The sequence below is a fragment of the Ovis canadensis genome, chromosome 23 (genome assembly GCF_042477335.2).
Source record: "Ovis canadensis isolate MfBH-ARS-UI-01 breed Bighorn chromosome 23, ARS-UI_OviCan_v2, whole genome shotgun sequence".
Lineage (NCBI taxonomy): Eukaryota > Metazoa > Chordata > Mammalia > Artiodactyla > Bovidae > Ovis > Ovis canadensis.
Genome location: NC_091267.1, coordinates 19133861 through 19205949, shown reverse-complemented (window position 1 = coordinate 19205949; position 72089 = coordinate 19133861).

Below are 72089 nucleotides of genomic sequence, written 5' to 3'. Positions count from 1 at the left end.
AAAAAAAATCCATTTGTAATGCAGGAAACCTGGGTTCAATGCCTGGGTTAGGAAGATCCCCTGGAGAAGGGAATGGCTACCCACTCTAGTATTCTTGCCTGGAGAACCCCATGGATGGAGGAGCCTGGCAGGCTACCATCCATGGAGTCGCAAAGAGTCATACATGACTGAGCACACTCATGATGATGGGAGTACAGAGGAACAGTTGGTGTTTGAGGAGAGGTATGTGCTCTTGTGTATGTCATTGTGAGAATTGGAGATTTCTGTTGACTCAGAATCATGAGCATAGAAATTCAAATGAATGGAGGGGCAAGGTTCGATGGGAAATAAAGCAATCTTATGGAGCACACAGGACTAAAAAATTAATAGGATAGATATGATTTAGGAGAGAGAAAGGGAAGACACCTTCAGGGCAGAGGCAAGGCAGATGTTGCGTGTTTACAAAACAGGGAAACAAATGACAGTGATCCATTGAGAGGATGGACAGGCAGACAGAAAATATTTAGGGAGATTTTTAAAAGACTGACTTTTTATTACCAAATACTAAGTACTGAAAACTAAAACTCACAAAAATAAACCTTGTGTTGAAGCCACCTTTAACCTCTTATTTTATTGAAAGGAATATCTCAAAAGAAAGACTTCCTACTTAACACATTACTAAATGTATAGATTTAACTGTTGTTTTAAACTTCAAGTAAGTACCTTCAGTTTTATTATAGAAAAACAACATGTACTCTGTATCTCTCTAGGAGAATTATGAAAAGTTGTATGAAGTCTAGAAAAGTGGCACAGATGACCCTATTTGCAGGGCAGGAATAGACTCACAGATGCAGAGAACAGACGTGTGGACACAAGGTGAGGAAGGGAGTGTGGGAGGAACTGGGAGATGGGGTTGGATACATATACACATATGTGTAAAACAGACAGCTAGTGAGAAGCTGCTGGAAAGCCCAGGGAGCTCAGCTCAGCCTCTGTGATGACCTAGATGGGGTGAGATGAGGGTGGGGTAGGGAGGGAGGCCCACGTGGGAGGGGGTTATATGTGTGCACACAGCTGATGCACTATGTTGTACAGCAGAAACTAACACATTGTAAAGCAACTGTAAATTTCATCTATACCCTAATTGAAAAAATAAAAGTACAGAAATACATTGTTTTAAGTTGTTCATCCTATTTTATTTTATCTTAGTTTGGAATCAAGCCACCCCAGTAAGTAAACTACCTGTGAGATGGTTCAAGAAGGAGTCCCAAAGGGTTAAATCTGAAAGGCTTTTCTTCAGATGTCATTTCACTGAGAAAAGACCACGTGACTCTGTGTTTGTTGTCACTGCTCCCTATTTATCCCCCAGTGCCCATCAATCTCCTCCATCCTCAGACATCAGGACACTCACTGAGGCCTCCCTCCTATTGATCTGGAGCTCATAAGTCACTCTGCATAGTCGATCTTTGCAAATAGACTTTGTCTATTTCTTCATGTACATTAATAATTCATCTGCAGATGAATGCTGTAGAGAAATGCTGACCGGAATAAAATAATACATGAGAACTACTCACTGTATTTTTAAAAAATTATTCTAAGGCTATACATATATATATATATATGTATATATGCATATAAATACAAATAAATATATATGATCATAATGGAAAGAAGTTATTCTTTATTGTGAGCTACTTGAATTATAAAGTTATTTTAAAAATATTGCTATGAGTATAGAAAATTAGCCAAAATCAAAAATTTGAATGGAACAGCTGTATTTTCTGAAGTGTGACAAGTACTATTTTAAAATTATGCAATATCTTTATTTCCATGAGTTCAAACATTTTATACTTAGAATTTCTCTGAGCTAAGAGGTGGCAATAGCATTATCTAACCTTTGGTTCAAACACTGGGAAATAAATCTATTAGGAGTAACTATAATGAGGGGAGAAACTGACTGACAAATCCTTACCTTTTTAACCTAACAAACCACATTAATTTCAGCTCCTTTTCACAAAATCCAAAACTTTCCTTGAACAGAAAAGTCACTAGATTCTGTCAGGGTTCATTCAGTGTATAATATTATTGGGTTTATTTACATAGGACCTACATTTGAAGGTTAATAATATTCACATGTACTTCTAATTGTCACTAAAAAATCCTAGCCAATGGACAATGCTGTTAAGATTTTTCTTTTGTTTTCTTTAAAATAGTTTGCTAGGATCTTCCCTGGTGGCCCAGCATCTAAAACTCCACGTTCCCAATGTGGGAGACCTGGGTTTGATCCCAGGTCAGGGAGCTGAATCTTGCTTGCCACAACTAACATCCCCATGCACCCAAATACAAAATAAAAATATATAAATAAATAAAAGTGATAAATGTTTTTCTAATAAGCAAAAATCAGATTGAACGTTGCTAACAGTGAATTGAAAGTGAATTTGCTCAGTCATGTCCGACTCTTTGCAACCCCATGGACTGTAGCCCACCAGGCTCCTTTATCCATGGAATTTTCTAGGCAAGAGCACTGGAGTGGGTTGCCATTTCCTTCTCCAGGGGATCTTCCCAACCCAGGGATCAAACCCAGGTCTCCCATATTGTGGGCACACGCTTTACTGTCTGAGTCACCAGGGAATCCCAGTGAATTATCCTGGTAGAATATCAAACATGCATAAATGTAAAAATACATTCTTAGTCACTTAAAGTTTACAATAATTGATGGAGCACCAAAGGATATATCAAATATCACTTTAATAATAACTTCCAAAAATCAAATTGAGTGTTGCCAGGAAAAGTGGCAGAGTAAGAACCTCTGAAAACTTTCTTGTTGTTCAGTTGCTTCAGTCATGTCCAGCTCTTTTGTGACCCCATGGACTGTAGCCCTCCAGGCTTATTTGTCCATGGGGATTCTCCAGGCAAAAATACTGCAGTTGACTGCCATTTCTTACTCCGGGGTATCTTCCCGACCCAGGGATCAAACTTGCATCTCCTGCATTGACAGGTGGATTCTTTACCACTGAGCCATCAGGGAAGCCCTCTGAAAATTAATGCCTCCATAAAAGCAACAATAAATAGCAAACACACACACACACCTGAATCAACTTTTTCAGAACTCTGGAAATTAACTAGGGTAAGTAACAACCTGAGAATATTTATTCCAGCAAGGAGCTGAGTCTCATTAAGAACAGGAGCTTTGGGGCAATTAACTTGCCTTAACCTCAACCTCCACTGCTAGCTCAGCAGCAGTCTTGAAAAACAGCCCAACATTCCCAGTATCTAGGGGGCAACGTGGAGCTGGTGCTGTTAGAAAGCCTCATTTCGAAAGAATTATTATGATTTCACCTCCCTGCTGCTTCCCTGGAAGATCCAACTTTACTTACGCTGACTCAAAGATCTCCGTGAGTTCTCAAATTTTCTCCCTGGGAGGGTGTTTGCTAAAAATGCATTATGTGCTTAAAGTTGCTGTAACTTAAAGGAATGAACGAAATTTGGAAAAACATTAGCCTATTCAAAAAGTTTGAAAGAAAGGATCAGAGAGGGTACCTGGTGGTCCCGTGGTTGAGACTCCACTCTCGTTATACAGGAGGCATGGGTTTGATCCCTAGTCAGGAAACTAAAATCTCACAAGCCACATCACACGTCCAAAAGAAAATAAATAAATAAATAAATAAATAATAAGAAAGGAGATAACCTCAAAGGTGAAAATCACTGTAGTGATCTTGTGTTATTTTCACATCATCATTCAAATATTTCTGGCTCAGTTCAGTTCAGTCACTCAGTTGTGTCCGACTCTTTGTGACCCCATGAATCGCAGCACACCAGGCCTCCCTGTCCATCACCAACTCCCGGAGTTCACTCAAACTCACGTCCATCGAGTTGGTGATGTCATCCAGCCATCTCATCCTCTGTCGTCCCCTTTTCCTCCTGCCTCCATTCCCTCCCAGCATCAGAGTCTTTTCCATTGATTTCTGGATAGTCCAGCCTTATTTTCACTGTGCTTTGGAGAATTAAAGGAAACATCTTCCATGCACACTTGGAAAAAGTATCTGGGGGCAGAAACACAGCTTTTGTTTTGAGACAGAAAGAGTATGCATGGGCTTCCCAGGTGTCCCTAGTAGTAAAGAACCCACCTTCTAATGCAGGAGACTTAAGAGACCCAGGTTCCATCAGGGATGGTTGGGAAGATCCCCTGGAGATATATTCCACTCCAGTATGCCTGCCTGGAGAATTCCATGGACAAAGGAGCCTGGCAAGCTACAGTTCATGGGGTTGAAAACAGTCAGACATGACTAAGGAACTAACAGGTTAATTTTAATTCTCAGAACCCTGCATGTATTCTGCCCTTGGCCAACAAATATATTTTCTACACATATGACACAGTTTTCAGTGATAAGATACTGATTTCCAGATGTGTTGTAACTTTAGCATTTGCTTTCTTGAGCAAGCCTAGGATTAGCAGTTACCAGGTGATGACTAGAATTAATTAATAGTGTTCTTGGGGAAAGGAAAAAAAAAAAAAAAACTAAGCAGAAAATAGTAAGCTCTTCATTGTATAATTATTTTTTAGTATTTTTTTCCTTCCTGCCCTTTCTTTCATTTTTTCCTTTTTCTTTCCTTTCTTTCTTATATTCTTCAGGGAGATCACAGAAACATTGCACTTGCAATGACCAGAGGAATAATATTTGGTGCTTAATTTCCTAATTTGCAGAATAAACCTAGAATCAACCACAAACTAGCCTTCCAGCACACTTACATATCTGATCAGTAAATATCAACTGGGTGAAACTGTACTTGCCCCAAAATGTCAGACAATTTGCTTGGGATATTTGAGGTTCTTTCTATATAAGAAAAGCAACAAAGTTTCTCAAGATTGAGAAGTAAAATGAAACAAATGAAAAGATGGGAGAATGCATTTTAGCCTTTTTTTGATTGATATTCTAACAATATATTAGCATTTAAAAATATTTCAGCTTTTCAGAAATAGGGTTGCCTAAATTAAAGTGTGCCAAACAGAAATTAAAATTATAAGTTTGCACTAGTTTTCACTTTGATAACTTCCATTTCCTACTTTTTCTCTATCTGACTGACTCACAACTGCCAAAAATGCATTTCTTTTATCTTTCTCTGTATTGGCACAGTGTGGACTTGTAACAGGAAAACCAAAATTGAAACTTGGGAGTAAGATGCAACTGAAAGAGTTTCCATGTCCACATTCAAATATGGATGTAATCACTGCTTTCTCTCAGATGAAGGGTTCTGTATGAAAAGGCTGATTGGTAACAGATGTGACGTGCCTAGGCACTGCTTGTGTCTCCCAAACACACAGCCTCCTATAGGCTCTGCTGACAGCATCTCACCCTTATGAGGAGAAAAGAAGGACTGGTTTCACAGGGTTCTTTTGCCTGTTATCAGTCAACCTAAGAAGCCTTTATCACTTTGCTCAGTAAATCAGTTATTTCCATACATGTTGATGTTTCCTTTAGTCACTGAGTTGTGTCCAACCCCTTTGTAATCCCATGGACTGCAGCCTGCCAGGTTCCTTTGTCCAAGGGATTTCCCAGCCAAGAATACTGGAGTGGTTGCCTTTTCCTTCTCCAGGGGATCTGCCCAACCCACATCTCCTGCATTGCAGGTGGATGCTTTACCACTGAGCCACGAATGAAGCCTAACATTATGTTGAAAAATAGTAAAAATAAATAATATTTTTCTTACACCCTGTCACTCTTGCAGGGGCAAGGGAAGTCCTTAACTTGCCTTCCTTATATTGCCATAGTGGCTCAATGAAGAGAGCACAGTACTGCTTACAGACGTTTATGCTTGGGACCTTCACAAATGTATGCTGATGAAGATACTCTAAGTTGGAGTTTGTTTCTATTTAAGATGAAGATGACAGAGAAGACAATGAGTAAACTCAGTCTAGTGTGATTGAACCACTCATCCACCTGTGTCATCTGCAACTGTTCCCAGCATTGCCTGTCCAATGTTCTCAGGCCTAGATTGCCACCAGCATAGGAGTGGAATATAAATGACTCTTTTCCCTTCCAGTGCAAGTAACTTTTTCCCTTCCTTTCAAGTAACTTTGTAATCTATATTCTTTTTTTCTTTCACATCATTCTACTTTAGAATTGAAGTAACTGTCTGCAAGATAATTATTCTGTGACATAGTTCTATATGTATATATATTTTTATTTTTAAATGTAAATTTATTTATTCTAATTGGAGGCTAATTACTTTACAATATTGTATTGGTTTTGCCATACATCAACATGAATCCGCCACGGGTGTACATGTGTTCCCCATCCTGCACCCCTCTCCCACCTCCCTCACCATACCATCCCTCTGGGTCATCCCAGTGCCCAAGCCCCAAGCATACTATATCCTGCATCAAACCTGGACTGGTGATTCATTTCATATATGATACTATACATGTTTCAATGCCATTCTCCCAAATCATCCCACCCTCTCCCTCTCCCACAGAGTCCAAAAGACTATTCTATACATCTGTGTCTCTTTTGCTGTCTCGCATACAGGGTAATCATTAATATCTTTCTAAATTCCATATATATATATGTTAGTATACTCTATTGGTGTTTTTCTTTCTGGCTTACTTCACTCTGTATAATAGGCTCCAGTTTCATCCACCTCATTAGAACTGATTCAAATGAATTCTTTTTAATGGCTGAGTATGAATTCTTTTTAATGGCTGAGTAATACACCATTGTGCATATGTACCACAGCTTTCGTATCCATTCATCTGCTGATGGACATCTACGTTGCTTCCATGTTCTGGCTATTACATAGCAAATTATAAAACACTGGTGAAAGAAATCAAAGAGGACACTAATAGATGGAGAAATATACCATGTTCATGGATCAGAGGAATTGATATAGTGAAAATGAGTATACTAACCAAAGCAATCTATAGATTCAATGCAATCCCTATCAAACTACCAACGGTATCTTTCACAGAGCTAGAACTAATAATTTCACAATTTGTATGGAAATACAAAAAACCTCGAATAGCCAAAGCAACCTTGAGAAAGAAGAATGGAACTGGAGGAACCAACCTGCCTGACTTCAGGCTCTACTACAAAGCTACAGTCATCAAGACAGTATGGTACTGGCACAAAGACTGAAATATAGATCAATGGAACAAAACAGAAAGCCCAGAGATAAATCCACGCACCTATGGACATCTTTGACAAAGGAGGCAAGAATACACAATGGAGAAAAGACAATCTCTTTAACAAGTGGTGCTGGGAAAATTGGTCAACCACTTGTAAAAGAATGAAACTAGAACACTTTCTAACACCATATGCAAAAATAAACTCAAAATGGATTAAAGATCTAAACGTAAGACCAGAAATTATAAAACTCCTAGAGGAGAATATAGGCAAAACACTCTCTGACATAAATCACAGTAGGATCCTCTATGACCCACCTCCCAGAATACTGGAAATAAAAGCAAAACTAAACAAATGGGACCTAATTAAAATTAAAAGCTTCTGTATAGTTCTATATGTATATTTTTTATTGAATGTAGTTGAGAGACTTGTATTTGTTCTTTCTTCAAAACTAAATATTTCTTGTGCTATTCTATGATTCTTTTTTTCCCTTTAGGCCAAAAAAAATCCTTAAAAAAATCAGAATCTGTAAAAATTGGTGGTCTTCTTCATGGGGGATTTTATTATGTCATAATAGAAAATGTGTCTGAAACCATACTAAACTGTGACTTATATTTCCATTCATGCTTAGATAGGATGTTTGATGGGTTGTATACTGTAAATTCTCTGCAGTCAGTACAAATTATTCTGTAAACTCATTGAAGGAATGGCTACAAAATATGCATCTCAATTTGATTATCTCAACTGCACATTTGTTGGGTTCAAATCATTAAGTTAAAGTAGCATATAAAAAGACGGCCTTTTCAGAAGCATAAGTGATTACTAAAGTGTCTTATAAACTGTGTAATTTAGATCTTGGATGGTTTTCAAAGAACCATATTCTAGACATAAACATTCATAATAGTAAAAGACCAGGCTAGGCTTGGGTGTTATTTTCTCTGAGTAAATTTTATAATTTCCAGAGAGGATTCCCCCACCATATTTTTTGACCCATTTTTACAAATTATTCACAACCATTTACATTGGCGTTCATTTTTATACTTCTGCTAATGTTTTTGCCACTTTCTCACATTAGAAAGTAAGCTTAATGAAGGCAAAGAGCTGACTCACTGGAAAAGGCCCCAGTGCTGTGGAAGATTGAAGGCAAAAGGAAAAGGGGGCAGCAGAGGATGAGATGGTGAGATGGCATCACTGACTCAATGCACTGAATTTGAGCAAACTCAGAGAGATAATGAAGGACAGGGAAGCCTGGTATGCTACAGTCACCAAGAGTCAGACATGACTTAGCACCTGAACATAATATATTTTTCCATCACAATTTAAAAACAATGACTTACTGAACCTGTATAAAACTTCAGATGATGCACAAGTTTTAAATGTTGTTTAAACTCATCACAGTACTAGAAAGCTGAACAGAGTTTGAAGATGATGGATTCATGGTGGTGGGGATGGTCGTCAGGGGATCTTCCTGAAAGTAAAAGAATGTTGGCATGTTACTAGTAGTATTCAGCAGCTTGATTGCTTCCCAATAGGGCCCCTTAGCTAAACTGGAGGGTTGAGATTAGCACTGTGGTGGATAAGAAAAATAAGGAAGCTCCTTTAAAGTCTCAAGGTAAATAAAGGCGACCACTTACCCCTGAGATTTATAAATCTTAAGGAATTAAAGAGTGAGAAAATAAAAGGAAAATAAAAGGAAGAAAAAGAAAAGAAGCCAAATTAAGAGAAATCAAGAATAAAACCTGCGGCCGAAGGGAGTGTAAATAATGGAAGAAAAGGCCAAAGAGAAAAGGTGAGCTTTGTGTGGTGGTGCTTTCAATAAAACATCTCCTAAGGATGGGCCTCATTAAGGGACCTCACCTAGCTCTTGCCAGCTGTGGAACTTTTGTTTGCAAACTGCTGTGTCCTTTACCTTTAAGGATGATGAGAAAGGCAGCATTCCTGGTAAGGGTCCTGCAGAATCAACACATGCAATTGCTCTCAACTCCCCTGTGACTATTTATGAATGCCATTATTTTGTTATCTCATCACACCTGTAGATAACATAGATTATCTCTTTATGTCAAAATGTTTTCAAGTCAAAAGAGGATGGCTGTTGTTCCAGCTGTCACATTCTGATAGCTAACAGCTCACTGTTATATCCTTGCCAAAGCCCTTTAGCCTGGCACAGTGTGAATCATTGTCAATGGCATTTAAAAATCTGTTGGAAAAAATATATATTTTGACTGTTCATCAAGTATTCCAATGAACTAAGATTATGTCTTGTCTTTGTGAATTCAATTATTAATTGATCAATCACTTTGCCCTAAAATAACTGATGGTTTAGGATTTTCTGTGCCTCCAAGGAAATTAAATGCAAATCTCTGTCAGTCATCTGTTCACAAAGGCTCCTTTAAGGAATCCACTGGAATACAAATGGAAGGCCCCGCAGCAATTTTGGTCTGCTGTAACTCACTCTCTCTTATTTTATTTTTTTCTTAATAACCCCTTCTTTAAGGTGCCTATTTGATTTGTCTCTAACTTTTCTCCCTTAAGAAGGAAATATGATTCCAAGGTAATATATCAAAGTACTTAACACTGATACAAATTAGAGTTCTGTCCTTTTTCTTTTTTTACACAAGTTTCTAGTGGATGTAGGCTTTGAGAAGCCTGAGGACAGAATGAGCTTCGAAGTATCAGCTATTTGGGACTTCAAGAACAGAAGTGTTTCTCCCTTTGAGATTTTTCTTTTAAATCACAGGCAGAGAGAAACAGTCATTCTCTGAAAATCTTGAATGACCAGTTCTGGGACTTTTTTCCTCCCAATACCCTCTGGTGCAGAAAAATCATTGAAAATGAATATTTTGACTGCAATACCTAAAATATAAAATATTTTAATTTTTGATATAGCTTACTCTACTGAATGAAACTATCTCCATCTTGGGCTTCCCAGGTGACTCAGTGGTAAAGAATCTGCCTGCCAATGTAGGAGATGCAGGAGACGTGGGTACAATCCCTGGGTTTGATCCCTGGGTTGGGAAAGATCCCATGGAGAAGGAAATGGCAACCCACTCCAGTATTCTTGCCTGGGAAATCCCATGGACAGAGGAGCCTGGCGGGCTACAGAGAGTCAACTCAGCACACAGCAAACATCTCCATACTAACATTATATTCTATATCATCCAGTTAGTTTTGGTACATGCATTGCTCCTTCTCTTTGTCATTGCAAAGGAAGATAGCAATGAAAAAACTGCCTATTCATTTTTCATTCATTCATTCAAAATATTTACTTCACTCTCCCCAGATCAAACAAGGTACAGATTTTATTATTTTAATGAAAACACTCATCTCTGCTGCTTATGAACAGTCTCTTGGGGAAGACTCATTTACTGTTCAGCTCCGTGATTTCTGTGACTATTAGTGACAGCACCTCGGAGCCAGGAAATTTCTGACTCAGTGAAGAAATATTCAAACCCATATGACAGCAACACCTTTGCTATTAATAGATAGGCAAATCCTTTCGTAAAGTCCAAATGAAAAAGTAATACACAAGGGCTCAAATATTTTGACAAATCATCACTCTTTTTTTAATCTCTGACCTACCTTGGACTCTTTTCCTCCTAAAACACCATGTAAGATTACCAAATATTACAGGCTTTACTCTAAACAGTGCTAATATCTTGTGAGTCATATTTCTCTGTGGATCCACGCAAAGTCAATGAACTCCCAAACTTCACTGTCTGTACCTCTTTGTCACTTTATTTAAACCTAGTGTCTGCTTACTCTCTTTTGCTGTCGTTTCTCAAACTTGAGTCTCTTCCCATCACTCACTGACAAATACTTTTAATACTAATGTCTCCATTTTTCTTACTATCCAGTTACTTTTTCATTTCAAGAGATTTAACATTCATGCCCATGACACTTTTCACAGGTATGGCCTCTGAATTTCTTGGTGTTTTCTATGACCTGTCCCTGAGCTGAAACGTATTCACATATGAACATGGTCCCTCTTTGGAATCCATAGATCTAGTAACACCTAGAAGTATTCCTAACAATCTATTCTCTGTGGGTAATCTATTCTCTCTCTATGTTAGGAGCTTCCCAGGTGACAAAGTGGTAAAGAATCCACCTGCCAAGCAGGAGATGCAGGTTCAATCCCTGGGTCAGGAAGATCCCTGGATCAGGAGGAGGAAATGACAAGCCACTCCACTATTCTTGCCTGGAGATTCCCATGGATAGAGAAGCCTGGCAGGCTACAGTCCATGGGGCCAAAAAGTATCAGACATGACGTAGGGACTAAAAAGTAACCACCACCTTTATTTTCACAGTCTTTTATAATTATTAGACACAGGATTCCTGTTGCATAAACAAATTAGCACTTCTAGACCAATGACACTTTAATTTCTTTCCTTATTAGCCACTTTCTACTTTCACAGTCCTGGCCATCCAATTTCTTTTTTCAATCCAACATTGAATCAAATTCTATCAAGTTGCCTCTTTGTTTTCCTTCCACTATGATGCCTGGGTCAAAACCTTATAACTGCATTGAGTCTAGCTGCCTGATTTTCCTTGTCTACAGGGTTTCAACAAAGTGTTGCTGAAGAGATATCATAAAACCAGGCTGAATCTATCAACTATGAATCCATGGTTTCCAGCTCATCTTCACTCACAACAGATGATTAAAAAACTACATCACAGATAAAAGAGAAGGGTGGGTCAATTTTGGATCTTTCTTACTCAACATATAGCTTACCAACACGATACCTATATTTTTCCACCATCTTTCTGTTCTTGTTGTTGATGTATGTCTGTTCAGAATCTCTCCACCTGTCTTTTGAATAGAGTATTGCCTTAAAAGCAGTGGAGTGAGCATGGGTTTGAATCTTCACTCTGCTAATTAATGCCTGTCTAATTTTAATGGTATCTGTTCAATGGCTCTGCTTTCTCACCTTTAATTAAAGATAAGTGATAAATATCATTGGTATTGCCATTGTCACTGTTTCTGAAGGTTGGTGACTATTCCTCCTGGTGAAAACTAATACATTTCAAATATCTTTCCCTTCCCTAATTCTGTCTTCCCCAGATTAGTTTGACTACTATGATTGCTTTTCAGGTTAAGAGAAGGTGCTCTCTTTCCTCTCCAACCTTAGAGACAATTTCTGGCCTATTGATTAGTACAGCTGGCTACACAGACTTGTGCGGTTTTTTGAGACAGTTTTAAAACACACTCTCCCTCGAGCACTGAAAAACCTTTTCTCTAAGTCTTAACATGGCTTATAAAGCAAGCTCCCACTTGGGACAGTTTCAAATGGGTATTTATTCAAATAAAATATAAATGAGTGAAATCCTCTTTCAGAAAATTAGAGTTGAAAAAAGCAACTGGCAAAATCACTTTCATCATTTCAGATGAGATTATGTAGGGAATTTAGTTTCTCATAATGAAACAGAGCAGGACCCTATTGTTCTTGTCCCCAATGTCCTCAGCCTGCCTTTTGCTGGCAGAAGAACTTTCGCCAAAGAATAAGTTGATTCAGAAAAGTGAGGAAATGAAGAAACAAAGGAAAACAGTCCAACAGGTCAACAATATTAGTTTGGTTATTAAACACAGTCAAGGACCTTAAGTTTCTCTTCAAGCGCTATAGGTGATATTCAGAGCCATAGTCTGTGAGCTGCCTTATAGAACAGGCCACAGGGTAGGAAAAGATGACCACATGATGACCAGACTGTCCTGACAACATAAGCTTGCCACAATTCTGAAAGCTGGCTTCCAAGAAATGGGAACAAACTTATTCTGGGACTGGAGATTAAGGGTACTTAATCAAAATGATGCTGGTCAGACCACTATGTGGCCAATTTCAAGGTTACTGTCAGAGCTGACTGTGCTGTAACTGCCCATAACCCCTTCCCTCTGTCTATAAAAGCTCTTGCCCCCTGAAGGTCAGTGGAAAAAAGTCGGCCTGTGGGCAGGAGTCTGCCTCCCTACCCCCTCTCACTGCCGGTCTCTGCGATAAAGCAAACATTCATTTCCACCAACCTTGCCTCTTCACTGAGTTCAGAGCTGGGAGCCACTGGACCCCACTTCCGGTTGCAGTTTTTTGGCTCTCAGGTGGCTTCTCTGTGCTCTCGCGATATTGCGGTCTCCGGCATTCGCAGACAGGACTGTGGCCCTGACAATACTATGAGCTGGCTGGGAAGAGGCTTGCTGCTGGCTTCTCTGCTCTTGGCTCGCTGGCCTCGGGATGGAGATTTGGGGGAACATTCGTAGCAGCGGCTGAAGCCATTTATTTCGAGGATCCTCCCTGTTTCTCTCCTACTCAGCATTGACTGCCAGCTGACGTTTTTTCCTTGAAAGAACGGAAAGATTCTTTCGGAAGCTCCAAGACCGAGTAAGTCTGCAGGTGTGCGCCCGGCTAACTTCTCTTTTGGGCACGAAGTGTTTTGACTTGTATTTGATGTTGAGGACATTTTGTGAGCACACAGTATCATTTGGGCATTTTGCCAACTGGTTGTGAGGTGTGTCTACTAGGGAGGACCATTTGTAAACACAGAGAGACACTGGGGCCTTTTGTCAACTGGTTGTGATGTGTGTCTACCATGGAGGGCCATTTGTGAGCACGGAGAGGCATTGGGACGTTTTGCCAACTGGTTGTGATGTGTGTTTGATGTTGAGGACCCTTTGGGTGGGGAAGTATTGATTTGGGACTCTGTCCTCGGTCATCCTCTTGGTAAATCTGGACAGTCTGTCTTCTGTGTGAGTGTATATTCCATTTGTGGTGGGTATCCTTGTTGTATTTTGTAAAGTAGGAAATTCAGGATCATTTTATTAGAAAAATTTTAGCTATGAGATTAATACCAAAGAAAAAGAAACTTTTTTTTTTTTAATATATGACAACGGTATTCTATACCGTTAACTTATTAGGGACAGGGCTTTGGCTGACAACAATGCTATTCCTTTAAAGACAGTATCTTCTTCCCTCTTCTTTCTCATTCCGTTTCTGTATAATCTTTTAATTGAAAACTACTTATATGAATAGGCTTCTATATCCATTTCAAGATATCTCAAACTATAGCTTGATTTACCTTCAAAAATTGACTTAATGATTACAAAATAGAAGTATCCTTGGAAAGTGGGAGAGGGAAAATGAAAGATAGTCACATTGAGTTCCTGTACTTTCTCTGAAACCAATGTAAATGTTAATGATACCCCAGGACTTGCTCATTCATTCCACAGGCCAGTTTCCCTTGTGACATGCTAAATGCAGCTGTTCAGAGGGTCTGGTGACCTCTAGCAAGTAGACTAGCCTTCTCTTCTGATGGATTCACCCATCCAAATGACTTATAAATATTTTCATATTATTTTGCTTCCAAAAAAGATACATCTTTCACATATCAGTTAGTGTCATACAACAATCGCCAACTGTTTTGGCACCAGAAAATGGTGACGTGGAAGATAATTTTTCCATGAACTGGAGGTGGGAGGGAATTATTTGGGGACAATTCAAGTGCATCACATTTATTGTGCACTTTATTTCTATTACTATTACATCAGCTTTCCCTCAGATCATCAGACATCAGATCTCAGAGGTTGGGGACCCCTGGTATAATATATAGTAGTTAGTAAGCAGTTGGTGTTTTTTGAAGGACTTTGCAAATGTTAGCTAATTAAAGCCTCACAGTCAGCCTACATGATAAGAACTATTAGTTTTCTTTTCATGCATAAGAAATTGGAACCCAAAAATGTTAATTAATGTCCTCAAGGGCCACACATCATTGGTACTGTCTCCAGAGCTGATAGCTCGTGCTCTTTTAGGCAGCTCTACCCAGAAATCACTAAGTCACCTTAAGAGACCTGATATACCACATATGAGTGATGCTTTGTCATGTGGTATTTCAGGTATAGATTTTAATTTAAATGTCAGTGTCTCAACCTAAATAGATTGTGAAGTGTGGTTCAATCTATATTGACCCCCAGAATGTCATGTTTATAATTAATAATCACCGGAGATACAGGCAAGTTTAATAGTGGGTTTCTGTAACTGTAGGTAGATTTTTATCATCTACCCTAGTTTTCAGTGGGCTAAGTGTTTACTTGAGGATGACATTCCCCTATAGTACTTGGTAAACATGAATACAAGTGTTAAAAATATAATCATTTTGTCACTCTACCACATACTATCCTATTTTATCCAAGTTTAAAACCAAATGAATTGCAGCAGTAATGACTCCATATGGCAAACAAAATATTATAACAATTAATATTGATCCTTGTTGTTGTTGTTTAGTCTCTAAGTTGTGGCTAACTCTTTGCAACCCCATGAACTGTAGCCCACCAGGCTCCTCTGTCCATGAAACTGATACATGTACTACATAATAAATAAAAGTAGGAATATGTAGAAAGTGTCTTGAGCTGTCTGTTTATTGTGCCTTCCTTTATACTAGGATAGGGCTTCCCAGGTGGCTCTAGTGGTAAAGAACCTGCCAACAATGCAGGAAACTTAAGAGATGTGGGTTTGATCCCTGGGTCAGGAAGATCGCCTAGAAGGCATGGCAACCCACTCTGGTATTCTTGCGTGGAAAAAAATTCCACTGACAGAGAAGCCTGGCAGGCTACAGTCAATGGGGTCACAGAGAGTAGGACATGACTAAGTGAGTAAGTGTGAACTACCTTTATTACTTGACTAAACTTGCTCTAGAATAGCCTGACTACCACTCAGTCTTCTTTGGGAAATATCTGAATTCTTTCAGAAGACCAGTGACTTGATAATCTGAAAATCTAGTAGTATTCCTGTTTCTAACATGTCCATTTATGATATCTTACATTATAGTGAAGAGAATTTTATAAAAGCTTATGAACTACATTTCAAGACCTCATGGCTACATCACTAGTCCTTTAGTGTTATTAAATCATAGGAAATACGTCACAAATCTGGAATCCATCGCTGATTCTTTTCTCCCATAACCTGCATGACCAGTGGAGCATCGAGTTCTGTTGCTTCCTTCTCCTGAATAGCTCTCAAGCCTCTCCTTTTCTCTGCACCTGCACAGCCACCATATGGCTCAGGCTACTGTTGCTCTTCCCTGGATGATTAGAGCAGCATCTCACTTGTCCTTCTAAACCCACTGGAGAGTGGATTCAGTGAAACTCATGCCAGGGTTTCATTGTAGCAACTGTTTTTCTTTGAGATATTGTTTTAAATATTGTCATCTTGTGCTTTGCCCCCTTCATGGTGGGCAAGACTCTCAGGGAATTATGACAGTGAAGACCCTATGGGATAAGTTTTTCAGAGGTTCTTGGAAGTTTCCTGATGCCAGGGCCTTCCAGTCAGTGCATTTCACCAAATTTTCACAGGTCTTGGAAAATGGATCTGTCAGTCTACCCAACAATGAAATGATGGGAAGATGAAAATCTGAATTAAGTCTATGACCAGGTGAATTCTGAGAGACATCAGGGTAGAAAATAGCTGTCATAGAGATAGAAAATCTCAAGAGTATTCCAATTCTGAATCCTAATAAATTCAGCTAAAGAAAGATCAGATAAACACTATTTATTTGCCAGGTATATCTTGGACCTAAAGTATTTGCATCTTAAATATGACAGACTGCATAAAAGAATATCTTAAAGATATTTATCAGTATTTCCTATCAGTGAGAACTATGCTTATAAATATTTATTGTATTTCATATAACAAATGAGTATGAATAAAAAAGCAATAGAAAGACTCTACATCTATATACTAAAATAATAATATGTAAATTATAAGCAATCATTTAAAATATATCACATATTTTCAATAGATACCTAATAGAAGAGTTTTCAAAGGTGAACTAGTTATGCAAATAATTTTAGTAAGGGGTTTATGCGCCCATTAGAAAAAAAATTGCTTCTGAAGCTTTTATGAATTTCTGAAATACATGGGTAAATCAGGAAAGCAAATATTGTGTATTCAATCACAAAATATTAATAGGGCATTTGTTATGTACCATTCATTGTTAATGTCAGTGATAAAACAGTCAATGAGAAATGTCTTTGCTCTTGTAGGAATTCACTGTCCTTTAGCAGAGCACCAGACAATAATAATCATTTTTGGAAAGAGTCACATTAACACAAAATAAAATTCTGACTTAAAAAGCTGTTCTAACTTTGGGAATGTGCGTTCTCCAAGGCTTAGTGGCATTGCTGTAAAGAGTTCAGAAACGTAGAGGCCTTGATATAGTAAAATCTCATTTTGTACCTAATGGAATTTCAGATATGGATAAATTTTTAAACCAAACATTTTTGAAAATACAACTTCAGATGTAAAGGAGGATAACTGGATCATTTGTGCACAGTCGCTCAGTTCTGACTCTTTCATGACCCTATGGACTGTATCCTGCGAGGCTACTCTGCCCATGGAATTCTCCAGGCAAGAATGGTTGCCACTTGAGTGGGTTGCCATTTCCTACTCCAGGGGATCTTTCCCACCCAGAGATTGAACCCAGATCTCCTGAACTGCAGGCATATTCTTTACCACTGGACCACCTGGGATCATATATTTGGCAAACTGAGAAGAGAGCTGTTAGTTCAAAGTAAGTCTAGGTACTTCCTCCTAGGACTGATTCTCAGTAAATATGCATAGTTTAGGCCTAAATGTGACACTTAAAATTACAAACAGCTATGACAACACATCTAAAGAAAATAAAATATATAACATATCAATTGATTAAAAGGCTCTTTTTTTTTTTTCTAAGTTGTAGGTTGGTTATCAAAACAGGAAATGTACATTTAAAAAGAAAGAAAATCTATGATTCTTCAGTTCCAAAGAGTCCTAGAATCTCTTGATGAAACCCTATACTTATGTTTTTTAAATTCTTTCCTTTGTAACTCTGCTGAAAATGCTCTATTTGATTCTGTTTGGCAGAAGTGAACATAACAAATGAAACGCAACAAAGTCATAAAAGACCTAATGACGTTGAGTTATTGTTCTGTAGCACAAAGTTTATCTAGATCTTTAATGATATCTTTTCTCCTATTTTAATCAAATCATCAGTCATGTATCTAAGAAGATCATCCAGGTGAACTGATAAGGTATAATAATTTTACAGTGAATGTATCAGACAATACCACAGTGATTTGCAGCAATACATAATACAATTCCTATTGAAAAACACACCAAAATATTATATGTTGATATCGTGATGTCAACTAAAAATGCTTTTGTTCTCTAAAATCATAGCAGATTACTTTTTCCATCATAAGCATTATTTTTATTCTGCCTATTGATGACACAGATTACATCTACAGGGAATAAACAATGGAGAGTTTACTGGTAGTAAAGCTGCTCATTTTAGTGTTGATTGAAGTCACAAGTTGGACACGACTTAGCGACTGAACAATGACAACAAAAACCACAAGAAAACTTGAAGGAAGAGAGATGGGTACACACAGCAATTACCTTTTTAAATCATGCATCCCAGGTTTTTAATTATATTTTCAATTCCTTTTTGCATAATTAGCTCTTTTCCTACAACGAATACAGAGAGAGTTAAAAAAGTAAATCCCAAAGAACAAGGAGACAAATGGAGGGAAGTTTTCATGCTGTTTCCATCACCCTGATAGCTCTTCTTTCCCAAATTCTATTTTATTGTATCTCTTCTTTCAGTTCTTGTCATTCTGTCTGCCATGCTGTGTCAGGAAAATAACCATAACACATACTGAAATATATGAAGACATTTCTTTAGCCTCAGTAAAGAATAAAGAATCATACTTCTCAGGAAATGGAAGAGTCATAAACAAAGAAACAAAAATTTGGGGCAGTCAGCTTTCTGAATTTGTGCTCCCAGGTTCTCATTAATAGGATCACAGTTTATCTGCTGCACCTGAAATTTCAACAATTAATGTTTCCTTTCAGGTTAGTAATGCAAATACAGTCAATAGCTATTAAAATACAGAAAACCCAGATTGGAAACTACATTAACATCCCCTTTACTGTTAACTTAATTGAGGTTTGTTTTTTTTCTTTAACTTTTTGCGGTCACTAAAGGATAAACAGGTGGACAGGAGAATGCTGACACTGGGCTCGCAGGCAGATGTGGATAAAGCTGGTAGATACCATTTAACTAAGAATGAGTTTCTAGAAAGAAGCTCATCTGGGAAAGGGCACTTGAGAGAACCCAAGATGAAAACAGTGTCAAGAGAGATTTTATCTGCACTATCATTGTGCCCAGAGAGACCTCCACAAGCACAGAAAGAGCCAACAATCCACATATCAAGCAACATTACTCACAGTTTAAAAGCCCCTAACTGCCAGGGCAGGCTCTATATTTGAATTTTTTAGAATTTGTAGTTGAAAACATCATATATAGTATTAGCTACCATTGCTAAGATTATTTATAATTTTATACTCTTTTCAGTACACTATTATAATTTGTTATCAATAAAGATCCTCCAAAAGTCCTAATTGATTCTGTTAGTGTGGACTTTAAAAGCCATCAACATATTCTTATTGAATACAGCAAAAAATATCTAAATTCTTATCATGACACCTCATATTTTCCAAGATCTGACCTTTGTCCATTTATGTAACCTTGTTTACAGGCTGTTTTCCTGTAAATTTTACTCTAATCTAAACCCATGATTATAGAATTCCTCATCCAACATATAGCAATTTGCTTTAGTGCTTAAATATTATGTCAAGGTGTTACTTCTTCCTTGAATAGCTCCCTTAGTTTGATACCTGAAAAACACTTCATATTCTTTAGTGTTAACAGGTCATTTTTGCTGTAAATCCTTTCCTGGCCGTGATTCATGAGGATTGATCATTGTCTTTATAAAACTCTACCCACCCGCAACAATTACCATGTGTGCTTAGACCCCTCAGTCGAGTCTCTTTGTGACCCCATGGACTGTAGCCTATCAGACTCCTCTGTCCATTGGGGATTCTCCAGGCAAGAATACTGGGGTGGGTTGCCACTTCCTTCTCCAGGGGATCTTCCCAATCAAGGGATTGAACCCAGGTCTCCTGCACTGCAGGCAGATTCTTTACCATCTGAGCCACCAGGGAAGCCCAACAACTACCATGATGCCTACCATATTCATTTTCACTTAATTACTTAGATGTTTGTTTCTTTTTCCTACTCTGCAATTAGGGCAGGGATAATACCAAGTTCAGGGACTTCTCTGCTGACTCAGTTGGTAAAGAATATGCCTGCAATGCCAGAGACTTGGGTTTGATCACTGGGTTGGGAAAAAGGTCCCCTGGAGAAGAAAATGGCAACCCACTTCAGTATTCTTGCCTGGAGAATTTCATGGACAGAGGAGCCTGGTGGGCTACAGTCCATAGGGTTGCAGAAAGTCAGACATGACTGAAATGACCGAGCACATGCTGGATGTTGCTGTCACAGCCACTGCTAAGAGGCAGGAGTGAATTGCCCTATGCTCCACCACTTACTCAAAACTCAGAGCCCTGGGAGATGATAGGATAGAGCTGTGGTCATGCCCACCATTCACTTCACTAGGAATCCTGGAGAGGAAGAATTTGGTGTTCCTGTGATTCCATACAGAAATGAGAGCACGTGGGTTTAATGTTCTTTAAATACCAACCAAAATCAGAGAAAAAAATCTCCCCCAAATGAATCTGATATGCTTGTGAGCTGTGAATGCAAGCTAGACAACTCACATAGGCAACATCTATTATATTGACTATCACAATGAAATTATTCTATTAATTTCATTGGAGAATTTTTCATCCTATGATTTTAAAATTCAATAAACTGCTGTATTAGATTTTCATCACAGTTTTGTTCATAACCATTTTGATGACATTCATAGACATGTAAGAAATTTTAATGGTAATATTCTGCACTTATTCACAAGATTTTTTATCAGAATAAATGTGAGACATTTTAAAATTAAAAAGAAATAAACATCTATGAAGCATATAAGGATTTTTAGAGATAAAATTCTCTGGGGTGTTTGGTAATCACTATTTAATGTGGCCATCAAAACAAATAAATAACTGAAGACTATAGTTATAATTTTATGTGACTAATGTAAGTCTGTATTTCCATTGAAAAAAGAAACTATATTTTGAAGAATAAACTCAATCTGGCATTCAAGGAATCATTAACTTCAAACCTCAGGCTTTTCCTGAAATGATAGGCCTTTCCAATGGTAAGAGAATTTTAATGAAGGGAATGGAAATAGCAAAAGAAATGACATTTCATGTCATTTTCAAACAAAATTTCCTCTGGACCCTATCAAATAAAATAGAAAAGGATGATATGATTCCAGTGATTCAACTCATCTTAAATATCATAGTATCTCAACAACATATTTATTTTACTATCAAGCATTTCCTAAAATGTATTTTTCTTAGCATAGAGATATGTCTCAGATTCCGCCCCCATCATCAAATATCAAACAAGAGGAAATTTGCTAAACAATTTATTCAAAAACTGCTAAATCATTCAAAAAACTATGTAGTCATTGATATGTTAAATAAACTATTGAATTACATGGGCATATGCTAACATTTGAAATAAATATTTAAAATAAATATTATAGAATGATCTCAATAGTATAATCTGTTTGTATAGATTATATATACAAATATATTTCTGTCAGTTCAGTCACTCAGTTGTGTCTGACTTTGAGACCCTCTTGACTGCAGCACGCCAGGCTTCCCTGTCTATCACTAATTTCCTGGAGCTTGCTCAAACTCATGTCCATTGAGTTGGTGATGCCATCCAACCATCTCATCCTCTGTTGTCCCCTTCTCCTCCTGCCTTCAATCTTTCCCAGCTTCAGGGTCTTTTCCAGTGAGTCAGTTCTTCACATCAGGTGGCCAAAAGTATTGGAGTTTCAGCTTCAGCATCAGTCCTTCCAATAAATATTGAGGACTGATTTTCTTTAGGATTAACTGGGTGGATGTCCTTACAGTCCAAGGGACTCTCAAGAGTCTTCTCCAACACCACAGTTCAAAATCATCAATACTTCAGCACTCAGCTTTCTTAGTAGTCCAACTCTCACATCCATACATGACTACTGAAGAAACCATAGCTTTGACTAGACGGACCTTTGTTGGTAAAATAATGTCTATAATGCTGTGTAGGTAGGTCATAACTTTTCTTCCAAGGAGCAAGCATCTTAATTTTATGGCTGCAATCACCACTTGCAGTGATTTTGGAGCCCCCCAAAATAAAGTCTGTCACTGTATATTTGTATATTATTCACATAATATTGAATTGAGTGTATATTTAGGATTTACAGATGTTTAAATGTTCACAGTAAGTAAAACATCATGAATTGTATCAGGTCAAGAGAAGAAAACTGAACTCTATTTTAAAAGACAAATTTTATAACTCAACACATATTATTCAATTTAATAGTATAATTTTTCCATTCTAGTTTAAACTGTGAAAAGTACACACATATTCTTATTAGATAGCTTTTTGTAACATTAGGCCTCTTGAAAGTACTGCTGCAAATGAAGTGTTTTGACTAAAAATTATTCTCATACTGCTTAAACAAATCAAATTGTAAGCACGTTCTTTTGAACAGTTTCCTTAGACAAATCCCTTGTGTGGTTATTACCCAAAACTTTGTATAACAGTTTATTTTTCCCAATCAAATCAAATAATCATTACACCTGAGAGAATTAAAGTAAGGCAGTTTAAATAGAATTATCTTACTAAATTTCATATCAAATTTTAAATAAATTTCAGATTTAAGAATGCTAACCCTAAAATAACAGGATTGCAAGGTTGCAGAATATTGTAAAATGCTACCATTTATGTAAAATCCTTTCTGCAATTATTATTTTCCATTCATCACTTTTAAAAAATAAGTTACCTTGGATATACTTTACAACACCCAAAGCACACACAGCAGCAAGGCAAATATTCTTCAAGACAGTAAATTTTGTTAACTTCTTTAAATAGCTGGTAATGATAACCCTGTATGTGAGACAACAAAAGAGACACAGATGTATAGAACAGCCTTTGGACTCTGTGGGAGAGGGCGAGGGTGGGATGATTTGGGATAATGGCATTGAAACATGTATAATATCATATAAGAAATGAATCGCCAGTCCAGGTTCGATGCAGGATACAGGATGCTTGGGGCTGGTGCACTGGGATGACCCAGAGGGATGGTATGAGGAGGGAAGTGGGAGGGGGGTTCAGGATTGGGAACACGTGTACACCCATGGCGGATTCATGTTGCTGTATGGCAAAACAAATACAGTATTGTAAAGTAAAATAAAATTAAAAAAAAAAAAGCTCTGTATTAAAAAAATCTGATTTCATTGAATTATTTTAAACTGTATATGTGAGTTTAGACCTCAGCTTGTTGATGTGATGCCTAAAAAATTTATGGAGTAATAATGGAAAATATCCACAAAAGGTTTGTTGTACTTTTATTTTGAAATTTTTATTGGAATATAGTTGCTTTATCCACAAAAGTTTTGAGGGGCTATTAGTTAAATACAGGCAAAACAGTTTATCACACAGATCTTATCATTGCTCTCAGATCCAATAACTAAATTGGCGATTATTATTGTCATCATCATCGTAATTATTATTTAAGTCACTTTCTACAATTGCTTAATCATGCAATGATCCTTCTATTAATACTGAGATTTACATAAATAAAGTATATCTGGTTTCTTTTCCTACAGTGAAAATGAAAGTCACTTAGTGGTGTCTTTGTGACCAAGTCTTTGTGACCCCATGGGCTACACAGTCCATTGAATTCTCCAGGCCAGAATACTGGAGTGGGTAGCCTTTCCCTTCTCCATGGGATCTTCCCAACCCAGGAATCAAACCGGAGTCTCCTGCATTGCAGGCGGATTCTTTACCAACTGAGCTATCAGGGAAGCCCCTAAAGACTGTCACAAATGTAATTCAATGTTAATTGCATTTCTTGCCATAGAGAACACTTTCTAGATATTAAAGGGAAAGTGAATGTATATACACCATAATAGTAAAATGTGAGCTTCTAAATTCAAAAAGCAGGATAGGCCTTATTCTTTATTTTCTGCAGCTAAAAAAAAGGGGGGGGGAATGCTCTTTACTGTGGAAACTCATATCTTTAGTCCTTCACAAAGGGAAGTACAATTATTTAAAAGTTAATTTTTGTGAGAAAAAAAAATCCTAAAATCAGAAATGCTTACCTCCTTGCTGTTGATGAGAGAAATCTTCTAAACATAACATTTAATTCAGTGTGATTAAATTGAATATCTTCAGAACTGAAAAAAATCACTGAGATGCACCCAAGATAGAGCACTTCCCTTAAGTGTTTTTGTTTCAATAAGAAGAGATTATACACTGACCTTTTCTTTAGCCTTGGTTTCTCCATTTTTAATCATTATACAAGATTTGGTAGGAATCTTTGCTGACACTTTGCTCCTCAGGGGGCAATTAAGAGTTTAGTGGAAAAAGAAAATCATTTTACTTTATTACCGAAAATGACAGCAGAGAGGCCAACATATTGGGACTGCCAAAGCATTCTCCCAATCTCAGCAACACAAGAATCCATACAGCTGTGCTTAAGGGAAATTGCATACCCAAAAAAAAAAAAAAATTATAACATACACATCACACATAGATCTGTTACAATTACTGACTGCTATCTTACACCACATTTAGAGCTACTTTACTTAATTTTGTACCCTTGTGCAAATTGACTTGTTCCTAGCAAATCTGCTTTTTTGGTTTTTGTCTATGTTACTCTGTTTTATATTTCCAAATTATAATAGTTTGATAAGGATTTTACTTTTTAATGCCAAAAAAATGAAAGGGAACATCAGCATTATTTTCCCTCAAGTGAATTAATTTAAACTAAACAATTATGTTTGGAGAAGGAAATAGCAACCCACTCTAGTACTCCTGCCTGGAGAATTTCATGGACAGAGGAGCTTGGTGGGCTACAGTCTGTGGGGTCACACAGTGAGACATGATGGAGTGACTAACCCCTTCATTTTTCTTTTAAAGCAGTTATGTTATTTTAGAAATATCTGTACATATATTTTAGGAAAAAAATACTGTATAAAATGTAATATGAAAGATTTATTATTCATTGTAAGTGGTGTAATACACCAGCTACTGTAACAACTGCCCCCCCTCCACTGTTAGCAGCTTAGCACAGCAAAGTTTCATTTCTCCTCTCATGTTGGTGAAGGATAAATGGGCTTATTTTCCATCCATCTTGTGTTTTTTCTGCCCCTTGGAGGCCCTGATTCTTCTGCTAGAAAATTCGTATGTTGAGGAGAGTGGGAGAGATGGAGAGAGAGAGAGAGTGAAGGAAACTGAACAAGAAGACATTTTAGATGCTCTGCCTGCTGATGTATGTGGTGTTCCTCTGGTTCACTATCTAGGAGCCAGATCTGTAGGATGTGATGTGGTCTTGATATTTTTCCTGGGAAAGAGATTATGTGTGGCCATCAGCATTCTCTGTAGGAGTAAGTTTCCTTGGGAAAATGTTTTAATAAGTTTCAACTTAAAATTATGGATCTTCTTTGAAGAAAATGTTTATTATTTTAAACCATAATCACTGTAGCCACATCTGTCTCAACGAAGATGTTAAGGACAAAAATGAAATATAATTTACATCACAGATGTACATGCTCAGTCATTCATGTTCTTAGTCATGTTCTAATCTGCGACCCCATGGACTGTAGCCCACCAGGCTCTTTTGTCCATGGGATTTTCCAGGCATTAATGCTGGAGTGGGTTGCCGTGCCCTCCTCAGGAGATCTTCCCAGCCCAGGGTTCTAACGTGTGTCTCTTATGTCTCCTGCATTGGCAGGTGGATTCTTTCCTATTGTGCCATCTGGGAAGCCAGCACAAGTAGAAGCTGTAAGAGCAAACTTACAGTTCCACTGTTAATCATTTTTCTGTGCCCTGAGAACCCTCTGTTTCAAAGAGGGAAAGCCCCTTTAACCTAACATGTCAGTAAGGAAATAAATATAATTTTGTTAATATCAGCTGCTGAGATTTCTTCTTCTTTTTTTTGTTTGCTGTTGTTCTTTCTGAAACAAAATCTGCCAAAACAGAGAAGGCTGATATATTTTAAACAGTCTGTGTTTTAAGTACTTTTTAGATTGCCTGTCTCTCTGCACTAGAATGCATTTTTCATGATAAAAGTAATCCTTTATATTTTATACTCTAACTTATGCCCAGCACCTAGAGAGTAACTATTATAAATGGGCTGGACTGCAATAAATACCTGTGTAAAGCATAAATATTTAGGGTAGAGTCTCACCCTATTTATTTTGTGGAGGAACCTATAGTAGGAAAACTCTAATTAATCTGCTTCCAAGTTTAGTACAAAATATGGTTAAAATTATATGCCCTATTTGTTTTAAAAGAAGAGGACATGTATCCTAAATAAATTTAGTGAAATAGCAAGTATGTAGAATGGAGAGCAGTATGGTGTTTCCCACTTAACCTGCAATTCTCTTGAGAGGAGACACCCTTCATGATATCTCTAGATCATCAACAATCTATAGTAATGACTACAGATTGTAATGACTATAGATTGTCAATTGTAAATGACTACTTAGATCCCTTTGGGCTTCTCTTGTGGCTCAGCTGGTAAAGAATTGGTCTGCAATGTGGGAGACCTGGGTTCAATCCCTGGGTTGGAAACATCCCCTGGAGAAGAGAAAGGCTACCCCCTCCAGTATTCTCGCCTGGAGAATTCCATGGACTGTATAGCCCATGGGACTGCAGAGTTGGACAGGACTGAGCTACCTCTATAGGGCTTTCCTGGTGGCTCAGTTGGTAAATAATCCAGCTGAACCACCTGCAATGCAGGAGACCAGGGTTTGATCCCTGGGTTGGGAAGGTCCCCTGGAGAAGGGCATGACAACCCATTCCAGTATTGTTGCATGGAGGATCCCCATGCAATAGGAGCCTGGCAAGCTGCAGTACATGGGGTTACAAAGAGTTGGACACGACTGCGTGACTAAGCACACACAGCAGGATTCTATGATACCCTACCTTTACAGAAAACTGTAATCCATTTATTGCCAAGGAATACTATATAAATCCACTTAGTATTTCTAAACAGCTCAGTTGAAAAAGAATTCTTTCAGGAATCTTGCTGTCTCATGAGAAGAACTGTCTTCTTATAATCGTATGAAAGTTATTGATATATCTAAGTATTCTCTGCAGAAGTCAAGAGTTACGGAAATTCATCCTCTGAACTCTTTATTTTACAAATTAATTTTGGTGGTGTATGAGATGAGAAAAACAACATCCTGTGAATGTGGCTATAAATATTATTTTAAGGTGTGATCTCTTGTTAATGTGTGTTTTAAGCATACGGAGAGGGAAGAATTAGCTCTTTATGGACTATATGTGTTCTCAGTCACTAAGTCCTGTTCAACCCTTTGCAACCCCATGGATTGTAGCCTACCAGGCTCCTTTGTCCATGGGATTCTCCAGGCAAGAATACTGCAGTGGGTTTGCCATTTGTTCTCCAGGGGATCTTTCCAACCCAGGGATTGAACCCACGTCTCCTGCATCTCCTTCCTTGGCAGGCGGATTCTTTACCACTGAGCCACTTGGGAAGCTCTAAGTATTGAAAATCACACTGGACCACCCTCTCTGAGTATGTTTCTTTCTGGGGACATACATAATTATGATCTTCTGAAGTTGTTTGTGATTCAAAAGACTAGAACATAGATAATAGTAATGGTCAATATAAAAAAATCACAAGTGATGCGTCTAGAATTAGAAGTTACAGCAAATGGAAACCCACTCCAGTATTCTTGCCTGGAGAATCCCAGGGATGGGGAAGCCTGGTGCGCTACCATCTATGGGGTCGCACAGAGTCGGACATGACTGAAGTGACTTAGCAGCAGCAGCAGCAGCAGCAGCAGCAGCAGCAGCAGCAGCAGCAGCAGCAGCAGCAGCAGCAAACCTAATGCCTCTGAGAAATCAGGGAAATCAGAAAGGAAAATAGGATTTGAATGCTGCCTGGAAGATCCTCCAGAGAAACAGTCTCAGCACAGCCTAAGTTGTTCTTTCCTCAGGTGGCTGGTAGGAAGAGGTCAGAAGGAACTGAGCCTCAGCAGAAGGAGGAGAGGAGTCATTTGACTCTGACTTTCTGTAATTAAATTGGTGGTAAATTAATTTAGTGTTTCAATTTCTGCTCCTCTCACTTGAATTTCAGCTAATGAAGATTCTCCATCATCCTGTTGATTAGTATATCCTCAGTTGCTAAAACAAAAATTATAATATAGTAGTTATTTAATAAATTCATATTGAGGAGTTACATGAATTGATCAGTTGAAGAGCCTCATGGAAGATTGAATTGGCAGTGAATGTCTATTTATGAATACCCTGAGAAATATAAACTATGCTCTCAAATTTATTAAAAATATAAAATTACAGGGATATGATTTTATTTATTTATTTACAATTTCCAAATTGTTTTATAAAAACAGCATCTTGTTTTTTCCTTCTAAAAGAAAAACAAAGGAATATTAAAACAATGTATATAAAATGGCTCAGTTTGGTGGTATGTTTGGGAACTCACCTTAAAATAATATAAATGATTAAAGATTTACAGTAAATTATTTGATACTTGGAGAAGGAAATGGCAACCCACCCCAGTGTTCTTGTCTAGAGAATCCCGTGGACAGAGGAGCCTGGTGGGCTGCTGTCCGTGGGGTCTCACAGAGTCGGGCATGACTGAAGTGACTTAGCATGCATGCATGCATTGGAGAAGGAAATGGCAACCCACTCCAGTATTCTTACCTGGAGAATCCCAGGGACAGGGGAGCCTGGGGGGCTGCTGTCTATGGGGTCACAGAGAGTCGGACACAACTGAAGTGACTTGGCAGCAGCAACAGCAATTGATAATTAAAAGGAGAAGCCAAAACAGAGTTAACCTGCTTAAGGTTAAAAAAATGCCAAAATTCATACATAGGTATACAAGTGCAAAATTAAAAATGCAATTAATTCAATTGCAAGAAACATTAAATATAGAAGACCATTTTTTATAACTATAGAATTTATTAGGCAGTAGAATGAGCTCTTGAGGGAATAGATTGTAGATTTTGTACTCTGAATCATTTAAAAACTGAGCAAATTGAACACTTAAGGATGCCCTAAAGGGAATAGTCCTTTATTAGGATGGGATTGAATAGATGAACTAATATAGTTCCTATTCATAATGTTACTTATGTTATCAATCTTTGACTAAAAAAAGTATACAAAAATAATAGTCTCACTATCTACATGAGTGGTTAGAATATATTAAATAGAATATTGATGTTACTAATTAAGCATAGATTAAATATTATATAAATATTAAATTTCAAGTTTATAGCAAAATATATTTAAATTATTTAAATGAGTGCTACTACTAAGCCTGATGGAAAGAACTATATGCTTCTTAGATGACATATCAATATTTCTATGAAATCATTGTTTTAATTTGATTAATAACGTAGCAAAATACAAATGAGGAGAAATTAAAATTCCCAAATAATATGGAATTTTGAGCATGTGTTTATATATAATAGCCATTTTAAATATTTTAACCTAAGTTTCAATCATGCTTAAATTAGAGATGATGTATCATTATTTTATCATAAGTAGAGATTTTTATCGGATAAACTAAAATATTTCAGAATTATTAAAAAGTGCAATTTTCTGGAAATGGTTAGTAAGATGAAGCCCAACAACTTGTTTTAAATAGTAACATTTTTATTTATTAATCGTATTCATTTTTCGGTTGTGCCCAACAGCGTGTGGAATCACAGTTCCACTACCAGGGATGGAACCCCTGCCCCTGCACTGGAATGCGCCAAATCCTGACTCCTGGACTTCCAGAGAGGTTCTCATGCTACACAGCAGAAACTAACAATATTATAAAGCAACAATACGCCAATAAAATTTAGTTTTAAAAACTCCGTGCAAGAAAATTGAGGTAGAATTATTGTAATATTGCAGGCTACTTTCATTTAGAAAAATATGTGCTCCTATCAATAAATATAGTTCTGATTTCACAATTAAAGATAGCTTCCCTGGGGGCTCAGTGAGGATGAACCCGCTTGCCAATGCAGGGGACATAAATTCAATCCCTGGGTTGGGAAGCTCCCCTGGGGAAGAAAATGGCAACCCACTCTAGTATCCTTGCCTGGGAAATCCCATGAACAGAAGAGCCTGGCAGGCTCCAGTCCATGGAGTCTCACAGCGTCAGATATGACTTACCAGCTAAACAGCAGCAAACAATGTAAGATAAACATTCAACTTCTTTAAATATCTTCAAAGAAGATATTTAAAATCTTTATATCTTCAGAGAAGCTGTCTCTGTGCAGCTCCCTGTATGTACCTTTCTACTCTTGGGGGAGAAGTTTGCCCTGTGATCTTCTCTTTCACCTCGATTCAAGAAGCGTTGTTCATTTGTCAGTCTATTCGGCTTTCTACTTGTTTGGGTGATTTGGTGACTTCCATGTTCTTCCCCCACAGAACCAGAAACCAACTGTCTCCTGTTCTTTTTCTCCATGACTAACTGTCCTTTCCTCTCACAAAATCAAATTCCTCTCACAGCTAGTTCTCCTTCTTTGCCAGAAAACTTACTGTAGTAGCTTCCTTATGTGTCAACAAGAATTAAACTAGAAAGTAGAGGCAGTTTCCTCAAATATCTTTTTCCTTAGTCAGATGAAAGCCATTTTATCCCATTACAATGTATTTCAGTGTCTTGAGGAAATATGAAAAGTTAGAATCATTCAATAACAAAGTGCAGCTGCTTTACAAACGGAAAAATAGTCAGTGTCGATAAGCATATATAATTCTATAAATAAGCACCAATACTACTTCTTAAATTTATAGTCAATACAACAAATTGAGGATCTTAGTAAGGTTTGTGTTGTTGAACTTTACTGATGAAAGTTTTTCATGTGATAAAATTTTTTACCTTCACAATAATATTGTACTGTTTTTCTTATTATTATTGCATTACAGGTCATGCAACTGGGACTTAGAAAAAATATATGCTTTGTCTTTGGCTGCTTAGACAATTTAGGTATAAAATAAATATTGAACCAAGTTTTTTTAAATATTTATTTTTATTTTTAAGTTACGTATATTTAGTTCAGTTCAGTTCAGTCACTCAGTCATGTCCAACTCTGAGACCCCATGGACTGCAGCACATCAGTCTTCCCTGTCCATCACCAACTTTCAGAGCTTGCTCAACCTCATGTCCATTGAGTCAGTGATACCATCCAACCATCTCCTCAACCATCTCATCCTCTGTTGTCCCCTTCTCCTCCTGCCTTCAATCTTTCCCAGCACCAGGGTCTTTCCAGTGAGTCAGTTCTTCACATCAGGTGGCCAAACTATTGAAGCTTCAGCTTCAACATCAGCCCTTCCAATGAATATTCAGGACTGATTTCCTTTGGGATAGACTGGCTTGAACTTTTTGCAGTCCAAGGAACTGTCAAGAGTCTTCTCAAACGCTGCAGTTCAAAAGCATCAATTCTTTGGCACTCAACTTTCTTTATAGTTCAAATCTCACATCCATACATGACTACTGGAAAAACCATAGCTTTGACTAGACAGACCTTTGTTGGCAGAGTAATGTCTCTGCTTTTTAATATGCTATCTAGGTTGGTCATAGCTTTTCTTCCAAAGAGCAGGCATCTTTTGATTTCACCATCTGCAGTGATTTTGGAGCCCACAAATATAAAATCTGTCACTGTTCCCACTATTTCCCCTTCCATTTGCCATAAAGTGATGGGGCCAGATACCATGATCTTAATTTTCTGAATGTTGACTTTTAAGCCAGATTTTTCACTCTCCTCTTTTATTTTCATCGAGAGGCTCTTTAGTTCTTCTTTGCTTTCTGCCATAAGGGTGGTGTCATCTGTAGATCTGAGATGTTTGATATTTCTCCCAGCAATCTTGATTCCAGCTTGTGCTTCATCCAGTCTGTCTTTTCACGTGATGTATTCTGCATATAAGTTAAATAAGCAGGGTGACAATATACAGCCTTGATGTACTCCTTTCCTGATTTGAAACCAGTCTGTTGTTCCACATCCAGTTCCAACTGTTACTTCTTGACCTGCATACAGATTTCTCAGGAGGCAGGTCAGGTGGTCTGGTATTCCCATTTCTCTCAGAATTGTCCACAGTTTGTTGTGATCCACACAGTTAAAGGCTTTGACATAGTCAATAAAGCAGAAGTAGATGTTTTTCTGGAACTCTTGCTTTTTTGATGATCCAATGAATGTTGGCAATTTGATCCCTGGTTCCTCTGCCTTTTCTAAATCCAGCTTGAACATCTGGAAGTTCATCGTCCACATACTGTTGAAGCCTGGCTTGGAGAATTTTGAGCATTACTTTGCTAGCATGTGAGATGAGTGTAATTGTGCAGTAGTTTGAACATTCTTTGGCATTGTGTTTCTTTGGGATTGGAATGAAAACTGACCTTTTCCAGTCCTGTGGCTTAAATTTAGTTTTGTTTTAAGGTTTTACATATATACATATGTGTGTATATATCTATATGGAGTATAATGCATTTACAGTGTTTTGCGGTTTCTGCTGAGAAGTTTTGGTATATATATACAATAGAATATTACTCAGCCATAGAATAAACTTGAGTCAGTTCTAGTGAGGTGGGTGAACCTAGAGTTTGTTTTACATAGAGAAGTAAGTCAGAAAGAGAAAAACAAATATAGTATATTAATGCATATATCTGGAATCTATTTCCAGGGAAGGAATAGAGATGCATATGTAGAGAATGAACTTGTGGACACAGTGGAGAGGGAGAAAGTTGCAGGAATGGAGAAAGTAGCATCAACATTTGTACACTCTCAGTTGTAAGATGGATAGCTGGTGAGAAATTACGTTATAGTACAGGGAGCCCAGTCTGGTGCTCTGTGATGACCTGGAAGAATGGGATGGGGAAGGGAGAGAGGCCAGGGAAAGAGGGGATGTATGCATAATTATTGTTGTTTTGAACTCTAGTTTTTATTTTATTTTTTAAACTTTGACTCACAATCACTCCACACAGAGATTCTCCCCTAAACGATATTATCAGTTTTATAGGAAAGACTTAGGAAAAAAGTCTCTTCTAAGTTGGCAACTAATAACTGAGGTTATTTCTATCAATGTATCAAATTCCTCACTTTTCAGACACATTATCCTTGACCTGTTAATAACATCTGCGAGTTTGAGTAAGGAGTCACAACTCTTTGATCTTAATTGTAAATGTAATGTGAGTGCAATGTAAATTTCAATTTTTTGTTTATCAAAAGCCTGGTGTATGATATAAAATTTCTCCCAAAGGGCCTTGTTAGCTTTTTTAAAACTTTATTTACTTTTAATTGGAAGATAATTGCTTTACAGTGTTGTTTTGGTCTCTGCCATACATCAATATTAATCATCCATAGGTTAGCTGAGTTTTGTGATAAAATATGATATCCATAAGAGATTTCCAGAATGTCATGCTTTTAATTTCCCAGTGACCTGTACTCTTCAGCACGTCTTCAATTTAATGTTTTAAAGGGATCATTTAATAAGAGTTTCTTTCCAGTGACAGCCAGTTATTCCACATGCAGGCATTGAGGTGTTTGCCTTTGTTTAAAAGCTGTTGATCAAATATGTTTCAATTCTGCCAACATTTCCCTTATGACCGCCCTAAAAATAAGGCAATCCTGATCCAACACTAAGGTGCCATTCTACTTGCAGTAGTGACTTTGTGTTGTTGATTGATTTAACTGAGCACAGAAAGTGAGCCTGTTTACACTTGTTACGAAGAAAAGGAGAGGGGTTTCACAGACCCGCAAAGGAAGCACTCTGGAGTCCCTGGAAAGAGAGGAAGAGGTTTCCTTTTCAACTGTATATCAACATAGTGATGCTAACCCTTAAAAACTGCCACCGTTCCAATTCTGCACTACATTTTGGGGGACAGCTCCTTGCCAACTGTAATACCACACAAGTATAAAAGAATAAAAGATTTTCTGTTTTTTTTAACTGTGAAAAAATTTCCAGCATAGTTCTGAGAATATACAGTGGAGAATATTTTTTCTCTTGTTTTACACTAAGTCATAGGCTACTACTTTCTCAATCTGAACAAAGAATTAAACAGATCTATGTTTTTATTCATGATCTTTGAATACCAGTGTTATTAACTGATAAATCCTTTTCTCCCAACCATTGTTCACTCAGGATACAGAGGGAAAAAACTCAATTCTTCTGATTATCTCCAAACATCAGTTTGGCTATGGACTAGTCCAATTGGAGTATGGACACTTACCCCACACCCCAAGATAATTAGGAAAGAGCTCTCTCCAAATGAACGTATTGTTCTACGTTAAAGAATGCCTAGTGGATAAAAGGTCTCTTTCAGTTCCACGTCAGGTGGAAATCACTGGAAAAATTATATTAAAAATAGGTGGTGGTAGTTTAATTGCTCAGTTATGTCTGATTCTTTGTGACCTCATGTAACCCACCAGGCTCCTCTGTCCATGAGATTTTCCAAGCAAAAATACTGGAGTGGGAGACAACTCTTCAATTACAAATATTCCTTTAAATGGATGAATTACTGAGCTGAACTTTGATTTCTATTTTCTATAAAATGAATTTATATATGACCTACTTACTATGAATGTTCTGTCATGATGATTGGCAAAATCATTTTCCCTCATTTTTTCAGCTTTCTTTTTAATTTCGATCCTATAAAAATGTTACAAGGATAATTCAATGATTGGTATGCATTTGTTCGACAGAGTCTAACTCATAGGATTTATATCTTAAGGGCTTCAAATATAAATGGGTGCAGACAAATATACTATTTTAATACATAGTACAGTGTATTATGAAGAGTTAACAAGAAATAAATCTAAGTGAAAGTAGTTTGCATTGAAGATGATGCTGTTTATTTGAGTTACATGAACTCATAGAGTTTGAGTAAGAGGTAAATAGGAAGAAAGCTATTCCAGAAAGATGGACTAGTTTGAGCAAGTCATGGAGACTAAAACATAAGACGTATTTCTAGAAATGTGTCTAGTCAAGGCTATGGTTTTTCCAGTGGTCATGTATGGATGCGAGAGGTGGACTGTGAAGAAAGATGAGTGCTGAAGAATTGATGCTTTTGAACTGTGGTGTTGGAGAAGATTCTTGAGAGTTCCTTGGACTGCAAGGAGATCCAGCCAGTCCATTCTGAAGGAGATCAGCCCTGGAATTTCTTTGGAGGGAATGATGCTGAAGCTGAAACTCCAGTACTTTGGCCACCTCATGTGAAGAGTTGACTCATTGGAAAAGACTCTGATGCTGGGAGGGATTTGGGGCAGAAGGAGAAGGGGACGACAGAGGATGAGATGGCTGGATGGCAACACTGACTCGATGGATGTGAGTCTGAGTGAACTCCGGGAGTTGGTGATGGACAGGGAGGCCTGGCGTGCTGCGATTCATGGGGTCGCAAAGAGTCAGACATGACTGAGCGACTGAACTGAACTGCACTGCACTGGCAAGTCATTTAGAATTAAAAGCATGGGAATCATTACAAAAGAAACGAAAATGAAGACAAAGAATGGCGTCAAATAAGAGAGGTGAAAAGATTTAAATTGTGTATTTTATAAGTAGCTTTTTCCACGCAAAACAGACTCTTGAAATATGAAAGCAGCCCAGAGTGACTTGTAAGACTTTTCCGGAGTAAAAATCTGTAATGTTCAAGGTTAAAGTAGAACCTCTAATAACATCAAAGGTTTACATACATGTATTTTAACATTTTGTTCCCAAAATAAAAGTGAATAAATATCCAATATCACCAAAATACCTTTCACTGAAAATGGCACCACTTTTTTTTATGTTTGCTTCTGCCAATGATGACCTTGGATCTCATCCACGTTTTTGGTTGAGCAGTAACTGTCCTGACTTCTGTGATATTCCCCACTGATGAGCAGAAGATTACATCCTTAAACTTTAGCTTGGATGGTTGATGCTTTGAGCATTGGTACGTGACAAACCCCTGGTTTTACTTTAGCATGTTTTCTCTATAATTGCTATATTGTGGTATTGATGTCTTAGCTATTAACGAAGGAAATTTTTCTGTTGTTATATCGTACAGTGACATGATAGTGAGCTACAGATCTTCTAAGAACTAGACCTGAATTATGACTCTGTCATTAACAGGCAAGAAGTTTCTTTATTTATAAAGTGATTGTAATAAAAGGGGCTTCCTGTTGGCTCAGAGGTTAAAGCGTCTGCCTGCAATGTGGGAGACCTGGGTTCGATCCCTGGGTCGGGAAGATCCCCTGTGTTGGGAATATCCCCTGGAGAAGGAAATATCAACCCACTCCAGTATTCTTGTCTGGAGAATCCTGTGGACGGAGTAGCCTGGTAGGCTACAGTCCACGGGGTAGCAAAGAGTCAGATATGACTGAGCTACTTCACTTTCACTTTGTAATTAAAAAAACCTAGTAAGGTTTAATAATAAGTACAGAATATACTGGATGGTTTCCAGAACAGTTTCCACTTTAACTGTACAAGCACAGTTACTCCAAATGCAGCCTTGTTCTTTACCTGAGTAATCCACACGCTTCGCTCCATCCACATCATCTGTGCCTCCATTTTTAGGCTTCATGATCCTTCTTCTTCTTATGTAAAACATGACCCTATCTGTGATTCTGAAATTAAATCAATTTCATTAATTTAAAGATCTGCTTCCTTATTACATGTTATGTAAATATAAGTTAACAACTTTCAGAGATAAATGAAAAGGTGGGGGATATGTGAAGCATATGATCCCTGAGACCATAATGACAAGTGCTTCTCTTCCAAATATTGACATAACGCATTAAATATGTAATGCAGTGTATGTGGAAGATCCATCCTGTATTTAATATGCTTTACATGATTTTGAACACATCACTTCCTTCTTCACATTTTAGTAAACGTTGCCCACAGTCCCCTGAGTGGTAACCACGTGTCCTCTGCCCCTCTCAGCTTTCCAAGTGCTGTCACCTCCAGTGTCCAAGTTCTGTTACTGCAGGTCTTCTGCCTCCAAAACAGAGCCATTCAGTAACACACTCCCTTTTAATAATTCCTCTGGGGATTTTCACTTAATTTTGGCAGAAGAAATTCAGCCTTTGTATCAGAAACTGGGGCCACTTACAGAAATGGTTTGGGAAGGTTATGCTAATATCCACACCGCCACCTTCTCTCCTCCATGATACATCCATATAAGACATGGTACAGGAACAGCCTTAGAAGTACGTCTTTTCTATGGAATGACAGTCTCAGTTTCACTTTAACCTTGTTTTCCATCAGCAGAGTTAACCCCTGGAGAGAGGCCAGTGCCTCAGTCATGACAGAAGGGTCCCTTTACAACAAGTGTCCCTAGAGACACAGCTCCATCTGTTGTAGTGGACAATGCTTAATACAGTAGTTTTTGTGGTAATATTTTCAGCCATGAATAAAAAACACACACAGGCATTGCAAGGGAAAGCACACAGGAAGCACTGCAGTGTTTGAAAATAGTGATGCCAATTGCCATCATCTTTCGTTTGGTAAGTATTTTCCAGTAAAGCATTGTAGGTCTGCCTGGTGGTCCAGTGGTGAAGAATTGGCCTTGCAATGCAGGGGACACCAGTTCCACCCTAGTCCTGGCAGACCCACATGCCATGGGGCAGCTAAGCCCATGCGCCACAACTGCTGAGCCTGTGCAGCAGAGCCTGGAAGCCACAACTACCAAAGCCCACACACCTTAAAACCCGTCACAACAAGAGAAGCCACCACAGTGAGAAGCCCACACCCCGCAACTGGAGGGGATTCCCCGCTCTCCTCCACTAGAGAAAGGCCACACACACTGCAACAAAGACCCAGCAGAGCCAACAAATGAGAAGGAAAGACAGTGCGATGTAATTACTATTCTACGTTCACTTTGTCAAGAATAAATTGTCTTCAGGGATTTCCTCATTTACCTTTTTTTTTGTACTTGTGTGTGGAAATTCACTCAGAGGTCTACAGCTGTCCTTATGTACCAATTTGGGGTGTAAGCAAGCCGTAAATTGAAGCTGTCTATACTCCTGTGAGAAACGTAGATACCACCATTACTTTTTTTCATTTTAGAGGAAATGATTGTCATAAACAAGGTCATCACTTTTTTAAAAATCCATACACCTTATGAATTATTGTGATGTAACCTTTTGAATTTTCTGCCCTAGAAAAAAATATGTTGGTGCCAGGTATCAATATATGGAAGGAAAATATTCACCATGCTGTTCTTTTTTGTTTTATGTATCCCTCAGCACAAAGGAAGACTTTTATGATGTTTTTCCATTAATGTGTTTGTTTAAGGAAAGCTGGAGTTCAGCAAGCATTTTTCTTGCCTCTTTGATTCATAGACTCTCTAAGGCCCTTGCTTCTTAATGCAGGGCATATTGATATACTGATTTAATATAGTAACAGCATTATTGAGATATACCTCTCTGATGCCATCAGGAATAGTGAACCAGATAAAACATTTGCAATATTAAAATCAATTAAAATTTTAAAAAACTGTTAAATTGCATTGTTAGGATGGAATCAATTTATGGAGCTTATGGTTTCTGAGCAATTAAGGGAGAAAATTAGACTGGGATTTCTTGTTTCTCGTGCTCTTTTAGCCAAAGTTGTTGTTTCGATAAGTTAAGTATTACCAATGCCTTCTATTGAAGGCCTCTATAAACTTTTCTATATAAATGATGGCTTAAACGCATCTTTGTTCAGTTCTACTTAAGATTGATGATGCATCATGGCATTATCGACCCAATGGACATGAATTTGAACAAATTTCGGGAGATAGTGAAGGACAGGAAATTCTGGCTTGCTATATAGTATGTGGCAAATAGTTGGACACCACTTAGTGACTGAACAAAAATAACTTGATTATCAAGTTTTAACTTGTCGAAGTGAATTCCTTTTGCTAATTCAATATTTTAAGAATTAAAGATTTTAAAATTTAAAAAATAAAAAACTAAAATTGAAAAATAAATAAATAAATAAAAAGGCACATAGACATTTCATGGAAACAGTTATAGTGTCATGCTTTAGTTCAAGAGGAAGAAAGAAATGCACAGTTGTCTGACTCTTTGCGACCCCGTGGACTATAGCCCACCAGGGTCTTCCGTCCATGGGATTCTCCAGGCAAGAATACTGGAGTGGGTTGCCATTTCCTTCTCCAGGGGAATCTTCCCAACCCAGGGATCAAACCCAGGTCTCCCTCATTGTAGGCAGACGCTTTAACCTCTGAGCCACCAGGGAAGCCCCCTTGTTTAGCTCTCTTCTAAATTGTTGATTAATCTTTTAAAGATTAAAGAGCTGTGGCATAGTAGGGACAGTCTCCTTTCACTCCTCTGTTCCTTTTATCACGTTAAGGTTTCTCTGTATCATCTTTAAGACATCACTTACTGGTAATAACTGTGTTCTGCAAATCATATAATGGAGCAATAGCTAAATTGTTAGGTGGGCTGTGAAGGGTGATGAAATATGAAAAAAAAAAATGCTGCTGAAGAACAAAGTCCCTAAAAATGTATAGAAAAACTAACAGGACCTGAGATTATGTGTTGGTATGAAAAATTATGGAGGTCTGTATGAACTATAAAAGGGTGATTGTGTGTTTCTGTGGGCTGGGTCTGTACAGAAGGCTTTTGGGAGTTTGGAATCTCCCAGGATTTCAGAATTATGTGATCTAAATTTGAGGAAGACATGGATGTAGAACATTATTCTGTGTATTGCCACTATTAACTGCAATGACTATCTTACAAATAACTTGTTCGATTTGCATGCAGGATGCACCACTTGTAGGAACCATTCCTGGATAGTAAATTCCAGACATGATGGTGAGGACTCTTGGCCATGGCCATCAGAATTGATGTCTTTACGTTTTCAGCCTTGGACCTATCAGCTGATGGTGAGTTCCTTCTCTTGAGAGAAGGGCTAAGAGTCTAGATGCTTTTTGACCTTAAAATCCTCAGGCTGCTCGCTACAAGAACACATAGAGAAGATATAGAGTGTTTCTTAGTCTACGTCTTGTATCAAAACAACAAAGAATTATTAGCAGCAGTACGTATGGAAGATAGAAATCAGTGCCATAGTGAGTTGACCAGCAGTTGATAAATCAAGTCTTGGCTAAAAAGCTAGAGAGGTGGGAAAACTTAGAAAATAAGGACTTATAAGAAAAAAAATAGATTCTGATTAATTTTTGATAGATTTACTGAGAGAAGAGAAAAGACTGATTTAGGAATTTCAGGCATGAAATTTCAGGTATCATGGTCAGTGATGAGTGCACAGTAGCTGTTAATAGGTATTGTTGTCATGTGGAGACTTAGGAGTTTAGGGAGATTTAGAGTAAAGGGGCTAGCAAAATAAATACTAGGAAATGTTCTGAAAAGAACTTAAAATACAGAAATACATCTGAAAGTAGCATGAAAATGAGAAAGTAATATAATGACTAATGTAAAGGTTATGGTCAGAAAGTCAGAATTATCTAATGGATTTATGGTAAATAAATGTCACATAGTAAAGTGTTGTTTTGGAGAATTCAAAAGAATTAGATATTTGGAAAGTGTTGACGTGTTAGAAGAAAAGGATTACTATGGATCATTCCAGAACAATAGGAAATGTGGGAGGAATTGTGAGAGGAGAGATTTTTAGGAGACACATTGTTGGAGAGGGACAATAAAATTGGTCAAACACCACTATATTTAAAAATATAGGTCCTGGAAAAGCTCATTTGTTTATTAAAAAAAAAAAAACAGAAATTGGGTGTGATTTCCACAATGACAAAAAATGCTTAAATGTCAGCTAAGCACTGGCTCTCTTTTCTATTTATCTCCTATATCTAATTCCCCAAAACACACCACACACACACACACACACACACACACACACACACACACACACACACAGCTCTAAATGTATGCAATTCAAAACACTCAGGAAAAAATGAACTGATGTCAGAATATGTAAGGCTAGAATTAAAATTTAATGTGTAGAGATATATAACAACATTCAAAAATCAACATATTTTATAGGGAATAGATTAATGTCATTAATATCTTTCACTTATTCACAGATAAGTTACTCTTTTTCTTCATCTTCAGATTATTTTTAATGTAATAATAGTACAGTTTTCTTCATATGCCTTTCCAGAATTATTTCAGCCTGTCCATTTGCTATAAGTTAATTCACTTTTATAGAATGAAATACTTATAATGGTATCTTGTATTTTTAAATAACTTCAGAGAATGGAAGCACTTTTTTTCATTTTTAATTTATTTCATTTTTGTACTCATGTTCTGTCTTGTATCAGCTGTGACCTGTTTGTCATATATTCTAGGACTTTTTCAAGGATAACAAAACTAATTTAAAATATTTGAAGAGTTACAAACAATAAATAAAAATTCAAGTACTCTTCTTGAACCTATTCTTGGCGGTTTAAATTATATTTCTTCAGACCATCTTAAATTAGAACTATGTTTTCAGTTATTAGTCATTCCTATAATAGTTGACTTTTTGAAATAAGCTTTTGAGATGTATCCCAATAACAATAAAATTAAAGTAATACTTAAATCACTTTGCATGAAGAAAACCAATTAAATCAATATTAAAAAATGTTTAATTCCATATAAGAAACAAATTTATTAACCCGAGGAGAAAAAAAATCTACTCTTTCTTTCTAGTCTCATAAAAAATTTTCTCTCTAAATACCTTCTATAAAATTCTCTCACTTTGTCTACAGATGCATCTGCCTCTTGGTCTATGTATATATGTAGTTATGAATGAATATATAACATACATGTGGGTATATATGTGTTTATATTTATACATACATTTATTTCTCAAATTTAGATAAATTTGTTAAATAATTTTACTTTAGAAAGTGAAAAATTGAGGCAAATGTGTTAATTTCTGTTTCTTTCTTAAAACACACCAAAAAATGTCTATAATTCAACATTCTGTAAAGACATTCATGTGGAAATACAATAGTATATAAAATGCTAATAAAAAACCAGTATGGTTGAAATACTGCTTTCCATATAGTATGGAAAAGTCTAATTCATTTGGTGAATGAATGTTTAATAATGATCAGGTAGAAATTAAAAAAATGAATGCTTCACTACATTTTAAAAATTGATACTTCACTATATTTCACGGCAGAGGTCAAGGTAGGTATATTATAGAAAACCTGCTGCTGCTAAGTCGCTTCAGTCGTGTCCAACTCTGTGCGACCCCATAAACGGCAGCCCACCAGGCTCCCCCGTCCCTGGGATTCTCCAGGCAAGAACACTGGAGTGGGTTGCCATTTCCTTCTCCAATGTGTGAAAGTGAAAAGTGAAAGTGAAGTCACTCAGTCGTGTCTGACCCTCAGTGACCCCATGGACTGCAGCCTTCCAGGCTCCTCCGTCCATGGGATTTTCCAGGCAAAAGTACTGGAGTGGGGTGCCATTGCCTTCTCCGATAGAAAACCTAGCTCATTCTATATAGAGAGTTGTATTTTATACTTATAGTGATGTATATAACACATAAATAGGAATGCTTCTTGAAACCATCTTTTCCTAAGGTAACCTCATAACAAAACAAGAAGAATAAAAAACAGTAAACAGCTTTCTCTTATACCTTATGATAACTTTTATTGTATAATATTCTGTTTTATTTTTATTTTAAAGTTTCTCTGGTTTGGTGTCTACTTTTTTTTTTTTTTCCTCTCATATTATTTGGCATGTGGGATCTTATTTCCCTGACCAGGTATCAAATCTGCATACTCTTCATTGTAAGCACAGAGTCTTAATCACTGGACTGCCAGAGAAGTACTGGTATCTACTTTCAAGGTAAATAAACACTTCTCAGTTTATGATAGGGCTTCCCAGGTGGTGCTAATGGTAAAGAACCCACCTGCAAATGCAGGAGACTCAAGAGACTCAAGTTCGATTCCTGGGTCAAGAAGATCCCCTGGAGGAGGGCATGGCAACCCACTCCAGTATTCTTGCCTGGAGAATCTCATGGACAGAGGAGCCTGGTAGGCCACAGACCATGGGGTCACAAAGAGTTGGTCATGACTGAATATATATAAATTATATAGCAACATATAATTTATTTTTAAATCTCATTATGTTTTAAATCATACTTCACCTTGCTTATATTTTCCTTTGTTGTGCAGAAGCTTTTAATTTTAATTAGATCCCATTTGTTTATTTTTGCTTTTATTTCCAGAATTCTGGGAGGTGGATCATAGAGGATCCTGCTGTGATTTATGTCTGAGAGTGTTTTGCCTATGTTCTCCTCTAGGAGTTTTATAGTTTCTGATCTTACATTTAGATCTTTAATCCATTTTGAGTTTATTTTTGTGTGCGGTGTTAGAAAGTGATCTAGTTTCATTCTTTTACAAGTGGTTGACCAGTTTTCCCAGCACCACTTGTTAAAGAGATTGTCTTTACTCCATTGTATATTTTTGCCTCCTTTGTCAAAGATAAGGTGTCCATATGTGTGTGGATTTATCTCTGGGCTTTCTATTTTGTTCCATTGATCTATATGTCTGTCTTTGTGCCAGTACCATACTGTCTTGATGACTGTGGCTTTGTAGTAGAGCCTGACAACTAATCTCAAAAATATACAAGCAACTTATGCAGCTCAATTCCAGAAAAATAAACGACCCAATCAAAAAATGGGCCAAAGAACTAAATAGACATTTCTCCAAAGAAGACATACGGATGGCTCACAAACATATGAAAAGATGCTCAACATCACTCATTATTAGAGAAATGCAAATCAAAACCACAATGAGGTACCACTTCACACCAGTCAGAATGGCTGCGATCCAAAAATCTGCAAGCAATAAATGCTGGAGAGGGTGTGGAGAAAAGGGAACCCTCCTACACTGTTGGTGGGAATGCAAACTAGTACAGCCACTATGGAGAACAGTGTGGAGATTCCTTAAAAAATTGCAAATAGAACTACCTTATGACCCAGCAATCCCACTTCTGGGCATACACACCAAGGAAACCAGAATTGAAAGAGACACATGTACCCCAATGTTCATCACAGCACTGTTTATAATAGCCAGGACATGGAAACAACCTAGATGTCCATCAGCAGATGAATGGATAAGAAAGCTGTGGTACATATACACAATGGAGTATTACTCAGCCGTAAAAAAGAATTCATTTGAATCAGTTCTGATGAGATGGATGAAACTGGAGCCGATTATAGAGAGTGAAGTAAGCCAGAAAGAAAAACACCAATACAGTATACTAACACATATATATGGAATTTAGGAAGATGGCAATGACGACCCTGTATGCAAGACAGGGAAAGAGACACAGATGTGTATAACGGACTTTTGGACTCAGAGGGAGAGGGAGAGGGTGGGATGATTTGGGAGAATGACATTCTAACATGTATATCATGTAAGAATTGAATCGCCAGTCTATGTCTGACGCAGGATGCAGCATGCTTGGGGCTGGTGCATGGGGATGACCCAGAGAGATGTTATGGGGAGGGAGGTGGGAGGGGGGTTCATGTTTGGGAACGCATGTAAGAATTAAAGATTTTAAAATTTAAAAAATAAAAAACTAAAAAATAAATAAATAAATAAAATAAAATAAAATAAATCATACTTCAATTTATTTACAAACTATGTTCAAATGTTAATATAAAATAGAATTTATTTTCAAATATCCTTTCCTTTTTCTCTGTACATGGTTTTCAAGATATTCTTAACAGATGAAGTTCATTTATCAGGTTACATTTAAAGCCATTTTACTGAAATTTAGGTCTTTATAAATTGTTTTCGGGAGAATTGGTTTATTTAAATACTGAAACTTTCAGTTCATAAGCTCCGTTAAGAGTTTCTGTTAGTTTTTTTTTTTCCTTTTATTCTACTCCTCAGTAAATAGATTACTTCACTAATACTTGTATATCTATGACAAAGATGTAAGTAGTGACACATTAGTATTCAGATATGCAAAGAAAACATAGCTTATTTATTTCCTAGTGACTGATTTATCCTTGCTCATAAGCTCTTCTTACACCCTAAGCTGACAGAGGTCTTAAGTAGTCCATTGTATTTTCTCTTTAAAGTTGTCACTTTCAATGATGACTATTGCATATTATCATATATGCTTCCTTTATATGAAGTATCTATATTTATCCATATCTATTTTACCTGCTGTAGGATAACTCCATCTTTCTACTGTAAAATATTAAGTCTGGACTGTTTCCTTCTCTTTTGATCTGCGATGGCTTCAGAGTACAGGTGTGGAGTGACTCCAGTGGGACAGTAATGTAGCCTAAGAGAGGGTTTGCTGCCTTCTGGACTGTGCTTGGTTCCCACGAAGTGGATTTTGATCTAGTTTCTGGGCTCCTATTGTGGTTCCACTGCTTCCTTTTGGTCATTTCAGCCTCTGTTTATTGAATACTTCTTGAATTCATGGATTGAGTCATTAGCTCCAATTACAAACACCTGCTCCTGGGTGTTCTTAAGCAGATCCTAAGATTTTTCCTTCCCTTCAGTCCTGTCAGAGCCTCCACTCCTCCTCTCAGAACTTAGAGATTCCCGCAGTGGATAAAATACATAGACCTACATATCTAATTAGCTCAGCCAACTCCAAGTAGGATAAAGAGTCACATGTAGACACATCAGCGTGAAGCAACAAGAGAGAAAACATCAAAAGCAACAGAAGAAACAATTACATGCCACGAAAAAGGGAATTTTCAGCTTTGATAGCAAAATAAAGGCATTTCAAGAAAAACAAAACTGAGAAAAATTATTACTGGGAGACCAACCTTATTAAAAAGAAAAAAATAATGGAATGTCTTCTTACTGAAATCAAGGGAACCAGATAGTAATTTGCCTCCTTGTGAAAAACCAAAGTGCGTCAGTAAAGGTAAGTGTGTCCACATCACTAGGGTGGGGAAGGCCAAGCCGTTTCCATTTATATTTATCCATCTGCTCTCTGGAGAAACCTGGAAGACCTATTTGTGTGGTTGCAGTGTCTTATTCATCCTTCTTATGTTTCCCCATCAGATATGACTCAGTATAAATATTTAAGTGCTTCTCTAAGGAGGAAAGGAGAGGAGGGGAGGGAACTGGTGGAAAAGTGGCTGAGATGTGCAGAACTCAGTGCCTCCATTATCCTGCCCTGGTTCTTGAAAGTGACATCTATCTTGCATAAATTTCATTAATTACCACCTTGTGGCTTAACCTAAATGGCAATATACTGTGCTTATTTATCATTTATATTTATACTGTATGATTATTCCAAATCTCTTTAGGGCAGTCATTTATATAAAACTAAACAAGCAAATAAATAAAACTTACTGAATACCCACCTTGAAAGCATAGTGTTCATATACACCAAACATTATGACTTGGTCAGTCATTGAAATTATCAGGAGATGATGACTAATTTTCTTCTCCTCAGTTAAAACAAATACTCTCATATACTATTGCTGTTATGAAAATGAAAATAGCAAGTAACTGCTCAAAAACTAAGGTTTGATCAGCAGATTTAAATTTTTTGTAATGCAGTGAACAATCTTTTACAAAATCACCAATTTACATAGAATTTATATATTTGTATAGTTTATATTATAAAAGTTTTAAAATCTCTAATTTATAGTTTATATATATAGTTTGCATAGTAAAACTTTCAAAGTGCCTATGACAATAGTTTGTTAAGAAAATTTAGAGTTTGAAACCTTCTTAATTCCTCAGGCTTTTCATTAATTATTTAGTCATTATACTTTAATGACTTAATATAATTAATGCAGCTTCCAAATGTCTGCCATACTCTAGGATTTTTAGCATTTTTCTGATACAAATCGACTTCAAAATTACTGTATGAAGATTTTTGCCAAGAATGTAATTTTTTAAATCAATTTAAAGAGACTTCTATGGTAAGATGACAATATTGACCTAGGTCTCATGTTTTTCTCCCCTCACACTTAATGATGTAACCAGGAAAAAATGTATCAAAAATATAGTACCACAGTTCATCAAAGGAAGACAAATCACAGTGCCACACTCGAGACTGTGAGAAATAATGTGAAATCAACAGAAAACAATTGGGGAATTATCAGCTATTATTGGTGAAAGGAGTAAACTACAAGAAAAAAACAAATCCAACTAATAATGGGTTATCTCCCCTTACCAATGGAAGACTAAGGCTCAGAAGCCTACTTAAGACAGGATGTTAATTCCGTAGTTCAGCCACAAGACAGGGAAATTCCACAAAATTCAATATTTTGTTCTTGTTTTATTTTTTCTCAGCTGGAAGGAAAGTATGAAAGGGAAGAACAGATAAACATAATCACCAAGAATTAATTATCTTTAGACTTAAATAGAGATTAACAAGATGGCATATAAAGAGATAAAAATAAAATAAAATGCTCCACAGGAACTGGCACTCTATAGGGGATGTTTTCCCACATATTCCGGTTGTATTTTCTCTCTTCTCCATTTAGAACTAATAAGGACTTGGCTAAGTATTTATGTAATTTACTTTTTTTCCTCCTGTGACAGACGGGCTAGGGGTTGTAATTGCTCCCACAATGTAGTCAAATCATGGAGATTACTGTCTATAAAAGCAATGTTTGGAGACAAAAATGCAGCTTGGGTGAAATGCCCCCAAAAGAATAAACAAGAAAACAAATATTTCTTCAAATAGGTGGACTGACATTTAATAGAGGATTTTTTTTTAACGTGTAGAAGGGATTTCAACAATTATACAGTGCAGACAAGCTGCCTCTTAGATCTTACTCCCTTCCAGTCACTATCACTAGAATATCAGATGTGTCAATTGTCCAACAAACTAAAGTATAAAGAGAAAAACATATATTATATAACAATGCATATATGTAGATTTTAGAAAATGAAATTGATCAGCCTATTTGCAGGGAAGGAATGGAGACACAGATATAAACAGATTTATGGAACCAATGGGGAAAAGAAAGAGTGGGATGAAAAAAGAAAGTAGCATAGACATCTATACACTGTTTTTTGTGTGTATGTGTATGTGTGTGCTCACGCACTCTGTTGTATGGCAGAAGCCAACACAACATTGTAAAGCAATTTTTCTCCAATTAAAAATTTTAAAAAACTAAAACATTAAGTGAAATGTTAAAAATAGTTTTCAGATAAATGGGGCTGGAAATCAAGGCAACAGCTGACCTTTGCACAAGGGTTTTAACTGCACGGGTCCTTTTGTACATTGATTTTTCTCAGTATATTTATTGGAAAACTTTTTGGAGATTTGTGACACTTTGAAAAAATCTTATAGATGAATCATTTCATCTAGAAATGTTGAAAAAAGTAAAAAGAAATTAGGTAGTTTCCTGAGTGCATAAAATTTATGGAGATATACATATGACATACCATATATGTGTTCATTGGCGGTTTATTGGCAGGGAAATTGGTAAGGTTGCCAGACCACAGTAGGCTCTTGGTAGTTAAGTTTGGGGAGAAGCAAAATTTATGTGCACATTTTTTATTGTATGAGGGCCAGAACCCGTTAAGTGTTAACCTCATGTTGTTCTATGGTCAATTATAATGTGTGTGTGTGCGCGCATGCTCAGTAATGTCTGACTCTTTGTGACCCCATAACTGTTATGTAATCATAGAAGATTCTTGGGAAATGTATTCATGTTCAATGTGTACCCAATAAGAAAACATTGCATACCTGTAAAAGTTCAGCTACAAATATGAGAGCAAAAGTGGTATAGTGTTTGGAAGGCATCTTTTGTTACAAGCTAAAATAAAATTTCTCATATTGAATGATTTGCTCAATATAGTAGATAAATAACAACAAAATGTCAGCATCAAAGACCAGGTAATAAACAATGTAAAATAATGGATATAAAAGGGAAACTTCTGGTGATAATTCATTGTAGGAACAAAGAAATAAGAATACATAACTAATCAAGATTTTAGAAATATCAAGATACATAATAGACCAATTAAAATAAATTTTGACATTATTATCATGTCATAACAAGGAATGAAAACATGAAAAAGTCAAAAGCTGACAGAAATTAATGGCTATCAAGGGTTGTATATAATACAATAAAAATATACTGAGAACTCCAGAGAATTAAATGATAGTAGAATTATTTTCTGATATAAAGACCTGAATCAGCATATTGATATTGTTACAGAAAAAAAAATTTTAAGCAAGCAATTAAAAGTAGACATTAGTTAACTTCATTGGCAATAAACTACAAAGATAAGGAAGACACAATTTCAAATATTATGTATCAAAGATTTAAAGATTTATTTTATCAAGTCTTTCTTATATTAAATTACTTATTTCCCATAATATATGTTTCTTATTTTCAAAAAAGGTAAAAGAAGGGGAACGAGAAAAAAAGTGAAAAGAAAATGAAGGCAATGTAAGCATACCAAACAGTTTGCCAATTGGTACACTACAAGCAATATTGTATCTTCAAAAAATGGAGCAACAAACATCAAAATCCTGAGAAGAAGAGAGTGTGAGCCAATTTGTAATATTTGGCCAATTTCCTTTATGGAAAAATATCCTAATTTCCTCCTAAATATTAGCAAATCAGTTTCAACAGTGTATAAAAACTGTAATACACCATAATCAAGTAGGATTTACCCTAGGTACGTAAGATCGTTTCAGCAGTGAAAAATCATTTAATGGAAATCCATCGTTGTTGACAGGCTGAAAAAGAAAATCATCTGATCATATCTGTATGATATAGGTGCAGAAAAGCCTTTGAAAAACCCAACACCCATTCACAAAACAATAAATAAATGAATTTGACCACATTCCAACCAAACTTCAAACCTCAAACTTGTAATAGAGAGGAACTAGTCTTTTTTTTTTTTTTTAAGATTTATTTATTTGTGATTACACTGAGCCTTCGTTGCTGCATGCAGGCTTTCTCTAGTTGCAGAGAATGGGGGCTACTCTCTAGTTGTGGTGTGCAGGCTTCTCACTGTGGTGGCTTTGCTCTAGGCGCATGGGCTTTAGTAGTTGTGGCCCATGGGCTATAGAAAGCTTGGGCTTAGTTGCTCCACAGCAGGTAGGATCTTCCTAGACCAGGGATTGAACCAGTATGCCCTGCATTCCAAGGCAGATTCTTAACCCCTGGACCAGCAGGGAAGCTGTAGAGAGAAGCTTCTTTAACTTGATAAAGATCATTTCTAAAAAAAACAGTTAATATCATACTTAATTGTGAGAAAGTCTATAAAGATCAGGAACAAGAAAAGGATGTCCCCTTCACCCTTGCTTTTCAGCATTGTACTAGAAGTACTAGTTATTGCACTATGAAAGAAAAAAGCAATAAAAAGCGTAAAGATCCAGAAGGAAGAAATAAAATTGTCACAGGTAATATCCCTGAGTTGGGGAGATCTGCTGGAGAAGAAATAAGCTATCCACTGCAGTGTTCTTGGGTTTCCCTTGTGGCTCAGCTGGTAAAGAATCCACCTGCGATGTGAGAGACCTGGGTTCAGTCCCTTGGTTGGGAAGATTGCCTGGAGAAGGGAAGGGCTACCCACTCCAGTATTCTGGCCTGGAGAATTCCATGGAATGTATAGTCAAGGGGGGGGGGGGGGCAAAGAGTTGGACACAACTGAGCGACTTTTACTTTCACTTTCATATGATTGTCATGATGCTATAACATGATGCAATAAATATAATAGAGAACTGACAAAAAAAATCCTCCAAGAACAAGCAAGTGATCATAGCAAAACTGGGGGATCCTGCAGATGGCAGGCCAGTTACTAACTAGAATGGACCTCCCATAACATAGATGATCAAGTACTATTTGAAACCACTGAAGTTAAAGCAAACAGCTTTAGATCACCTCTGTTACAGGAGGTATAGTCTAGGTAGTTCTTTAATGCCATAAGCAGTGTCTTCTTTCTAAAACACTGCTGTTAACCTTTAAAAGAGGAAGTTAATTCCTGATTTTTGTTACTAATTGTTGACACTCAAAGCCCATTTTCATGGTATTTATTTGGTCTATATTGTTGATTTCTAGAATAATGATAATTTATATTATCTTAGCTCTATACAGTCAGCAAAAACAAGACCAGGAGCTGACTGTGGCACAGATCATGAGCTCCTAATTGCCAAATTCAGACTTAAATTGAAGAAAGTAGGGAAAACCACTAGACCATTCAGGTATGACCTAAATCAAATCCCTTATAATTATACAGTGGAAGTGAGAAATAGATTTAAGGGACTAGATCCGATAGATAGAGTGCCTGATGAACTATGGATGGAGGTTCCTGACATTGTACAGGAGACAGGGATCAAGACCATCCCCATGGAAAAGAAATGCAAAAAAGCAAAATGGCTGTCTGGGGAGGCTTTACAAATAGCTGTGAAAAGAAGAGAAGTGAAAAGCAAAGGAGAAAAGGAAAGATACAAGCACCTGAATGCAGAGTTCCAAAGAATAGCAAGAAGAGATAAGAAAGCCTTCCTCAGCAATCAATGTAAAGAAATAGAGGAAAAGAAGAGAATGGGAAAGACTAGGGATCTCTTCAAGAAAATTAGAGCTACCAAGGGAAAAATTCATGCAAAGATGGGCTTGATAAAGGACAGAAATGGTATGGACCTAACAGAAGCAGAAGATATTAAGAAGAGGTGGCAAGAATACACAGAAGAACTGTACAAAAAAGATCTTCATGACCAAGATAATCATGATGGTATGATCACTCACCTAGAGCCAGACATCTTGGAATGTGAAGTCAAGTGGGCCTTAGAAAGCATCACTACGAACAAAGCTAGTGGAGGTGATGGAATTCCAGTTGAGCTCTTTCAAATCCTGAAAGATGATGCTGTGAAAGTGCTGCACTCAATATGCCAGCAAATTTGGAAAACTCAGCAGTGGCCACAGGACTGGAAAAGGTCAGTTTTCATTCCAGTCCCAAAGAAAGGCAATGCCAAAGAATGCTAAAACTACCACACAATTGCTCTCATCTCACTTGCTAGTAAAGTAATGCTCAAAATTCTCCAAGCCAGGCTTCAGCAATACATGAACCATATTGCTGGTGTTAGAAAAGGCAGAGGAACCAGAGATCAAATTGCCAACATCCGCTGGATCATGGAAAAAGCAAGAGAGTTCCAGAAAAACATCTATTTCTGCTTTATTGACTATACCAAATCCTTTGCCTGTGTGGATCACAATAAACTGTGGAAAATTCTGAAAGAGATGGGAATACCAGACCACCTAACCTGCCTCTTGAAAAACCTGTATGCAGGTCAGGAAGCAACAGTTAGAACTGGACATGGAACAAAAGACTGGTTCCAAGTAGGAAAAGGAGTACGTCAAGTCTGTATATTGTCACCTTGCTTATTTGACTTATACGCAGAGTACAGAAAGAGAAACACTGGGCTGGAAGAAGCACAAGCTGGAATCAAGATTGCCAGGAGAAATATCAATAACCTCAGATATGCAGATGACATCACCCTTATGGCAGAAAGTGAAGAGGAACTAAAAAGCCTCTTGATGAAAGTGAAAGAGGAGAGTGACTTAAAGCTCAACATTCAAAACACGAAGATCATGGCATATGGTCCCATCACTTCATGAGAAATAGATGGGAAACAGCGGAAACAGTGTCAGACTTTATTTTTGGGGGCTCCAAAATCACTGCAGATGGTGACTGCAGCCATGAAATTAAAAGACGTTTACTCCTTGGAAGAAAAGTTATGACCAACCTAGATAGCATATTGCAAAGCAGAGACATTACTTTGCCAACAAAGGTCCATCTAGTCAAGGCTATGGTTTTTCCAGTAGTCATGTATGGATGTTAGAGTTGGACTGTGAAAAAAGCTGAGGGCCAAAGAATTGATGCTTTTGAACTGTGGTGTGGAAAGACTCTTGAGAGTCCCTTGGACTGCCGGGAGATCCAACCAGTCTATTCTAAAGGAGGCCAGTCCTGGGCGTTCTCTGGAAGGAATGATGCTAAAGCTGAAACTCCAGTACTTTGGCCCCCTCATGCAAAGAGTTAACTCATTGGAAAAGACTCTGATGCTGGGAGGGATTGGGGGCAGGAGGAGAAGGAGACGACAGAGGATGAGATGGCTGGATGGCATCACCGACTCGATGGACGTGAGTTTGAGTGAACTCTGGGAGATGGTGAGGGACAGGGAGGCCTGGTGTGGTGCGATTCATGGGGTCGCAAAGAGTCAGACATGACTGAGCAACTGAACTGGTCTGAACTGATATTATCTTTACAAATATGATCTCACCTATCTGAACATTCCTAAACCAATTTTATACCCTTCCCCAAAACCACACACCATGCCTGTCCACACTGAACTTATTCCCAGCAACTCTTCAAACTTGTTTTCACCTTAAGAGCACTTGCCCTTGCTTTTCTTTCTACCAGAAATAAAGTTTCCTCAATGTCAACTTTTCAATGGAGGCTTTTCCTCATCTTTCCATACTTAAAATTCCCTTTCCTGCACATTTCTATATTCTGATGTTTGGCACGTCATTCCACTGTTATTTTCTACTCATATGTTGAATGCCTGGGACTCTGCACTCAAAAACAAGCTCCTTGAAAGAGGAAAAAATTGTGTCTGCTTCTTTCAAAATCACATCTCTGACCCTAGAATGAAGAGTGTGTACTTCATTAGACTCAGCAAAAATTCATTCAGAGGATGGAAAAGTGAATGGATACAGAAATGGATGAATAAATAATATGCACTTTGGGTGACCTTATAATTGAACTTCCGAAAAAAGATACTGTGGAAAATAAAATAGAGGCATTATTTAATAATTTCAGCACATCAGGAGATGTAAAATTGGGACATTCCCAATGATTCTGGGAAAAGAAGTAAGCATAATCACCCTATTTGTCACCCTAGAATCCTTGAATTCTAAATACAAAGATAACATGTTTACATGTTTCAATACAGTTTCTGTTGTGGTTCATTTACCAAGTCATTTCTGACTCTTTGCAACTCCATGGACTGTGCCAGGCTTCCCTGTCTTTTGCTGTCTCCCAGTTTTTGCTCAAATTCATGTTCATTAAGTTAGTGAAGACCTTAAATTCAATTGTAGATACTGAATTTGATCTTAAATAGATACTTTTTAAGGGCCTGGTCATATTATATTAAGAGATTTTTTTTAAAAAAGCTGCTTTAATGCAAAAGCCAGTTTTCAGACATTCAAACCCATCAGAGATATCAATCAGTTCAGGAATGATATATAGGCTTTGCAAACAAGGTCTCATGTTAGGTGTGAGGCAAACACATTGACCATTTTCGTGTTTAAAACTTTTCACTTATTCTGAAGCCTTTCTATCAGATAATTTCATAGCTCAGACAGTATCACAGAATTCTAAGTTTATACTTTTTAAAAAGAGTCTAGAGTTAATTCTGCTACCATCATGACCTGAGTGGAAGATTGGGAACAAGTAATGAACACTCTCTTTGGAAGTTCTTCAACACCAAATTCAGTATATAGCCTCAACTGCAATTGAGGCTTAGTTTAAAAAAAAGAAAAAGAAATGATAGCAGGCAATTTATCGCCAGGATACTAAGACATCAGAAAGAAGAAGAGAAAAAAGTAAAATAAGGTAACCTAGAGACATCTATATCTATAGAAGCTGGATTGGCAGCAGGAGCTCCAGGTAGTTGCTCATCGCTGACAGACATACAGGCCGAAATTGGAAGCACAATTAATATTGATGGGCACTGGTCATTGAAGGGAATCATGCTGTTTGCAATAAATGATGAAGAAATTAAGGGCACTGCCCTAAAAGTATTACCACATCACCCTCTCTATTGCCATATATCATTTTGCAGTGCAGTTACCTTCCAACTTGACACGGATCAGGACCTTTCACCTCGGAAGAATGGAAATCATAAGTTTGATATTTTCCATTTAAAAGTCTCATAATGTGCATAAATATCAAAGGGAAAATATCTATTAATATCACTCAGCAGATAGACTATCTAAAGTTTTATTTATGTTATTTATCTATAAGCTAAATGAAATTATAATGATGACAAGAAATGCAGCCATGTTGAGTGATATGGGAGTTGATCTCAAGGCATCTATACTTGGCCAGAGGGATGGACACATTGACTGCAAGGGCAGAACAAGGGCAAGTTTTCGAATCCATTCTCACAAACAGTCTCTCTCCAAGGTCCAAGCTGGAGAAGTTTACTATAGATGGAGAGCCAGAAGCAGTTTGAGCCCTGAGAAGAGATAAAGTGATGAACAAACAGAACACACAAACTGAATTCAAATGTTTTTTAGTTGCTAAACTGTATCCAATTCTTTTTGAACCCATGGACTATAGCCCACCAGGCTCCCCTGTCCATGGGATTTCCCAGGCAAAAATACTGAAGTAGTTTGCTTCTCCAGGGTATCTTCCTGTATCTTCCTGACTCTGTGGATTCTTTACCACTGAGCCACCAGGGAAGCCCTCTGTGTTCAAATAGAGGAATACAAAAATTAAAAACTTACTGATATAGAGTGTGCCCCGTATTGTAGTTGCTGTGGTGAAAACAAAGCCTGGGAATAAGATATTTTGTCCAGGGGGCAAATATAGCATCAGGAAATAGAGATAGACATTTTAGGAAGGAACGGTCAGGAATGATTACACTAAGAAGAGACTATGAAAGCAAAATCCTCACCTAAGGAAGTGTGGACATAAGCCATGCAGAGAGGGAGGGGTGAGCTTCCCAGGGATAAGCAAAAATAGTTTCTCTGGTTAAAGAGGAGTAAGTGGGTAAAAACGTCATGCTGTGTAATATGTGAAAGGGCCACAATGAGATTTTGGAAATATGTGATTAATCTGATCTATTTTGACTAATATATCAGGTATTGCTTATGTTTATTTTTTCAAAAATATTGCTCATAAATATTTTGCTGTAGTAAGTACAGTCAATATCCCCTCTGGGGACCCATAGATGAAAAATCAGTTAGTACAGGTCGTTGTATGATGTTATTTAGTTTCTCTCTTTAACCAAACTGTTTTCATAAAGTATGGTTCTTCTACTGTTGTTTAGTTGCTCATTCCTGTCCAACTCTTTGTGACCTCATGAACTGTAGCCCACCAGGCTCTCTGTTCCTGAGATTTACCAGGCAAGGATACTGGAATGGGTTGCTATTTCCTTCTCCAGGCGATCTTCCCAGCCCAGGGATCGAACCCATGTCTCCTGCATTAGCAGGTGGATCTTCTACTGTGCCTGTCCGTTAAGCTTACACATGAAGCCATCCTGTCAACAGACTGTTTGTTCTCTTTGACTTTCCTAAATTGGCAACTTTCAGTTTTGTAGAAATTGAGGGAAAATATTATCATCATCATCATAACAATAATAGTTAGTAGTAATTATAATAACAGCAATTATAACTGACCTGAAATGTGCTAACAAAAAGTCTGGTCTGTCTACTTGGGTTAAATCTGCCAGTAAATCTCCAGGACATTCATAAACAGAGTTAAGTTCTTCTCTGCTAATAAGAAGTATTCATCATTAAAATATGGACTTTAAATCTATAAAAGTCAAATTTAAATGCATAAAAGTCATTAAATCTATTGATGACATAAAGTAGTAAAAATAAATTGTATTGATCCTACTAGTTTTCAAGGTTATGGATTATGCATCTTCAGAAAGAAGCACCAACTTTTTAAAAGGTACTCTGGTTCTATTAAAAAAGAAATAGCATTTTTACAATGCTTTATTGGTGCCAGCTTATCATTCCCTAAGGCTCCTGGTCGTCCAAGGGGGAGAAAAAATATGAAAAGACTGTTAGTTTTAGACCTCCTGAAAATTGCAGATAAGGGTTAGAGAGTTCATTGTGCAATTGAATCAGATCCACCTTATAGATGTGCAGATCAGATGGGCAGACAATGTGCTTCTTCCCCATCCCTCGCCTTTTATCACAAGCAAACAGAGCTGAGTAAAGGCATCTACTGCCTATTATATATCTATGAACAACCAGTCATATCTTGTTAACATAATGTAAAGTATTGGTCTTTTAGTCAGAAGTGACACAATTTTAATAGCATCACAATTTGCTCCAGACATGCTGGTCTTTCTGTAATAAGACGTTGTAAAAGACGGCAGTGAGTTAACTGTCTTTGGGAAATTGAGTGAAAAGCAGTTCACAGCTGCACTTCTCTACATAAAGACTTGGAGAAAGCAAGAGAGTTCACATATAACCTCATTAAATAAGACAGCAAGTCTAAGTGGCATCCAAAGCTATTAAACAAACTAGATTGGTCCATAATAATAAGAAACATATTTCACATCTGTTGCGTGGTACAGGGCTTTTAACAAGTAAGAGGGATAACATGCTGGAAAAAGAGTCTCTCTTCTCCATCAGTATATCATTGTCAATGGCAGTGCTGTCTCAAAAGAAGCACTTATCTCATACACTTTATTGCTTGAAAGCTTGCTGATTGCTTTTACAAAGCAATAAATTGATGGCCTGATTCAGTACTGACATTAGGTTATGTTCATTTTCAGTGATTGATGTCTTGAATTAGAACTCTTGTATTCCTCTCTGTTTAGGGATATGAAAAGCTAAACAGGCCTGTCTGATGTCACAAATAAGGCAGAATAACTGATGCCAAATGAGCTATATTTATTCATTTAAATAACTAAATGGCTTTTCCCTTTAATAAAGTTTTCATAATTTATGTTTTAGTGTCTCCGTTTCCAATTAAATTGTCTAGCCAAATTTAAAAAAAAATTGAAAAAAGGTGTCACATATCTAAATTTTGCAGTTTCAAGTCAGATGAAGGAAAGACTACAAATCAGAATAAATGATTAATAAATCAATTAGGTAAATATAATAATTTGACTAATTTTCAGATTTCAAAAGTGAAATGTATTTATTACTTTTCATTAACTGGAGTTATTGTTTGGTTTTGTAATTTTAAAATAGTACTGAAACTAGAAAGGTAAAAATGAGTAAGACAGTAAAAGAACAGAGCTATTGTTTTTGTTTCATATTGTTTCTACTCTTTTTCAGAAAATTTACTTTGGCAAACTTGATTAAAATAACTAATATTAGTAACATTCCCATAGAAGGTAGTCAGTTCTGTGTTAACATCTTTAATAGTTTAAGAAAATCAAATAAGAACTGTATTCCCAGTCCTGTATATCAAATAAGGAAGCATCTGATGTATAATTAATCTCTCTACACTAGTGATTCTCACCTAGGCATGATTTTACCCCCAGGGAACATTTAGAAAACGGACACATATTTGATTGTAACAATTGGGGCATTGACATTTAGTGGATGGCAGCCAGGGATGATCTTAAGATTACACAGCATAGAGGAGGTCCCCATACCACAAAGAATTCTCAGACCCAATGTGCCTGATATACTGGGCTTGAGAAAACTTCCTGTAGATGCTTCAAAGGAGCAAGGCCAATTCGTGAGTCTCCTTGCTTACAAGTCCCCTCCTGTTAAAGCGGCATAGCAAACAGATGGACACTGTCTCTCTGCCTGTGGTCTGTGCCTTTATATCAGATCTCTCTGCCCCCATTTGTGGAGTAAGAATGTGGCCCATGACCACGGGCATGGAACAGGCAGGTGGAATGGGGAATGGATGGTCTCAGGCACGTTAACTTGTAGCTAACTGAGCATTCTGAGCAGAAAAGTGAGGGGTTGCTGGGAATAAATGAAGATGATGTTATTACAATGCTGACTTGATGACTGGACTTGGGCTTTGTGAACAAGAGAGTATAAAATGCTTCAGAAAAAGCATTTAAACCCATGTTAAGTATATGTGTTAATGAAAAGTGAAGTCACTCAGTCGTGTCTGACTCTTTGCGACTCCATGGACTGTTGCTCACCAGGCTTCTCCGTCAATGGGATTTTCCAGGCAACTTTACTGGAGTGGGTTGCCATTTCCTTCTCCAGAGGATCTTCCCAACCCAGAGATTGAACCCTGGTCTCCCACATTATAGGCAGATGCTTTACCATCTGAGCCACCAGGGAAGTCTTAAGTATATGTGTTAACATGCAACTGATTGCAAGAGCACTTAATTTTAGCACCACCTTTCTTTACATTAAAAAAGATTTTAATTGAAAGTTAATTGCATTACAGTGTTGTGTTGATTTCTGCTATATACTAACGTGTTGTTGTTCAGTCCTTCAGTTGTGTCTGACTCTCTGTGGCCCCATGAACTGCAGCATGCCAGGCCTCCCTGTCCTTCACCATCACCTGGAGCTTGCTGAAACTCAGTGTTCATTGAGTCAGTCGTGTCAGTTATCCCCTTCTTCTCCTGCCTTCAGTCTTTCCCAGCATCAGGGTCTTTTCTAATGAGTAGGCTCTTCGCACCAGGTGGCCAAAGTATTGGCGCTTCAGCTTCAGCACCAGTCCTTCCAATGAATATTCAGGACTGATTTCCTTTAGGATGGACTGGTTTGATCTCCTTGTAGTCCAAGGGACTCTCTAGAGTCTTCTCCAACACCACAGTTCAAAAACATCAATTCTTTGGTACTCAGCCTTCTTTATGGTCCAGCTCTCACCTTCATACATGACTAATGGAAAAACCATAGCTTTGAGTAGATGTACCTTTGTTGGCAAAATAATGTCTCTGCTTTTTAATGCACTGTACAGAGGATGAGATGGTTGCCTGGCATCACTGACTCGATGGACATAAGTTTAAGCAAGCCTTGGGGGTTGTGATGGACACGGAAGCCTGGCATGCTGCATTCCTTGGGGTGGCAAAGAGTCGGACAGGACTGAGCGACTGGACTGAACTAGGTTTGTCATAGCTTTTCTTCCAAGGAGCAAGTGTCTTTAAATTTCATGGCTGCAGTCACCATCTGCAGTGATTTTGGAGCCCAAGAAAATAAAGACTGTCACTGTTTCCCCATCTACTTGCCATGAAGTCATGGGACCAGATGTCATGATCTTAGTTTTTTTTTTTTTTTTTAAATGTGAATCAGCAACGTGAATCAGCCATAAATATACATATACCCCACCTTTCCTGCATCCTTCCCTCCTCATCTGGACCTCACCTCTGGAAGTCAAGACAGTGACCCAAGGCATTTTTAATTTATATCTACTGTTGTTCAGTTGGAGTATAGTTGCTTTACAATGCTGTGTTAGTTTCTGCTGTACAGCAGGGTGAATGGGCTCTATGTGTACATATATCCCCTCCCCTGTGAGACTGCTCCCACTCACCCCAATCCCACCTCTGTAGGTCACAAGAGTGCGCAGAGCTGAGCTCCCTGCACCTCACAGCAGCTTCCTGCTTCCTCTCTATTTTACACATGGTGCTGTGTACACATTAGTGGTACGCTCCCAAGATATCCCACCCTCTCCTTACCCAGCTGAGTCCACAAGTCCATTCTCTGTGTATCCTCTCCATTCCTGCCTGCAAAGTAGGTTCATCAGTCCCATTTTCAAGATCATATATGTATTAATATAACAATATTTGTTTTTCTCCTTTTGACTTATTTCACTATGTATAACAGATTCTGGGTTCATCCCCCTCAGGTCAACCAACTGAAATTTGCACTTTTTTGTGACTGAGTAATATTTCACTGTATTTATGTACCACACCTTCTTTAGCCATCCCTCTGTTGATGGACATCTAGGTTGCTTCCATGTCCTGGCTATTGTAAATAATGCTGCAGTGAACACTGGGGTGCATGTGCCTTTTTAACTTATGGTTTTCTCAGGGTTCGTGTGCTAGTGGTCAAGAACCCACCTGCCAGTGCAGGAGACATAAGAGATGCGAGTTTGATCCTTGGGTCAGGAAGATCTCCTGGAGAAGGAAATGGTAACCCACTCCAGTATCCTTGCCTGGAGAATCCCATGGACAGAGGAGCCTGGTGGGCTATAAAACACAGGGTCACGCAGAGTCAGACGCGACTGAAGCAACTCAGCACAGTACATGCTCGGTCGTAGGATTACTGGGTCATATGGTGGTTTTCTTCCGTGTTTTTTAAGGAATCTCCATACTGTTCTCCATAGTGCTGGTATCAACTTACAATGATCCTGTGTGTGTGTGTCTGTGTGTGTAAAAGAGAGGGAATGGGACCAGTCATATAATGTTTGTGTGCCATAATTGGCTTTTATTATTTTTATTATTTATGGAGATATAAGGAATAGAAAGAAGGTAAAACTGAAAATTGAACAAACTCTATTTCTAATACAGTGGAGTAAAATAACATTTTATTTTAAATGAAGACAAAAGTAGCAAGTGAGGTCATGTGGGATTGAGTTGAGAATTTTGCATATACATGGCTGGGGTTTGGATCATATGATAAGATATAGTAAAATGCTGAAAGACTGCTCAGCCAAGGCAAATCAGACAGAGCCAAAGCCACCTTTGAAATACCTAATGTTCTCTGTTGAGGTCTCTGCTTATTTGTACAATTCTTAATTTTTTTGGTCTCATGTCTGTTTTATGTGCTGTGCTGTGCTTAGTCGCTCAGTTGTGTCTGACTCTTTGAGGCCCTGTAGACTATAGCCTGCCAGGCTCCTTTGCCCATGGGATTCTCCAGGCAGGAATACTGGAGTGGGCTGCCATGCCCTCCTCCAGGGGATCTTCCCTACCCAGGGATCGAACCAGGATCTCCTGCATCGCAGGCAGATTCTTTACCTTCTGAGCCACCAGGGAAGCCCAGGAATACTGGAGAGAGTAGTCTATCCCTTCTCCAGGGGATCTTCCCCGTCCAGAAACTAAAGTGGGGTCTCCTGCATTTCAGGCAGATTCTTAACCAGCTGAGCTACCAGGAAAGCCTGTTTTATGTGCCTATACATGCATTTTTGAGGAATAATTTCTGAGGAGTTGAATTGCTGAGGAAAAAAAAAATTAAAAGTGAAAGTTGCTCAGTCGTGTTCAACTCTTTGCCACCCCATGGACTAAACAGTCTATGGAGTTCTCCAGGCCAGAATCCTGGAGTGAGTAGCTGTTCCCTTCTCCAGGGCACCTTTCCAACCCAGGGATCAAACCCAGGTCTCCCACATTGCAGGTGGGTTCTTTACCAGCTGAGCATCAGGGAAGACCAAAAATACTGGAGTGGGTTATTGGTGGGTATCAGCTGAGCTACCAGGGAAGCCAAGATTGAGACAGAGCATTAATAATGTTGCACCTAGTATTCAACAAATTTATATATCTTTTGCTTTATTTATTGTTCAGAAAGTTCCTCCAAATTTTTGAGGAAGTTGTTTTGGACCAAAAACTAGGGGAGGTTTTTTAACTTTTGATGATGAATGTAACAGACATTTCCCTGTGAGATGTAGCTTCTTCTCATGTTACCTGTGATGCAGGCAGAGCTGATTCTATCGTATTTAATGGGCACTGAGATAACAGTTCAGTTCAGTCGCTCAGTCATGTCTGACTCTTTGCGACCCCATGAACCGCAGCACGCCAGGCCTCCCTGTCCATCACCAACTCCTGAATTCTACTCAAACCCATGTCCATTGAGTCGGTGACACCATCCAACCATCTCATCCTCTGTCATCCCCTTCTCCTCCTGCCTTCAATCTTTCCCAGCATCAGGGTCTTTTCAAATGAGTCAGCTCTTTGCATCAGGTGGCCAAAGTATTGCAGTTTCAGTTTCAGCATCAGTCCTTCCAAAGAACACCCAAGGCTGATCTCCTTTAGGATGGACTGGTTGGATCTCCTTGCAGTCCAAGGGACTCTCAAGAGTCTTTTCTAACACCACAGTTCAAAGACATCAATTCTTCGGCTCTCAGCTTTCTTTATAGTCCAACTCTCACATCTATACATGACTACTTAAAAAACCATAGTCTTTTAGACATTGGTTGACAAAGAAATGTCTCTGCTTTTTAATATGCTGTCTAAGTTGGTCATAACTTTCCTTCTAAGGAGTAAGTGTCTTTTAATTTCATGGCTACAGTCACCATCTGCAGTGATTTTGGAGCCCCCAAAATAAAGTCAGCCACTGTTTTCACTGTTTCCCCATCTATTTGTCATGAAGTGATGGGATCAGATGCCGTGATCTTAGTTTTCTGAATTACAGTAGCTTTCAGGAGAGAGTTCTTTAAGCTTTGCTACAAGTAATAAATGCTCCCAAGTGGGACCAGCTTCCTAGGTCATGCATTGGTAAAGAATCTCCCTGCCAGTGCAGGAGACACAGGAGATGCAGATTGGAGTTCCAGGAGGGTTGGATCCCTGGGTCAAAAAGATCTCCAGGAGGATGAAATGGCAACCCACTCCAGTATTCTTGCCTGGAGAATTCCATGGACAGAGGAGCCTGGCGGGCTACAGCCTATGGGGTCATAAAGAGTTGGACACAGCTGAGCGACTGAACACACAAGCAAGTAGGATCAGGACCCCAGAGGCAGAGGACTATGAGCACACAGTGAGCGCTTTTACTTTATTCTCTTGCCCCATGGAGCTTCCCTTTATTCTGAATGATTGAGAGGACCTGTGCAGGGCAGGGGACAGATAGATATCTCCATATCTACCCAATTCCTCCAACATCTGGAAAAAAGTGGGTTCTCTATTAAATCTGTTGTAGAGGAGGGCCAAGGAAGTTGTACCTTAGTATGAACACATTGTGATCATGTAAAATACCTGAACATACAGTTTCCTAAAGAAAATAACAGCAGAAGGGGATTATTATATGTTTGACATCTCGTTTATATGGAAAATGATGTTTTCATTTTTTAAAGCAAAGTATATAAGCTTTAAGTCTAAAGCACTATATGTAGAGAAAATTTTTTTTTAAGTCAAGTTTGTCTTAAATTAAACTACCACATGGTGATTGAGCATCCAACTCCTAGACTGGTTTCCTTTGAACCTAGTTGGTTAAAACTAAATGGATATTTGGCCAAGTGTATTTAAATATTGGTGCTTAGGTAACTTTGTGATTATTAGTAGCAACATCACTTAAGTAAGACATTTTCTGTAATATGCACAGTAAAACAAATGCACTATTAATGTAGATTATGCAAATAAATGAGAAAAAATATCAACTAGGTGGCTAAGAAAATAGAGAATGGAGTTATAGGCATACATATGTTAGCAGAGAAGAACATAAAAGGGAAGCAAGGCACAGATGGAGGAGGGACACTGCCTCTGCTCACGTCCTCTCCCAGGCTAAGATGACAAGGCCGCCCCACACAGCAGATCAATACTGCGTACAAACTGAAACTTCATCTCTGGACAGCCTCTTCCAAGAATGCACAAGACAGGGCTGATCACTCACATTTCTGGATCCTGTCCCTCCCTACCGCCCTTGTGTGACATATCACAATCCATCTTACAGTTACTTTCGCACACTTTTCTATCATCTCCCTAGATTGCTATCTCTAGGAGGGCAGACTTTGAATTTTTCATCACCTTATCCCCCTGGTCCTTGGCAAAGCACTTTGACCACAGTGGATTCTTAGTGGTGCTGGTTGAATAAGTGGATGATAAGAAAGAACGGAATAGATGGGAGGATTTACGCTTGAAACATGCTAATATTTGAAGAAGCTGGCAAGCTTGCTTCAAATCTTTGGAATTATAGTGGTTTGAAATGTCTTTCCCTTTCTTCATCCCTCACAGAGATCCAAATACTTAATTCCTTATGTCATGGAACCTATGAATCAGATTTCTGAACATTAAAAAAAAAAAAACCTAATGTTAATAAGGAGGAAAGTAATTTATGTGCAGGGTATATGTTTAAATCCAGTAGTTTATAAGTAGATACTAGATGGGGAAACAGTGGAAAGAGTGTCAGACTTCTTTTTGGGGGGGCGGGTCTCCAGAATCATGGCAGATGATTTTGGGCTGCAGATGGTGATTGCAGCCATGAAATTAAAAGACGCTTACTCCTTGGAAGAAAAGTTATGACCAACCTAGATATTGAAAAGCAGAGATATTACTTGCCAACAAAGGTCCGTCTAGTCAAGGCTATGGTTTTTCCAGTGGTCATCTATGGATGTGAGAGTTGGACTGTGAAGAAAGCTGAGCTCCAGAGAATTGATGCTTTTGAACTGTGGTGTTGGAGAAGACTCTTGAGAGTCCCTTGGACTGCAAGGAGATCCAACCAGTCCATTCTGAAGGAGATCAGCCCTGGGATTTCTTTGGAGGAAATGATGCTAAAGTTGAAACTCCAATACTTTGGCCACCTCATGCAAAGAGTTGACACACTGGAAAAGACTCTGTTGCTGGGAGGGATTGGGAGCAGGAGGAGAAGGGGACGACCAAGGATGAGATGGCTGGATGGCATCACTGACTCAATGGACATGAGTCTGAGTGAACTCTGGGAGTTGATAGTGGACAGCGAGGCCTGGCATGCTGTGATTCATGGGGTCGCAAAGAGTCGGACACAACTGAGTGACTGAACTGAACTGAACTGAATACAAATATATAGTAGGCTGATTGAAGTCTAAAATAGGCTGATAGTCTTTGAATCTAGCTGCTTAGTGAGATCCATGAGACTATTATCATTATCTTGGTGCTTTTAAAAAATATTTAATTGCTGTTCTATTTTAATAAGCATAATATACATCACATAGGCTTTATGTGAGCATCTCTAACCGTCAAGGAAAATACTATAAAATAGTTGCACTGTATTATTATGTATAATACATGGAGCACACTGGTTCATGGAAATTTGTGCTACCAATGCATTGAGAACATACTACACACATTTTGGTTTTAGAAAGCCAGTTGCAGATTGCATGAGAGTGAGAAATTAACGTACTAGAACTTATTCTAGAAAGAGGGTTGAGTTGTCTCATAAAATGCAAGGATTTATCCTTTTGTAAACTTTCTACCAGATAACTTTAAATTTTAACCCTATTTTTCTCAACAGATACTTGAAAAACAAGACAAGGTGTTCCTTTCAATTACATTGACAAATGAAATATTAGTAAAGAAAATACAATATAAAGCAACTGGCTTCCACATTTCTCTTAGGAAATGACAATTATGTACTCAGTTGATGAATATCATTTTGAAATCATAGGTGAATCTTTCATGATATTAAGATCTATTTGGAACAGCTCAATAGTAACATATATAGGGAAGTTCACTTTTTCATAAGGAATATAGAATGTTTTAGTCACAGAGAGGGCATTTTCTTTGTCTGAGGCCACTCATCCTATATGTACAAATATTATGTTAATAGTATGAGTTTTAGGCTTATATCTAATTATTAGGTTGGACTGTGAAGAAGGCTGAGCACCGAAGAATTGATGCTTTTGAACTGTGGTGTTGGAGAAGACTCTTGAGAGTCCCTTGGACTGCAAGGAGATCCAACCAGTCCATTCTGAAGGGGATCAGCCCTGGGATTTCTTTGGAAGGAATGATGCTAAAGCTGAAACTCCAATACTTTGGCCACCTCATGTGAAGAGTTGACTCATTGGAAAAGACTCTGATGCTGGGAGGGATTGGGGGCAGGAGGAGAAGGGGACGACAGAGGATGAGATGGCTGGATGGCATCACTGACTCAATGGACGTGAGTCTGAGTGAACTCTGGGAGTTGGTGATGGACAGGGAGGCCTGGCGTGCTGCAATTCATGGGGTCACAAAGAGTCGGACACGACTGAGCGACTGAACTGAACTGAACTGAAATAGCAACATTAAATCATGAGGATAAATGCAAAAAGGCACAAGTTTTTCAACATGCGAGTTGTTAGAACATGCTTACATAAGCTGAAAAGTAGAAAATCTGTATACCTCTAATGAGGTTCATATCTCAATGTGCTCAATGAAAAAAAAAATAAAAAGAAAGACAAATCAGAGAAAATGTGACAAAGATAGAAAAAAAACAAAAAATGTGACCCCCAAAATGGAAATAGTCATATATTTTGTAAGATTATTACTGTTTCTAATTTTGGTATCCAAAATGAGACCATGTTCATAATATCCAATAAATTCACTTGGCATTCTGTAAGTATTTGAGCTCCTGTATCATGTTTAAATATTTTTCCAATTGCCTATTAACTTTCTACACACAGTCTTCTTCCCATAATCTCATGCTCAATCTCTTGAGTTTTAACCTGTTAGCACACATCTGACCATCAGTTATTCTCATAAGGATAAAAATGGTAAAGAATCCACCTGCAGTGCAGGACACCTGGATTTGATCCCTGGGTTGGGAAGATCCTTGGAGAAGGGAATGGCTGTCCATTCCAGTATTCTTGCCTGGAGAATTCCACGGACAGAGGAACTTGGCAGGCTACAGTCTGTAGTGTTGCCAACAGTCGGACAAGACTGGTCAAATAACATACGCACACACACAAGGATTAAAAAACATGTTACTTTTGAGTTTACGATTTCATTTTCTGGATTCAAGAACTTGTGTTTCAGGATAACTTCACTTTTTGTTGCTGTAAGTCGTGTCTGACTTTGCAATCCCATGGACTGCAGCATGCCAGGCTTCCCTGCCCTTCATTGTTTTAACTTCAACTACATCAACAACTTTACTTAAAACTTCACTGTATTAACTTTGACAGCATCCATATAACTTAAGCTTTTCCTTTCTGTAACTCATTGTGGAGGTGGGTTATTGTAAGAGGATCAATGACGATTTCAGATTGATGTTTTTCTATTGAATAAAAATGGTCATAGATACATTTAGTCTTTATATTTTTGATTGTTTAATGCAATTACTGAATGATAATTGGAAAACATTTTCAGTACTTTTCTTCCAAAATCAGGAAGAACGCTAATCTTATTTCACAAGCCCCTTACTTGTCATAATGTGTCTCCTACCCAGAACAACACTACATTAGAAATAAATACATTTTTAACTATCTACTTATGGGACACCTTTTTATTTTCTCATTTCCCTTTTCCTTTTGAATGCTTTGCAAAATGTATCAACAAGAGTGAAAAAAAAGTGGCTTGAGGCTATTTATAACCTTGCAATTTGGAAGAAAAAAAGAGATTCAAAGTTCATAGCTCATCCAGGGATAAGAAATGATTTCAGCAGATTCGTTAAGAAGTGAAAATGTCTCCAGCAGACAAAATGCATCCCACTTCTCCCAAACCCATTCTTTCTTTTCCTCTCATCAGCATATAAGACAATTACTTACTCATCTCACACAGAATAGAAATGCCCTGTTTCTACTTCACCGTGCTAAAATACCGAACAATATGAGATTCTGGATTCAAGCAACAGGAACAACCAAGCACATTCGATTCAATTATGCCTCTGTTCTCCATCTCCTAAATAACCACAAGTAAATAAATAAATAAAACAGCCACCTCTGGCCTCCAAGAATGGATGAGGAAATAATATGCTATCACTCTCCTTGAAAGCATTACCACTATAAAACCTACATATCGACCCATTCTCAGCCTTCCCCTTAGGATAGAGTTCTGTTCATAAAAATCTATGTAAATATTCCCTTCCATATATAATTTAAAAAATCTGACTCCCTTTATTTCTCTGTATACATACTCACAAACATTAAATGAGCCCAAGTCTCAACAGACATATAAGAAAATTTTAATGTGATCTAACAAGATGCCTTCATGCAAAGGTTAAAGGAAAGCAGTTTCCCTCTGTTACAAATGTTTCACATTTCCTCAAAATGCATTCATTTTAAAATACCATATGAGATCTATTAAAATATGATTGATGAATTGTTTTGCAGTTGCAAAGTTCCAGGCATTTCCTTTTATCTAAGTAAGACGTTACCCAAAGGGCACCAGGTTTAGCTATATAAAAAGCAACGCTTTGAGTCTCTTGCCAGGTAGTGGCAAATACTGCCTTCCTAGCTTATGGGCTTTAGTGCCCCAGCTATAGTAACTGTCATTCACCCGTAGATTCCTTCTTCAACCTCTGCCTCCATGTGCTTACCTCAAGGCTTATGATGAAAGGCTGCACTAAGTAAACCTGAAAATCCCCCCTAAGCTGGCAAGAAACTCAAAGCAACTAAAAGATGATTCATTGCTCAGAACATCATTTTTTATTTGCAAGAGACTGGAGAGCCACGGCTGAAACTAAAGGCCGTGTGAGTGAGAGAAGAAGAAAGGAAGAGGAGGAAGAAGTAGATTATTTTAGGTAGTAACTTAATTCCTTTTTTCTTTCTTTTACCATTTTCTTATGGGTAAAGTTTGTATTATATCTCAGTGTGGTAAAAGGTCTCACTTTATTGTTTGCAGCTTGAAGGTTGAAAGCTATTAAGCCTCACCCCTCTCTTCTTTCTTCTGCCTTGGCCTGGGCGCACACAAGACAGCCTCAGGGCTTGGTCCTCTGGCTTCAGCAGAAGATTCACAGTGCAGACCTCTTTCCCTGGGGTGGGGGACCACTTCAGGTGGTGAGCGCATCCCCTCACCACAATGAAAGCCCCAAACTCCTTGTTCTCTTCTCCTTCAAGCTCTTTTCAGAAAAGCTTGGGAGACATGCCCTGTTCTCCCCAGAAACCTTACTATGTGAGTAACAAAAGGTTTTATCCTCTTGATCTATATGTGGCTTCATCAATCTTGACATCTTAACCAAATTTTCAGTGGAAGCCCATCCTGCTTCCTTAGGTTGTCCCCAAGATTAGTCAGCTCGTTTCAAATTCGCCAGATTATTTTTATCTAAATCATATAGAATGCAAATTTAAGGATGCCATTCAAATTCTGAATCAATACATTCTTTTCTGGTGCATTCTCTGGAGTCTAAAAACTAGTTTCAAAATGTTGCAGAGAATGCAATATTAACTTTGTACATAAACTGAAGCTATGCTTTTCCAAGAGAACAGATATGGCTTTAGCAAATGGAAGCTACTCACAGCTACATAGAAACAGTGATTTTGAACTGGAAAGTCAGAAATATAATAGACTTCACAAAGTTTGAAAACCAACTTTAAATCAGCCCCATCCATGACCGGATTAAGGTGATCTACAAATAACCTGACTCCAGACAGAAACAAATAAACAAAAAACATCTGGTTAGCAGGAGAACATTTGTCATAGCCTAAACTATGCTTGTATTCTTTCATATGCATAGTCTAAGATGGAATCAAAGAAAACTACCAGTGGTGTTATACAACAAGATAAGATGAGTAAAGATGAAGTATTTTCAAAAAAGTAGCACATTGTCACAGCCTCTGGACATTCTAGCTACTATTTATAAGATGTAGATTTTAAATGTGCTAAATATGTTCAGGGAAATAGAGAACAGTGCTTAATATTTCAAATATATTTAGAGATAAAAGTCAAATGGAAGTGTTCAAATTAAAAAATGCAGTAAAATTAAGAACTCATAAATAGGTTTAACAGAATCTTAGACACAGCTGAAGAGAAGGTTAGTTATCTTGAAAACATATCTATAGAAATTATCCAGGCATTATTGAGGAAGTGCTTACTATTACTAATAAAAATACTAACACAACTAATACTAAGCTGTTAAAAATTTTAGTATGTTAAAATCACATTCATTATGGGCAAAATGGAGCAAACTACATTCTATTCTCTTTTGTGAATTACACATAAAATCTCTAGACCAAACACATAAAACATCTATGAAAAGATTCTGAAAGGTAAAAGAAAAATGCCAGACTGGTTAAAAACCTCAGTATTCAAGATATAAACCAGCAGTGAACTCCCTGTTTTGTTTTACCTCTTATAGAATATATTCCTTCCGGAGTATAGAACTTTCCACAACACTTTTAGAATATCACAATATCTGATCAGATTTAAACTGCCTAGGTGGTGCTAGTGGTAAAAGAACTCACTGACCAATGCCAGGAGATGTAAGAGGCTAGGGTTAAATCCCTGGGTTAGGAAGATCCATTGAAGGAGGAAATCGCAAGCCACTCTAATATTCTTGCCTGGAGAATCCCCATGGACAGTGGAGCCTGGTGGGCTACAGTCCACTTGGTTGCAAAGAGTCAGGCATGACTGAGGTGGCTTAGCATGCAAACAACTAGATATTTTAGTTTAGATATTTACAACCCCACCCAGCATCCACCAGCTACTGATAAGACAGAGTCGTGTGGGTATAAAACCATAAGCTGCTATGGCCCCTCAGCCACAGATACCCCGCCAAGCTACTGAGCAATGTCAGCATGACATGTAAGGTTCCTTTCACCTTCTTTTCTACAAGGAGGTTCCTTTCCCTCCTCCCCTTCTGAAGGTGGTCCCTGTGCCTTTTTGTCTTATACTGAGAAATCTGGGACTGTGAGAGCTTCTCCTCTTGTGGAATCATGTCTGGGTGCAGCCTGATTAAACCGTGGTGTGTCATCACCTCTTGTGGTTATAACTTTTCTTTAATCAGCCCCAGAATCCCTTCAGCCTTCTACCAGGGGTTGCATTGCTTTGAGTGTTCATTCTAGCTGTAAATTTCAGAATGGCCACATCCATTCAGTTTCCTTGTTTCTGTCCTTTCTTTTCACTTAGCGTGTGTGTGCTAAGTCGCTTCGGTCATGTCCAACTCTATGTGGCCCTATGGACTGTAGCCCCTGAAGCTATGTCTGTCAGTGGGATTCTCCAGCCAAGAATACTGGGGTATGTTACCATGCCCTCCTCCAGGGGATCTTCCCAACCGTGCCTCTTATGTGTCCTGCATTGGCATGCAGCTTCTTTACCAGTGAGTCACCTAGGAAGCCCTTCTTTTGACTTTGAGATCCTATAAATAATCCACTACTTTGGCCACCTGATGCAAAGAACTGACTCATTTGAAAAGACCCTAATGCTGGGAAAGATTGAAGGTGGGAAGAGAAGGGGACCACAGAAGATGAGATGGTTGGGTGGCATCACCAACTCAATGGACATGAGTTTGAACAAGCTCTGGGAGTTGGTGATGGACAGGGAGGGCTGGAGTGCTGCAGTCCATGGGGTCACAAAGAGTTGGACATGACCGAGCAACTGAACTGAAATAATCCACTGAAGACCTGTTGATGGGGTTTAGGTGTGGAACCCTGGGTTCATTCTATATTCTAGCATTTTAGGTAGCTTGTATCTTGAGAATGTGAAGTAGGAAATGGCAACCCCCTCCAGTATCCTTGCCTTGAGAATCCTGTGGACAGAGGAGCCTGGAAGACTACCATCTGTGGGGTCACAGAGACTTGGACACAGCTGATACTGAATGCACATTTCACAATGATTAGTCTTACTCTCCTGCTATGGTGTGAAGGGTCTTTCTCAGGTCCACATTGTGAGGATGTGCCAGCAT